This window comes from Petaurus breviceps, unplaced genomic scaffold (assembly GCF_028583685.1).
Source record: "Petaurus breviceps papuanus isolate PSGF00001 unplaced genomic scaffold, PetGlider_PUasm1.0 98, whole genome shotgun sequence".
Classification (NCBI taxonomy): domain Eukaryota; kingdom Metazoa; phylum Chordata; class Mammalia; order Diprotodontia; family Petauridae; genus Petaurus; species Petaurus breviceps.
The window spans coordinates 7,967,526-8,039,614 of NW_027187460.1; the positions used below are offsets into that span (position 1 = coordinate 7,967,526).

At 38.0% G+C, this 72,089-nt stretch overlaps 1 protein-coding gene across 1 annotated transcript; it reads left to right on the forward strand.

The window, feature by feature from the left end:
• Positions 1-43,012: 43,012 nt before the first annotated feature.
• Positions 43,013-46,673, forward strand: LOC138156014 (biogenesis of lysosome-related organelles complex 1 subunit 2-like). Its single transcript, XM_069081295.1, has 2 exons — positions 43,013-43,113; positions 46,313-46,673. Exons 1-2 carry the CDS (start codon positions 43,013-43,015, stop codon positions 46,671-46,673), a joined length of 462 nt encoding a protein of 153 aa, XP_068937396.1.
• The last annotated feature ends 25,416 nt before the right edge of the window (positions 46,674-72,089 follow it).

The following is a 72,089-nucleotide window of genomic DNA, read 5'->3' on the forward strand; positions in this document are numbered from 1 at the left end:
TAAAATACTAAGTAAATTTTTTTAAAAAGAAAAAAGCTTAAGACAAAGTTCAAATCCACATCTTCTAACTCTAGATAAAATCACTTTCCCACAACTTCTTTATGACCTTGGATTGGTGTAAGGGTTGTTTATGAGTTTATTTAGTTAGATTTGCTTTTCTCCTCAGGAAAGGGGAGTTTTTGATTGTTGTTTAAAAATTAGTTACCTACCTGTAATGGTAATGGGGATTTGAAGATCTTCCCTGCCTCTTAATAGGCCTGAGGGGATTTGAAGACCTTCCCTGTCCTTAATAGACCAAATGTAATCACATGGAGCCCATGGCAGGAGGAGCTTGCTAAAAGTGTGGAACAGCAAGGGTGGAGCAGGAAGGAGCTCAATAAAGAGCCAGAACTGCTTGGAGCAAACAGCATGGAGGCTAAGCAGCTAGCATGAGTGAGAGAGGGGCATTCTTGCTTAAGGGAGCCTATTTTGTTTTGAAGACCTGATGAAGGGAAGGCTTGGGAATGTTGTTGTTCTCTGCATTGGTTATGTGTACTAACTTCGTGGTTACTATGATGAATTTGGCTTTCCAGTTTGGGGATTTGGCTTTCTGGTATTTGAATAAATGCTTTGGTTCTGTCCTCCATGTGGAGAGTCTGTTACATTTTGTGATTCACAACTACAACAGCATATTCATAGCCTCTGTGGGCGCTGTGCATATTTCATTGGTGTTATACTACCAAACTCAGATGTTTAGTGATTTCTCTATTGTCACACAGTATGTACAGGTCAGGGACAGGACTTGAATCCAGTTCTTTATGTTTTTAGGCCTGTTCACTATTTACTATGCTACCTCTAAATCAGGGTTTCTTAATCTGGGGTTCAGACATGCCCCAGGGTTTCATGAATAGATTTCAGGGGGTTTGTGAACTTGGATTGGAAATAATTCCATTTTTACTTCAATATAATTAGTTTTCTTTGTAATCTTATTTTATTTGATACATTTAAAAATATTATTCTGAGAAAGTTTCATCAGACTTCAAAAGGAGTCCATGGCACATGAAAAGATAAATGATTATTGATTGCTTCATTCCCAAACATATCAGTGCTTCTCTACCTTCACACTGTTCTATTCCTTATGGTTTTTCCTTCCCTCTCTGTCTCTTGACAAGCTACCAATTGTCAAGGCCCAGATTAATTCTTGGCTCCAGTACTTACTTTTGTGTTGTGGTTTTAGAAATGACAAAACCTTAAGGAGCTAAAAATTATCACTGAGAGATAAGGCACAGCCATATATTTGTTTAATCATATAATATATATTTATTGAGCATATCAAACTCAAGATGTTGCTGGGTTTAGTTCTTGCATAGCATTGCCCTCACAAAGTACATGCCCAAACATGGTGTGACTTTTGGGCAAATCTTTTATGGGGTTGGGGACCTAAAGATCACTACCAAAAATGGAGCATCATTCCTTGCCCTTGAAGTATCGATCCTTTATCAGCTTCAAAATCCAGCCTAGATTCCAGATTCTATATTTTTTTGTGGCCCAACCTCTCAACAAATGCCAGAGATTTCATTCTTTTCCCCTAGAAGATAAAAGAACAAATGAAAAAGCCAAGAACAAAGACCCAATTTTTTTAAGGAACGTATAACCTCAAATTGAGGAGAAGGTACACCTTCTTTTAGGAAGGAAGGAAGCAACCATATTAATGAAACTACTGTGTGCCAGGCCCTGTACTAAGTGCTTTGTAATTATTATCCCATTTAATCCTCACAACAATTGTGAGAGTTGCTATAATTCTCTCCATTTTACATTTGAGGAAACTGGGGTAGACACAGTATAAGTGACTTACCAAGGGTCACATAGCTAATAAGTGTCTGAGGTCAGATTTGAATTCAGGTCTTCCTGATTCTGGCTTCAGAACTCTATCTATTGTGCCACCTTGCTCCTTCATAGCATAGTGTCTTATTGCTGCCAAGAACACAGGGACCTCAAATTAAGTGAAGAGAGTGGCAGCTGAAGCTGACTAATGCCTTCTTGAAGATATACAGGCAATCAAAAAAAAAAGAGTCCTTCCAACCATGTGTTTAACCAATTGAAACTAGTTAGAGAATGTCTGTGCATTCTCCATAGCCTTTCCAAGATGCATCATGAGTCTCCTGGAAGCAAGCTGATGAGGTGTGTACATGTGCCATACTCCCCTTTACACTTGTGTGATAGTAATGGCAATTAAAGATTCCCCTGTATTGGCTTGGTTTTCAAATTGATTGTGTTAAAACCCAGAGCTTGTTAATCCCACCTGTGGGATGGACTTGTTGATGTGAAAAGAAAGTCCTGAACTGAGAGGAGCTGGTGATGTAGATTTGGAGAGACAAGAGAGAGGCAGAAGAACTTTTTTGGAAGCAGCACCTCGTGGAGGCTGAGAGAGAGACTGAGAGAATTGCTGTTTTGCCACTTTGAATCGCCCTGGACTTTTGAGACCTGCCCCCTGGAGCTGCCAAGGACTGAGGAGACATGGCTGTTGTGCTGGTACTTTGTCTGTCTGTTTTGATGTTGTTTTGCCAGATTTGTCCACTGGTGAAAGACAGTCCTTTTGTTGAAGAAGTCCTGGAACCTGGCTGTTGGCTAAGAGATCCTGAGACTGTCCTGCAGACAGAGAGTGAATGCTGTCCACCAGTGAAGGGCAGTGCTGTTGTTGCAGGGGTCTGGAGACTGTCCTGCAGACAGAGTGAATACTGTCCACTGGTGAAGGACAGTGCTGTTGTTGCAGGGGTCTGGGAACCTTTCTGTTGGTTCAAAAGCCCTGAAGAAGGATTTTCTTGTTGTATGTTTACAGAAATCCTGGGAGAGGGTTTTGCTAATGTTTTCAGGGGTTCTAGGACTATTCTACAGACAGAGGATGAATTAATGAAGAGACTGGCAATGTATCTTGTGGCCTTGCTAAGCCTTGTCTCCCCAGGAACTAAGATTGCTGAGAACTTGCCTCTTTTGTGTCAAGATGAAGAAAAGACCTCCATTTGGGTATTAAGTAACTCTGGGGTAGATTCAATTGTGATCCAGGGGTGGGGAGCTTTTGACCTTTTTGTGTTCTATGGTTGAACAAATGAAGGTACTTTACTTATGTTTGGAAACTAATCTCCATTTGAGAAGAGGGGCTTTGTGGTGGACTAAATGAAGGTACAGCCTAGGGGTGGAGTAGTACTTAGAACAGGGACTTTGTAATTGATTGAATGATTGGAAGGTCCTGGGGTGGGGTAGTACTTGGAGATTATTTAATCATCCTTAGTAAATGCTGTATTTTGAATGATGTCATGTTTTGATCTTCTCTGTTCTTGGTTTGTCACTGAATAAAATGGAGAGCACCTATGCTGGTATTTTGAACCTTGGGAAGTTGCCTTTCCTTGCAATTACATTACAACTTGCAAGTGAGACATGCTATTTATATAAATAACTATAATATTTATATAATTACTAACTTCCATAAAGTTATATGCACATATGTATGTGTGTGTATATATACATACATATACGTGTGTATGTGTGTGCAGATATATAATCTTATGGAAGTTAATTTCTTCTTGTGATATAGTTATATGGTAATATTATTATAGTTATGTATGTATATGTGCCTACTGTGCATATATATGTGGTTTTTTAATAATAAAAACTCACTTATGTACACATATGTATGTGTGCATGAGTATACAAATGAATTTTATCTCATATATCTACATCTATAATATATACACATATGTATATATGTATTATATATGTATATAGATTAGTTTTTTATTGTTTAAAAAACACTTTCACAGCAATCTTGTGAACCACACAGTACGAATACTGATTTTGTATTCTTGATTCTATAAGTAAAGAGAGAGAAAGTGACTTGCTCCAGATCTCACAGTGGGTAAGTGATAAATCCAGGCTTGAAAAACCAAGCTGTTTTGTATTTCTCCCAATACTGATCCTCAAAGTACTATGGCAGGTTAGAGGTGTGAGAGATTACTTCTGGATACTGAGGACCAAAGAAGGCCTCATAGAGAAATGTGACAACTGATTAAGATCTTATAGAATGAGTTGACTTTGGATTAAGCAATCTTTAAGGTAGGGATTTTTAACCAGACATCCATGAACTTAAAAAAATTGATAAATATTTCACTATAATTGATTTCCTTTTTAACCCTACATATTTTATTTTATGAATTTAAGAACATTATCCTAAGAAGGAATCTATAAATTTCACCAAATTATGAAAGGAGTTCACGACACAGAAAAGATAAACTATTCCTTCTCTAAGACTTTTCTAACTGCAACAATCTATGGCTTTTATCAGAAGTCCATGTGGCACTCCATTCTCCCACTCCCATCTTCCCTGACACCTGCCCCAAAGAGAAAATTTCTCAAACAATGTACTGTCATCAGATTCACATGGTGGACTGTAGAGTGAGTGGACAGTTGCCAAATGATGTATATTCTGTTGTGCTTTAGGAAGCAAAAAACTCATAATTTTCAGCCAAGTCTTGTACGAATAAACAGAATTTGGACCATATTGTTTGAAACTATAACTAACCAACCAAATATACTTAGAAACTGAATAAAAATCTGAATTAATATAAACTAACCGGTAAGTTCTATAATAGCAAAGAGAATATTTGAAGAATTGCCAAAATAGTTGAAAGGACACGAGTCTAGGGGTCAGAATAGCTGGGTGCTCGTCCTGGATTTGCTACTCACTAGCTCCATAAAATAGAATATATCACTTAACCTCATTAAACCTCAGCTTGCTCACTTGTTAAATGAAGACTATACTAGGTAAGATTCCTTTCAGTTCAACCAATTCATATTCTCAGAATTTTATTTTTTTAGCTTAAAAAGCTAGATAGCTCAATGGTTAGAATACTGAATTAGAGTTAGAAAGATCTGAATTTAAATCTAGGCTCTGATGCTTGTGGACCTGATTAGTGTGTCCCTCAGTGGTATCACTATTTTTTGAGAGGTCCCAACCATATTCACTTTATGTCCCACTCAATTCACTCTCTGGACTGCTCCACCATAATATCCAGCTGCCCTTTATGTTTTGTAAGCCCTATTTCTGCAGCCTGGCACATATTGAGTACTTAATACATTTTCTATTTATCTTTTTCTCTCCATCTACCATGTTCTGAGGTACTCTCCAGATCTAGACTGTAGAATCATGACTCTTCATGATTATTGCATGCAAAGAACTTAGAAATTGGGTGGCTTGGGAGACTAGAAAGATGTCAATCAGTTAATAAACATTTATTAAGTATCCGCTGTGTGTTAGCACGGTGCTAAGTGCTCAGGATGTAAAGAAAGGCATAGGACAATCTCTGTTCTGGAGAGGCTCCCAGTCTAATGGAGAAGATAACGTGTAGACAGCTATGCACAAATAAGCTGTATCTCTATCTATATTTACACCTACATATGAAAAATTTGAAAACAAAGGAAAGCACCAGAATTAAAGGAAATCAGGAAGTTTCCTGTAGATGACGGAATTTTAGCTAGTATTTGAAGGAAACTAGGGAAGCTAGGAAGCAGAGGTGAAGAAGCAGAATATTTCAGGCATGGGGGATAGTAAGCAAAAACCCCTGAAGTTGATAGGGTGTCTTGTTTGAAAAAGAACAAGGAGGATAGTATCACTGGATCACTCTGCATGTGTGTGTGTGTGGTGGGTGTATAAGGTGTAAGAAGATTGGAAAGGTTGGGGGGATCAGGTAATGAAGAGCTCTGAATGCCCAACAGGATATGATTTAAAGGAAGCTAGCAAGAATTTGGGGGAGAAGGGGTTGATGAAGACTGTTGGAGAGCAAGAAGATATTTTTTCTCATCCATTTTCCACAAGTCTTGGCCTAGTCACTGTTTTAAGTGATTATTTGTGAAATTCAATCTTGACAGTAGGGAGAGTGAGAGAAAACCACCACATTAATTAAACAATGGGCGTATTTCTTGCCCTGATCAACAAATAATGAAATATTTAAAAGAAAGGCTGACCTGTTGCTCCCTTGAGCATGCTGTAGCGAAGCAACGGTTGGATGCCTGGAAGCCCTGGCCATTTGGTCAGTTCTGCACAAGTGGAGAGAATGATTCTAGCTCATTTGAGACTGCCTTCCTGACTTTGGAACTGACATTTAGGAGGGAAATGAGCCAAGTGCATCCTTTCCAGAAGGACGGCAATCTGGCTGCCCAGGATGTTTGGGCACCAGTGCTGAAATTTTGCCACCAGCGGCAAGGGCTCTTTGGAAAGCACTTTGTGCTTTTCAAAGTACTGTCACATCTGTTATCATATTGGCTCCTTACCATAACCCTACATAATGGAGCTAGGTAGGACATCTCCATTTTACAGATGAGGAAATTAAGACCCAGAGATCTCAAGTGACTTGCCTATAGTTATATATTTAGAAAGTATTGGGCCCTTGAAACACGGTATTTTCCATTAGTAATTTTCCTATCTAGCCATCTCCCTAGTGTGAACCCTCATTACCTTATGCTTTGTCTATTATGTAAGTCTTCTGGTTGGTCACCTTGCCTTAAGTCTCTTCTCTTCCATTTATCTGCCAAAGTGATTTTCCCAAAGCAAAAGTTGGACCATATCATCCACTCTCCCCTCTTTACTCAAGAAACTCCAGTTATTCCCTAGTACTTCCATGATTAATTGTAAAATGTTCTGTTTGTCATCAAAAGCCTTTCACAAATTGGAATCTTATTATCTTTCCAATCTCCTATTTTTCTCCCTTACCCACTGTGACCCAGCTACGCTGGCCTACTTCCTGTTCTTCACATGGAACTTTTCCCTGGCTGTCCCCCAACTCCTTCCTCACCCCCAGCCCATTGGTTCTCCTGGCTTCCTTCAAGACTTACCTAAAATACCACCTTCTTCAGGAGGTCTTTTACACTTCTCACTCCCTCCTCCTCCTTTTCTCTGTGCCTTTGCCTTGAAATTATCTTCCATTGTATTCTATATATCTTGAATAGACTCAGTTATTTGGAAGTCATCTGTCTTTATAATGTGAGCCCCTTGAGGGCAGGGACCATGTTTTTATCTTTCTTGCTATCCCTAGCTGTTAACACAATTCCTGTACATAGTGAACATTTAATAAAGCTTGTTGACTGACTGACTAGTCTGAAGTTCCTTAGATAATCTATGTACAACATCTTAGAATGGGCCTAGCTCCTCTTCCCGTCCTCACTTATTATATTATTATATATATATATATCCATGCTTCCAATTAGTTTTCCCGTCTCTTCTTTGCCCTTACATTATGTTACTGAATATAGCAGTAGTTTCAGGGACCCTGAAGTACAAAATTCAAAAAGTTTGATGGTGATTATTGACGTAATCTGGAACAGTATGTGAAAAGTAGAGAACCATACTTCTGTTCTCTCTTCTATAGATAAATTCATGTAAATGTCAAAGCATGAAGTTCCACTGCTGAGGCTATCACTAAACTTCCTTTAGAAGGAACAGTACTTGTACATTCCTTGTACAAACAAGTATTCCAGTTTTAAAATTGAATATGAAAATTCTCTTTTGATACCTCCTTTAATGTGGAAGTGACCCTGGGTTCCTGTAGCTTGTTCTAGGGGACATAAACTCAACTCTTAAGCTGGGAAGGCTTGTCCAGACCTGTTTTGGAACTATGCTTCTGATGTCCAAGAATGAGCCTAGCTGTGGTCTTAAAGCAGTGAATCTCAAAAAGAGTGACATGGGTTATTACTTTCATGAATTTTGGTAGGTATGTTCTTAAATTTAGATGTTATGCTTTTACAAATAGATAAAAGGATAGGTTAGATGGAGATATGGACTAGACCTGTGATTTCTTCTGACTAGGGAATGTTCTGATTAGGAAATTCTCTCTACTAATAAAAAACATTTATCACTGGAACATAAAAAAGCACCCTTAAGTTCAGTCTCTTTGTGCACTTGAGGTTCTGTATCTGGTACTATCTACTATCATCTATTCAGTAAATATCTACTAAATATTTCAAGTTATAATTTTAGAGAATTGCCTAGAGCACTGAGAAATTTAAGGTATTTGCCCAGGTCACATAGAAGACAATTTATAAATAACTGTTTAAAATAATTTTCTGCTTACCCAGAAGACATGATATAGTAAACATGGCATTTGTAAAATAAACAACCTTTCTGTAACATACACAAATCCCAAGATATGTCAGACCTTGACTTTATAAAATTCAACAAAACAACTGCTTTAACTGAAGGGAAACTGTTTATGCACAAATCTTCTGACTTGCCTTTTACTGTTGCCAATTAGATATTCAGTGTGGTTCAATTACTCATGCAAAGAATGCTGTATCAAGAACAAAAAATGTTTAAGGACTCCCATGGTAAAATTGAATCTCAGAAGACTGGACACCAGGTAATGATTTATTTTGACCATAGCCACACACGAAAAATTTTAATGAAAAATAACACTAGTTAACATTTGTGTAGTGCTGTAAGGTTTGCAAAGTGCTGACATATATCTTCTCTTTTCTCATTATAATAGCACTTGGAGGTAGGTAATAATCTTATCCCCATTTTTTTTCTTTTGGTGAGGCAATTGGGGTTAAGTGACTTGTCTAGGCTCACACAACTAGTATGTGTCAAGTGTCTGGTCAGAGACCAAATTTGAACTCAGGTCCTCCTGACTTCAGGGCCTGTGCTTTATCTACTGCTTCACTTAGCTACTCCGATCTTATCCCCATTTTACAGATGAGAAAACTGGGACAGATCCATTAAATGACTTGTCCAGTGTCACATAGCTAGAAAGTATCTGAACAGGTAAGAGATTTGAACTCAGATCTTCTCTCCTGGATTCCAAGCTCTTCACTCTATCAATTTCATCACTTAGATGCCTGTATTAAGGTATAGAAGAATCCCCAAATATATCTGTGAAGGGAGGACCCACATACAGTTAAATTATATATCCTTGAACAACTGATGAAATGCAATGATATTTGTTAATGGAATTATGTGACCTATTATAAATCATTATAAAAAATGCCACTGAAAGTGAAGGATCATGCCATCATTTCCATAAAGGTTTCTCTCTTCTTGAATGGACCCATATCACTACATTCACTTCTGTAGTGGTCTTCATTGTTGCTGTTCCTAGTTGCTACCTGGCCATCGGAGTATCTAGATTTTGCCAGCTGTGCAGACCTAGCAAGGAATGACACTCTTCTTCCATCAATGTGGCAAATAAATGGAGAGATACTAGACCTATATTTCATTGGTATAGTGAATTTCTGGCCAAGGAATCTACCTCTAGTAATGCAAATCTGAACCTTCTTTGCCAAGTCATGGTCTGAATGAGTAGTCTAGTGTCCTGAGAGACTAAGTGACTTGTCTAGTATGTGTCAGAGGAAGGAGCAGAACCCAGATCTTCTGTCTTTGGGGCCATCTTTCTATCCATTACTTTAAATTTCCCTCTCCTCCTTCCTCCTACCACTGCAAACAAACAAAAATACCAGTTGAGTTTTGAGCACTGTGCTAGGCACTGGTTATAATACAATGTTTAGGACCATAGATCTACAGATGCAGAGGACCTGAGAGGCCACCTAATTGGACCCTTCCTCTTCATTTTGTTATGAATGAAAAAAAAAATGGTTCTTACCATCAAGGAGCTCATAGTGTGAGATCCCAGAGTCAGGTTGGTTACATCTCCACTTTAATGTTCTAGGGTTACCGGTGAAAAAGTTATAGCCCTGTTCAAATTTTCAGTGATTACCAACAGAATAAAAGACAGACCCTTCAGTTTTTCATTCAGTAGCTTTTGTAAACCTTTCCAGTTGTGTCTGCCATTGTTCCATTTCCTACATCCTATATTTCAACCAAATGGTAATACTTGCCATCCCCCAAACACTTCCTTTCTTCTCCTGCTTCCATATTTAGGTTACATCCATTTCTTATGTATGGAACCTCTTCCTCCAACAGTTCTACTGGTTTAAATAATTCTCTTTTTCAAGGACCAGTTCAGGTTCTGCCTCCTTTAAGAAGTTTTCTCTGTCTTCTCCCTCACCTCTAGTTGAAATATTATTTCTCTGCTTTCAAATTTCTTGCTTAAGTTTAGATTTATCTTTTGGGCTTAGCTTGTTCTACCATCAGATGGAAACGAGGCCATCTAGTCTAATTAATCCCTGAAAAATACACAACAGTATATCACATTCAACATCTACCCAAAGGAATGACCTTCGGGAATTTGTCAAAGACCTCTAGTGAGGGAGAACCCACTACATCCTAAGGGAAATCACTCCACTTTTGGATATATTCAGTTACTAAGAATTTATTTTCATACATCATGCCAAAATCATTCTCTCTCTACTTCCATCTGTGGCTCTTACTTGCTTCTATCCTCTGGAATCAAACAGGTTAGGTCTAATCCTTCTGTGTCAAAACTATTGAAATGTTTGAAGACAGCTATTATGCCTTCCCTAGGTCTTTATTGTCCCAGAATAAACATAGATAGTTCCTCCAACCGATTAAATATCACAGTGTTTATGATATTCACCATTATGTTCACTATTCATCAGACATACGGAGTTTAGTATGTTTCCTAAAATGTAGCACCCAGAACTGAATATACTTTACTAGATATGATCAGGAAAGAACACTGTGAGCCTGTCATCCTAATTATGAACACTTCATATTTTAATGCAGTTTAATATTGTATTTACTTTTTTGAGATACCATTTCACACTATTGATTCATATTGGACCTTCAGGACACAAAAAGTCCCAGATATAGCACTTTTTAGTCAGGTGCCCCTCTCCCCCCACCCAGCATGGACTTATGTTGTTTATTGTTTTTAGCCTACTAACCAAGTTTTAACTCTCAATTATTCCTCCCCTCCTCTCCTTTCCAGTCCAAAGGTTATTTCTTTCTTTAGGGAAAAAAAGAAGTAAAAATAAGAATTTAATGTCTCTTTCTTTCTGACGTCTTATTATTCCATTACTCTTAGAAGAAATTTTATTCCTTACACTGAATGTCCTTTTGTTTATCACCCTCCCCCCCAGGGTAACTTCACTGCTGAGGGCTATTTCAACTATTGAAATTTTGTGAACTTGAAGAAATCCTTCACAATTGCCCTCCACTTAGCTTACCTCATCAAATTCAGCAGATTCTGAGCTTTACTTCTAATAATATTATTGATATTGGTCCATACCACTCTTTTGTGGTCATCTTCAATTTGATAATTTACTTCTACCTTCTATACATCTTTTAAAATCTATTTCTTGTGAGTTATCCATAATCCATATTGATTTGATTAGGCAACTATTTTCCTCATCAGAATTGTTTAAATCTTCAAAATTTTGTTCTTTGGAAATTTTATCATTCTTCCTTTTCTGCCTTCTGTAGAATTTGCATCAATGGATTCCAACATATCATTTTCCTCTGAACTCTTTGAAATCTGATCTGTAAAAATACAGATCATTATATTAGACTATATTTGACTTTGATTTCCTTCTCTTTCACAAATTCTACATTGGAGTGGTCACTTGCCCCAAAACTTAAAGTATTAGTCTAATGTGTTTTAGTGGGTCCATATAACTTGATATTATACATGTATTTCAAATGGTTAATACAATACTTTGGCATGCCACTCTCTTTGATTTGAAAACTCTACAATTGATAAGGGACTTAAGGCTAGTTAGATTCATAGTGGGCTTAAACTATTTCCCTGGAAGATATTATCTTTTATATGATCATTCTCAAAAGTGTTATGTTGGAAGCATGTTTTATTTTTTTACTTTTTGCTTTTTGGAGGGCAATTGGGGTTAAGTAACTTTCCCAAGGTCATACGGCTAGTATTGTGTGTGTGTGTGTGTTAAGTGTCTGAGGCTGGAACCGAACTCAGGTCCTCCTGACTGTCGGGCTGGCACTCTACTGACTGCGCCACTTAGCCGCCCCTGGAAGCATGTTTTAAATAGATAAAAATTTTGACATCAGATTCTCTAGCATTCTCCCCATGCTCAGATCTACCTTAAATACTTACAGAAGTGATCTGACTTGCATCAAGGAAGAATAGTAAAATATTTTGCTAGCAATTCATGAACCACTGTAAATCATTTGAGTCAATAATTATGATTCTTGCTTGGACTCACTTTCTTTCATTTTGCAGAGAAGCAAGTGTTTCAGTCATCGTCCCTGACATAACCATTCTTTCATTCTTTATATTAATGATACACAAGTGGTTTTGCATTGCACTCTATTTGTACTGGACTTCTTTTGACCATAAAAACATCCTCAAATTTTCTGTATTCTCTATTACCATGAGTTATTTCTCTTTTCTACAATATTTTCTTTGGAATCCTTATTAGTAGGATTTTTAATTTAGGTTGAATTGTTTATATAGTTCTTTACATTGCTTTTATTTCTTGTTTCACCTCAACCTTTTGATTTTAAAAAGGTTTCAAGAATTTCTGATATATTTTGTTGTTTAGCTTTCCTTATACATGTTTCTTTTCCTTCGCCATTATTTGGGAAATATGGTTTTCAAATATTTCACTATGTCTAGATATTGATGTTAAATTTTCAGTGTCTTATTACAGGTCTTCAATATTTTTTTCAAGCCTCTTCTGCCATGGTGATATGATATACTTGTCCTTAGGAGTATTCCCAGATATTTGAACCTTTTCCCCTATGTTTCTCATTGTTCCAAGTGTAGAATATACCACTACTGTGTTAAGGTCCTGAAATGATGCTATACTCTGTCAAATAATATGGGAGAATTTTTTTGGTTCATCATACCAGCTTTTCAAAATAATCTGTTTTTTATAGTTGTTTTACTGATTGGTTTTGTAGTTATTGGATTTGTGTCATCAAGGGGCATTTCAAAATTCTCATTTAAGTAGGCTCATCTCCTTTTCAAAGTCATTTAGGACATCAACTTTATTGCTTTACTTCTGGCCATTGATTTCATTACTAAGCAGCTCTTCTGAAGGGTGTGTTAAGTGTAGATTTTATAATGCCTTTAGGTTTTTCAACTTTTTCTTCTTCAAGCTTAAAATACTCCTCATTTCCCACTCTAATTTCACCTAACATGGTTTTAACTGATATAATTTCTTACAATTTCCCTACATTAATATATTGTGGGGCTACTTGACACAAGAATATCACAACAAAAAAATAGTATGAAATCCTTTCTTCTAACAGGTGAGGTCTGTTCTCTGGTTTCTTTGACTGTCACTGATACATAAAAAAGCACACCTAAGTTCAGCTTCCTTGTATACTTGAGGTTCTTCTACTTTAGTGATCAGTGTCATTTACACCAAAGTCTTTCTAGCAGGTGAAGTAGTGATATTTCTTCCTTGTTCTGATGTATCTTATTTCCATGTGGTACCAGAACATGAAGCAGTCCTATTTAGTCCACTGTCTTCTATGTCAAGATAATAATCATGACCATTTCAGATAGGACCAGCATTACCATATACCATTCTGTTCATTTCTTAGATTCATAGGAGCATCTTCATCACTCTGGCTGGTGTGCTAATCCAAACAATAGTACTGCCAGAGCCCAGTTGGACAGGGCTTAAGAGTTTTTGCCAGACTTTTACAGCTACCAGAATTGCCTCAGGGCACGTAGAGTTCTAACTATGTAGGATGGGCATCCTATTCTTTGTCATTCCCTCTCTCCCTGCTACCTCATGGACCATGACTTGGCCTTGAGTGGGTTGTTATTACTTCTCCTCCTCCTCCTCCTCCTCCTCCTTCTTCTTCTTTTTCTTCTTCTTCTTCTTCTTCTCCTTCTCCTTCTTCTTCTTCTTCTTCTCCTTCTCCTTCTCCTTCCTTCTTCCTTCTTCCTTCTTCCTTCTTCTTTCTTCTTCCTCTTCCTCTTCCTCCCCTGCCTCTGCCTCCACTTCCTCTTCTGCTTCCTCTTCTTCCTCTTCCTCCTCCTTCTCCTTCTTCTACTTCTTCTTCCTCTTCTACTACTATTAGTACTACTACTACTACCACCACCACCACCACCATCACCATCACCATCACCACCACCAGCACTACTACTTGTTAGTATTATTTCTACCTGGCTTTTTCCTTGCAAGAGTGCATATAGAGAGTGAAAGGAAACTGGGATTCTTGTTATGTACTTCCTATCATGAAGTACAAATACAGTGTTGGTTTGTCATTCAAGAACCTGAATTTCTGTAACTATGTGGCTTCAGAAAATATTGGCTACAAGTACAATCCACTTTCCTTCTGATAAGTCACAAGTCATGTTAAAGGGGACTAAAGGTTTTATATCAGTCATCTTATATTTTATTACCACTGCAGTGTTATTATCCTCTATAAAGCTATTTTTACTTCACTGGAGGAGATTAATAACCCTGTTATTTTCACCTCTGGCTATCTATAATATACTCAGTTTTGTAGGACATGGTTATATTGAAAGACAGAGAATTACCAAAGATTTAAAATTACTTGAAATCTGATATAAAGAACACTCAATTTTGATTCACAAATTATGATTTCAGATCTCAGCTTCAGTATTTATTGCCTGTTTGTCCTCAGATAAGTCACTTACCCCCTTTGGATCTCAGTTTCCTTAGGATTTAAATGAAAAAGCAGTTTTCTAAGTAGCTATCCAGTTCAAAGTATTATGACTTCTCCCTTCCTGGGAAAGAGTGTTTAGGGAATCTAAGGTATTTAGACAATACTTCTGTAGGCCAGATTTAAGAAATATGCTCAGAAGGTATGTATGTGCTATCACATATCTGCTCTTTTGTCTCAGGAGATCTTAGTGGATGAGTCTGGCAACCTCACCTCCAACTCAGTTAAAGATTCTTTCCTACAAACCTGGCTCTTCCACACCTTCTGGATATAGTGCTTATATATTATCAATTTTCCATCCACTGTTAGGGAAGGACCACTTCAAAAAACCAAAGAATTTCTTTACAGAGCTCATGGAAAATCCTGAGGGGATATTGTGGAAATATATTCTACCTCTTCTCTGGAGATATATTATGAATCAAGACTTCCAAAAGAACAATATTTTAGATAGTGAGGTTCTCTAAATAATTATTGCTGTTCACAAATGACATTATACTAATTGCACTAAACCCCAGAATGCTTCAAAATCCCTTTAATGGAATTTAAAATGATTGACCTTATCATCCTCCCTGGAAAACCAAAGTGGATGAAAACAGTATATTCCCTAGGTGATTTTATGCAGAAGCTGGATTAAAAGCTTTTTGAATTATTCCCATCAGAAAATCATAGAACACGATCTCAGAAGAATTAAAAAAAAACAATGAAATTCAAAGGTGATATACATGGTGGATGTAAGCAGCATGTAACAGGTTATGAACAATGACTAGAATATGAGGAAGGGTGTAAAGGACAATCTATTTCTATGAAGACATATCCAAGCAAAACAAGGTGAATAAGTCATGAATTGAGAATGAGGGACAATAGATTACAGTTTAAGTGATATATTGTCACTTCTAAGATACTAAATGAACCAGAGGTTTTACTTGTACAAAACCTTTAAATGTTTCCAAGTAGAATTTATTGGAGGATGAGAGTGGGTTGACTAACTCTATTTGAGGAAGTATCAGCACTGATGAAATAATGATTGCACAAACCATATCAAAGTGTGGAAAAGAATTTCCCAAGATTCAAAGTCAGAGAAGGATTGTGATTTATATCAGAGGAGAGAGGAAATCATAGATTCTTACCAAAATATCCATTTGGACCATCCAGTCTTGATTCCAGAGCAATGAGACTAGTGATCCCAGATTTGAGCTTTCCTTCATAGCATGAAAAATTTCCTTTTAAATGTAAACATAGAGACTAAATTGGACCCCTTTGGAAACCTGGTAAAAATCTTTGGATCTTTTATTAGAGTAATGTTTTTAAATGCATAAAATAAAATATATAGTATCACAAAAGAAGCCAATTGTGTTGCAATATAGTCATCAAAATGTGTTTTTTTTCTAATTTAAGTTCCTGGACACCACATTTAGACCCTCTGATGAAGAGCATCTTTACTCTCCTCTTTGATCCTGGGGAAAGATTGGACACATTTTTCTCAATTTTTAACTCTTAATAACATATAAACATTGTAATAATGACTCAAATTAGCACATTTAGAAGTACAAAGTTCTGTGAAATAGGTAGTTTAAGTGTTATTACTCTCATTTTACAGATTAAGCAACCGAGACTCAGAAGGGAAAGTGACTTTCTCAGATTCAGGATTTGAACTAATTTTCTTTATTCTAAATCCAGTGTGCTCTTTCTACTAGTAACTAAATCTATCCCATGTGGGGACTCTATGTTTAAATGCATCTCAGCTAGTACTGTAAGAAATTGGATTTCTGATTGCAAATTAAATTGAGAAAGTTTGACTATTACTGGTGTGTGTGTGTGTGTGTGTGTGTGTGTGTGTATGTGTGTTCTACCCCATTTTGCCTATACAATTAACTAAATTACTCAAGATCCTTTGAGTAAAGGCAAAGCCTTTGGCACTGATTAGACAAATTTCTTCATAGCTTGGCACCAGCCTATCTGGACTCACTTTTATCCAACACAATCTTTAAATAGACCCTTCACTCAACCTAGGCCATTACACTTAAAGGGACTGGAGCTCATCCAAAGCTAGGAATTTGATACCTTGGATTGAATCTCTGAAGAGGTGAAATATGCAACTTCTTCCTTTAATATAGTTATTAAAATAAAATGCACTTCCCCTACTCATATACCATCAAATCCTTTGTGTGGCTTTTTTTGAGGAATGGTGTGATAGTAAGTGTTTGACAACCAATTCTCTTTAAAAATATTCTCACTATGCTTTTTTAAGTTTAAGCTTCATTATTAACATTTTCTTCATCACTTTATTAATTCTAAATTATAAACAAAGCAACAAATCATGCCCTGATGTGTAGTATTTGTCAAATTCTGAGGTGTAAATCCTCACACTGAAAATTTAGCAATCAGCTTCCAGGAGCCTGTATGAGCTGGTTCCATTACTTTCCTGGATTTTCCAAGCTTTTAAGGCTATCTATAATCTAGTCCCAGAGAAAACTAGGGAGCTCAGTGTATAGAGTATTGGTCTTAGAGTCAGAAATACCTGAATTCAAATTCAGCTCCAAATACTTAGTAGCTATGAGACCCTGGGCAAATCATTCAATCTCTATTTGCATTAATTTCTTCAACTTTAAAAAGGAGATAATAGCAGCATCTATCTCTCAAAAATTGTTGTGAATATCAAATGAGTTAATATTTGTAAAGCTTCTACAATAGTGTCTGACACATAGTAGGTACTCTACAAATTCCTCCTCCCTATCTAGTAACTCCACCTACTGAAAAGTCTCTCCTGAATCCAACCTCACTTAAGTACTCACTTAAGACTAGCAGACCTCTCCAAGGAAAGCCTATTATCCTAGGATTAGAGGAAAGCTCGGCATAGTTTTATATATTCTCTAATTTCAGAAGACTTTTTGGAAGGTCATGGAAGAGTACATAGAAAAGATAAGATTTCTAAATCCAAAATTCTGATGGGAAGCCAGCTCAAAAGGCATAAAAAGCCCTCAGGAATATAATTATAATGTCATATTTAAGGTTTGCAAAACACTTTCCTCACAAGAGCCCCGGGAGGAACATAGGATGATGATTATTATCCCTATTTTATAATTGAGGAAACTGACATTATGAGATATTAAGTGACTTACCCAAGTAATCACAATTTGATAAATATATGAAGCAGGGTTTAAATAGAAGGCCTTTTAATTTCAAGTTCAGTGCTTTCTCCCCTATGCCATGATATCTCTTTTCTTTGGGGAGGGGATACTGACCTAAGATTTTATTGGTATACAAAACACCTGATGTTTATAATTTATAGTCTTAGAAAATTTCCTGGAAGTAATATATGCATAGGAATGGCACATCTTGACCACTTCCCTTTAGAAAGGTCAATGGTAAAACTCTATCCCAGGGTGCTGTCACAATGGGCTAAGGCTTTCTGCACATCCATGCCTGAAAGACTATCAAATTTGTCTAAAATTACACATATAATATAGATCTGAAGGAGTTCTTAGACCTAGGTCTTCTGCTATGCCATGTTCCTGATAACATAATGTAATAATAACATATAACATGATATAGTAGCATCATATCTGTTGATAGCATAATACAATAACAATGTAATATATAACATAATGTAATAACATGGTAATAACAGGATATAACAACATGCTATAAATATTCCCAATCCAGAAAAAATGGTTGTCTAAAGATAGTTGCAAATGCATAAGAAATTAATGAATTTGCTTAGGTCTTCTAAAAGACTTATAGGAAAGATGGAAACAAGGGTTGAGAAAGGAGGATTAATACAAAATATGGTTGAATCATCCAAGAATGGTGACAGAAGTACTAGAAGTATCCTAGCACAGAATGAGTCAAGGATATCTATGAATTCCAAGGACAAAGAGACAAGCTTTTAAAAATGTAGGGTAGGTAATAAAGGGAACATGGAAAATTATATCTGTCAGACTTATGGGTAAGGGAAGTAATTTGGACCAAAGAAGATACAGAGAGCATTACAAAATGTAAAGTAGATAATTTTGATTATATAAAATTAAAAATGTCTTTACACAAACAAAACAAATGCAACCAAAATTATAAGGGAAGTAGAAAACTGAGGGGAAATTTTGCAACAAGTATCTCTGATAAAGGCCTCATTTCTCAAATATATAAAGAATAGAGTCAAATTTATAAAAATACAAGTCATTCCCCAATTGAAAAATGGTCAAAAGACAGGAACAGGCAGTTTTCAAAGAAATTAAAGCTATCTATAGTCATATTAAAATACTATAAATCATTATTGATCAAAAATGCAAATTAAAACAACTCTGAGGTACCACCTCACACCTATCAGATCAGCTAATATGACAAAAAAGAAAATGATAAATGTTGGAGGGGATGTGGGAAAACTTGGACACTAATGCACTATTGGTGGAATTGTGAACTGATCCAACCATTCCAGAGAGCAATTTGGAACTGTGCCGAAAGGGCTATAAAACTGTGAATACCACTGATAGGTCTTTATTCCAAAGAAATGTAAAAAAGGGAAAAGGACCTAGTTGTACAAAAATATTTATAGCAGTTCTTTTGTGGTGGCTAAGAATTGGAAATTGAGGGATGCCTATCAATTGGGGAATGACTAAACAAGTTGTGGTATGTGATTATGATCCAATATTATTGTGCTATAAGAAATGACAAGCAGAATAATTCCAGAAAAATCTGGAAAGACTTACATGAACTAATGCATAGTGAAGTGAACAGAACCAGGAGAACATTATACACAGTAACAGCAATATTGTTTGATGAACTGTGAATGACCTAGCTATTCTCAGGATTACAATGATCAGAGACAATCCCAAAGGACTAATGATGAATCATACTCTCTACCTCCAGAAAAGAACTGATGTTATTACAATACAGAATAAGGAATGCTGTTTTTCACCTTTTAATTTTTTTTTCCTTTTATTCGAGTCTTTTTACACGAAGTGACAAATATGGAAATGTTTTATGTGATTGCATATGTATAACCTATACCAGATTGCTTACCATTTCAGGGAGGGGATAGAGGAGGGAGGGAAGGAGGGATAAAATTTGGAACTCAAAACTTTCAATAAAAATGTTAAAAAATTGAAGAAAAAAAAGTAAGACAAGGGGAAAATCAAAGAGGACGACTGTCAGCCATGGATGGAAAATGACAATGTGATAAATACAAGGGAGAAAGACAAAATTCTTACTGAATTCTTTTAGCTAACTTTTTAAACAACTTCATCATCAGGCAACATTTTACATTAGATAATAAGTGCAAAGCACGGCACTTGGCATTGGAGAAGAGGCAGAGAAGCAAGATAAACTGAAAGTACCAAGAAAGGTGAATCTGGTCAGCCCAAAGCACGCACTTAGGATTCCCTACAAGTGCATTTCCATTAAGAAGTCATTTACAATGGCAAAGTCTCAACTACTGTTCAGCAAAATGTTACGCAGCTCTGGGAAGCCAAGACCCTCAGAAATCCTTTGAGCTCCTTGCTTTGTACTTTTATCAACACAGATGTCCTAGCTAGTAATAGTAAGACTGGCACTAAGGATCCACTCGATTAGCTGGCAGGAAGCAGAATTGTTTACCTGTTAGCTTTTAGGGTCTTTGATCTCTGACAAATGTCCTAAGGAAGGGGGAACTTTCCTTTTTCTTTTGCTCACCAGTGCTCATATCCAGTCAGTTAGTGAATTTTGATAATTCCACATTTGGAGCATCTCTCATACTTCTCTTTTCTTTTCTACTCCTACTGCCATTTTCCTAGTCTAGGATTTCATTACCAGTTACTTGAACTTTTGTAATAACCTTCTAACAAGTCATCTTATGTATACTTTCTTTCCATTCCAACTTCCTTTCACATTTACCAGACTAATCTTTCTTTTCTTTTTTTTTTTTTAAAGCAATTGGGGTTAAGTAACTTGCTCAAGGTTACACGGCCAGTTATTTCTGGGTGTGGTGCTGAGTATCTGAGCCCGGATTTGATCCAGGTCATCCCAACACTGGAGCCGGTGCTCGCTGAGCCACCTGGCCGCCCCTAGACTAATCTTTCTTAAGTATCTATCTTCCCATTGCTTATCAAAGAAGATAAAACTCCCTAGTCTTTATTCAAGGCCCTTTATAAACTGGAAACCTTCTAATTTTCCAGTCATATTTCATGCTTATCCCTTCCATGTGAATTATGCTTCCCTAAAGCACTACTATTTTGGTATCTTTCCTACAATTCTTGTACTGTCTTACCTTTGTAGAAAACTAGGTGGCACAGTGAAGATAAAACTCTGGGCATGGAGTCAGAAAGACCTGAGTTCAAATTGAGTCTCAGACTCTTCCTAGCTATGTGACTCTGGGCAAGTCATTTACACTTTCTGTCTCAGTTTCTCCATGTGTAAAATGGGGATAATAATAGCACCTACCTCTCAAAATAATTGTGAGGATCAAATATTTGTAAAGCATTTAGCATAGTGCCTGGTACATAGTAGATTCTATATAAATGATAGTTAATATTATTAACTTTGTATTTTTATTCATACTTTTCTTTCCACTTATACTACTCATCACTTGTTACATTTGAAATTCTCCTTATTCATTAACACCTAGCTCAGAAGTCCAAATGACTTCATGATTCTTCTTCCCTGATTCTCTTTATACAGTAATGCTTCCCTGCTTGAACCTTGCTTAACATATAATTTACACTTCTTTCATGAGCTTGTAATAGAGTTGTGTATATGTGTCATGGCCTTCCACATACACCCACACACTTAGATTATGAGCTCCATGGGGATAAGGATTATATTTTATTTGATCTTTGTGTCTCTCCCCATGACTAACATCGTGCTCTATCATGATAAGTGCTTAATTAATGTTCATTGAATGGCTTAAGAAATCTCAGCTTAATGATACAAAAAGGTTGAGTCCATAGTACCTGACTCATCACTGGCTAATCCTCCATTGCTATTATGGATGTTGGAGTCATTCACAATCTGTCTATGTAACTGATTGCACACCAGGCATACCAAAGGAATGATGATAATAGCAACAATAAGAACAACTGACATATACCTCACACTTGAGCTTTGCAAAGAGCTACTTTATATGCATTATTTTAATTCTACCCCTTGTAGCGATTTAATCATCTAGCATTTATTACTACTTTATGCCTACTTGTGCCAGGCTCTGTACTTAGCACAGGGAATACAAAGAAATACAAAAAAGCCCCCACTTTAAAGGAACTCACAGTCTAATGGGAGGGGGGAGGTAGGGGAGCATATCATCAACTGTGTCTAAATGAGATATAGACAGGATAAATTGTGGTCTCAGAGGGAAGGCACTAAAATTAAGGAGGACTTGGACAGATTTTTTGCAGGAAGTGAGATGTCAGTTGAGACTTGAAGGAAGCCAGAGAAACTAGTCGGTAGAAATAAGGAGAGAGAGATTTTCAGGAATGGAGAATAGACAGGAAAAATATTGGAGTCAGAAGATGAAGTGACATATGGGAGGAACAACAAGAAGGCCAATGTCACTGGTTTGTAGAACACATAGAAAGGAGTAAGGTATAAGGAAATTGGAAAAGTAGGAAGGGGTCAAGATATGAAGGGCTTTGGGTGTTAAACATAGGACTTTCTATTTGATCCTGGAGGCAATATGGAATCATTGGAATTTATTGGGTGGGTGGGGTAGTGAAATGATTAAATTTGTGTTTTGGGATGATCAATTTGACACAAGAGTGGGGGATACATTGGAGTGGGTAGACACTTAAGATAAGGAGATAACACCACCACCAACAACTGCAATTGCCCAAATGGGAGGCAATGAGGGCCTACACCAAGGTAGTGACAGAGTCAGAGTAGAGAAGGGGGAATAGATGAGAGATTTTGTATGAGTGGAAAGGAAAGGACTTTGCAGCTGATTGGATAAAGGGGGTAGGAGTGAAGAGTTGAGGATAACATACTGGTCATGAGCCTGGGAAACTGGAAGAATAGTGATCTCCTAGAGTGTAATAGGGAAGTTAGGTAGAGGAGAGAGTTTTAGGGGCTAGATAATGAGTTAAGTTTTGGACATGTTGAATTTAAAATACCTGTAGGACATCCAGTTCAAGATGTAAATATTAGATAACTAGAGATAGAAAGCTGAAGATCAGGAGAGACATTAGGTCTGGGCAAATAGGTATGAGAGATGTTTGTGTTGAGATAATAATTAAAACTGATTGAGTTGATGAGATCAACAATTGAAATGTTATAGAATTGATGTACATGGTCCATGTCCATGTTTTTGTTTTCTTTTCTTATTCTGTATTTAAGTTTAAAATAATTTTAAAATCAAAAAAGAAATGATATAAGGGGAGAAGAAAAAAGTGCATAGGACAAAGCCTTGGGGAATATCTATCATTATTGGGCATAGTCTGAGTGATGATCCAGAAAAGGAGGCAGGATAAGCCCAGCTAATTTCACTCATTGGAAGAAAAAAGTGCCAGCAGAACAAGAACTCATAAGCATTATAAAACACTGCTTTAATCTCAGCAAAATATGACAATGTCCTATTGTGATAGGGACAAAGCATTTAACATGGGATGTTATCACATCCAAACTTCCTTCTGTTATGAAGGTCCTACTTGACTTCCTCTTGTTTTCTTCTTTCTCACTCATCACTTATTGTAGATAAGCTTTTCTAAATATAAACAACAAATGACGTATTATAATTTGTACTAGATGCATACTTCCTCTTTGTGAACACAAAAGAGCCCTAGCTGCTTGATCCTTACTTTGACAGTCCCACAGGGCTTCTGTTCTCATGTTTCACTGGTGACATATAGTTTCCTTGCCTTGGCTTATTCAGGACCACAGACAGATCCTGCCTGCTGTTGTGTTCCATAAATAGTAATGATTGATTAATATGAAAGAAAATGGGGAAAAAAAGTGAGTTTGTTGACCTTAGTGAAGTTACTTTGTCCTTATAGAAGCAAGAAAACTAAACTTGTCTAAAATAATCTATATTTAAGACTCTTAACTATTCACCAAAAGTGTACTATTCACTTATGGAACAATAAAAATTTAAGAAAAGGTATGGTCACTATACCCATGGAATTTATAGTCTAATTAGTAAACATGATATGAATGCAGATAATTCTAAAAAAATGAAACATGAGTGCATAAGTACATAAATGAGTTGCAAGAGAAGGTAAACAATGGAAACTATGAAGAGGGAAAAGTCATTACAAACTATGATCATAAGGGAACGCATCTTGAGAAAGTTGTATTTCAGTTGGGCTTTTTTAAAGAATGGGTAGAATTTAGATCTTTAGATTGTACATATGGGTTGCATTTCAGGCATAATGAATCCAAAATCAAAGAGGCAGGAAAAACACAGGGCATGAGCATAAGTAGTCTAGTTCATTTGAAGACAGAGTATGTAGAAAGGTTTAGTAGGGCATAAGGTTGGAAAAAGGAGAGTGGTGCCAGATGTTGGACAGTCTTTCAGGGCTGGTTTTAGAATATTAATTTTACTTGGCAGGCAGTGCCACATAGCATATCTCCAACAGTGACACTCCATTGGTATGTAACATGATTTAGCAATGACTAGTCATAATAGACCTCCTGAAGTTGGACCCCCACCCTCTGAACAGAATAGGTGGGATGCTGAGAGCTTTGGATCCATTAACGAAGATGCTTATTGGTTATATTAGAGACAATTTGAGATGGGTCCTTTTCCAAAAGAACATGTAGCTCCTAATGAAGCTGTATTTAGAACACTCTCTAATTACACACATTAAACAGTCCAATTCTCACACTATGCTTAGAATTTTCAGAAAGCAGAATTGGAGAATTATGGGAGACCAGTCTCACAATAAGGTTTCCATAAAAGTTGGTCCATTTGCCTATAAGTGATCATCCCTTTCACAGTGAATTATATAACCATATTATGGGAGACATTAAAAGCTTATGAGAAAGAGCTGAGAAATTCAATGTTTGGGCTCATTTTGGATGAAAAAGAACATATTTTTGCATCTGTTCTTTCAGCTCATTACAATATCTCCATAAGTTTAACAGATTAAAACCTGGCATGTTTCCAGCTCATTAGGGATCAATTTGCATGAATTATGATATTACATTATTCAAAGATTGTGATTAATTACATGAATTGGGAAAAATGTTTTCTCTTCTCACCTGCAAAGGACTTTATAAAACAGGATCATAGAATTTATCATTTAAAGAAATTTTAGAAATCACTTAGTTCAACCTCTTGTCCCCATTTTACAGATGAGGAAACGATGACACAGAGCTTGAAACTGTTTTGCTCAAAGTCATAAAGATAGCAAACCTGTTTTCTGACACTCAACTCAGTACTCTTTCTATTACATAAAAGTGTCTAATATATACATGTGTATACACACATATACACACATTCTTTAGTCATTGGTCAAAATTGTTCTTCTCTCTTGCTTTTGGCAAATAGCAATTAGCTATACACATCTTGGGCATGCCACCTGGTGCAGTGGATAAAGTTGCTGGGCCTAGAGGCAGAAAGACCCTCCTTCAAATCCAGCCTTGGACCTTTTCTAGTTAGATGACCTTAATCCATGTTTACCTCGGTTTCCTGAACTGCCAAATGGGGATAATAACACCTTCCTCCTAAAGATGTTGTGAGAATCAAATGAGCTATTTCTAAAGTGCTTAGCATAGGGTGTAGCAAATAGTAAATATAAAAACTATTTTTTTTATCATGTGAAACTATTGCTACTATTCCCCCATGCCATGCCAAAATGCCAGAATTCTCTACCTCATAGTGGAAAACCCAATTCTAGTCCTGCCTCCTCCATAGAATTTTTTTCTGATTATATTGACTGCAGAGTTATATCTCACTTGAACTGCTATAGCATGTGTTATTTGCACTGTAAAACAGGGGTTCTTAATTTGGTGTCAAAATTTTTTTTAATTTTAATAATTATATTTTAATATAACTGATTTTCTTTGTAATACCTTGTATTTTATTTTATGTGTTTAAAAACATTATCCTTTTTAACACCATATATTTTATTTTGTGCATTTCACTTAGAAGATTGTATCATTCTAATATCATTCAAAACCAGTCACCACCAACTAATGTATCTGAAAGGCTCCCTGGAGGCATTTCTGTCTCCATTGATAGAGAACAGTAGCAATGGAGACACATCCGCAGGGGCACCGTGCACTGAGAGAGTCACATCATTCTCATACTGTGTCTCTGAGGGACTTTGTGGAGAATATTTAGCAGTCAGCTGCACCAAGACACATTTCCTTTTGAGGAAGAAAATCATATTATCATAGATTTAGAGCTGGAAGGGTATCTCAGAGTCCATGTAGCCCAATCCCTTCTTTTTTCAGTTGAGAAAACTGAGGGTAAGCAATTGTTAAAGATCACACACAGGGATTAGTAAGTGACAGAAGGAGGATTTGAATCCAGGTCATTTGGCTTTCTAGGCAGCACCCTTTTCTCTGTACTATATGTCTCTTATTCTTGTTCAAGACTCCTAGACTTTGATTCCCCTCAAAAACAAACAACTCATAAAAAAAAACCTGATTCAGCCAAGCAGAAATTGAAGATGAGAAGCTATCCCTTCTAAGCTGCATGTTTCAGTTATTTTCTGGATTGATTCATATGCAGCAAAAAACAAAATCAATAACAATTTAGTACATAAACATAATTCAGTCATTTAGTTAAATTCAAAGGTGACTGCAAACACAGAGGATCCCAGGTCTTATAATTAAGTGCAGAATGGTTTAGAATGGATTAAGATGGTAGAATTGGCTTTTTAAATAGGTTTTTTTTGAGGCAGTCAAGGTTAAGTGACTTTCCTAGGGTCACGTAGCTAGTAAACATCTGAGCCCAGATTTAACTCAAGTCCCCTCCTGATTCTAGGGGTTGTGCTCTATCCACTGTGCCACATAGCTGTGTCAGATGATAAAAAATGTTGAGGTAGAAGGGACATCAAAAGTCATCTGACCCAATCCCCACCTAAAGCATGAATCTTTAACGTTTTGGGACTTACAATGACAAAGAAGGGCCACTTGTTGAGGCTGCCTGAGGTCCCAGAGGGGCTGCAGGCCCCCACTAAGGTGAAATTTTTGGACACCTTTAATACTCAGGAAGTTTTAATGGAAATATGCCTCCTCATGTACTTTTTCCATTGGTTTTAATCCTATCATCAACTACTGCCATGATTTCTCAAGGATCTGGGAATGGTGAATTTCAAGGTAAGAGAAATGATTATTAAATAACCAATTATTAATATTGGGAAAATACAGGTTTTTTTCTACCATTTTATGGAGATTAGGTCAAAGCTAAGTTCTCTGAAGGACAGGGTAGATGATGAGATAAAATATTGGAGCTGTTCCCCCCCCCCCCAACAAAAAACCTTACAAAGAATTTAAGATACATTCTGGTCCATTGTGTTCCACTCAGGCAGTTTGGGCAGGGGTTAGATTCTTTGTCTAGATTATCTGAGTCTGGGGATGGTCTGGAAGCAAGAGTGATCAGAGTCATATTCCCCAACCCCTCATTAAAATGGGTCCAGCTCTCATTATAATATTCTTTCTCATTAATTGTTAACCAATCTGATTTGATTGCTAGGAACACCCACTTTTCCAAGGGCATATAAGTCTTGAATGGGTTCCATGAAGGGCCTTAGGCATTCAAGAGTGCCACTCACCCCTTTTATTAATTATCCACTAGCAATAATTAATATAGTAATTACCCAGAAATTATGTCTCTCGAACTTTTTGTATGTCACAAAGGTAATTTTGTCAAATCAATGAAGGGAAATGAACATTAGAGAAGCATAGAATTACACAGAGGCAGCATGGTGTGATTTAAAAAAGACACACACACTAAATTTGGCACGGTGAGGGGAGGGCTTCAGGCTCTTCATCTGCATAATGAGGGAGTTGGGCTAGATAACCTCTGTGGTCTCTTTCAGCTCAAGTTCTATGATTCTGTGACACAATTAGTGTTATAAGAAAGATACATATGCATTTCTCTCCTAGATCATATATTTAGATCTAGAAAATATTTCAGGGGCCATTTAGCCCAAACACCTTATTTTATAGGTGAAGCAGAGGCCCAGAGAGGTGAAGAGACCTGCGTAAGGTATTAAGTAGCTATCATTTTTGCTCAGTTTTGTCCAACTCTTTATGACCCCATTTGGGTTTTTCTTGGCAAAAACACTGGAATTGTTTGCCTTTTTCTTCTCCAGATCATTTTACAATTGAGGAAACTAAGACAAACGCAAGTTAAGTAAATTGCCCAGAGTCACATATCCAGCAAGTGTCTGAGACCAGATTTGAACTCGTGAAGATGAGTCCTCCTGACTCCAGGCCCAGCACTTTATGTATGTACTATGGTGCCACCTAGCTGCTCAACTATTAGTGGGATTTAAACCCAGGTTTTCTGACTCTTCCTGCTCTACTATGATGGGCAAATTTCTGAGCTTCAGGTCTTCACATGTAGAAATAGGATACCTGTCATACCTAGTTCAGGGGATTGTTGTGAATTGAAGTAGATTTGCAAAAGGCACTTTGGAAACCTTAATGCTACACATCTATGCCAGCTTCCCTTGTTATTACTGCTCTCAGAATTAGACGACCTGAGCCATACATCACTTCTACAGCTAGGAGTAGTTATTTCCCCCTTTCTCTGCTGGAAGGTCCCTAATGAAAGGGAGATCATAACCTTCTTCATGAAGCAACAAATTCCATTTTTGAAAGCCCCAGCTTGTCAGCATCCTTCTTGAAATGATGATGATGCAGTTGTTAAATGGCTCAACTGAAGGAATCACTTAGAGGACATAACATCTCAGAGTAGACTACATGGGAGTCACTGAGCATATTTATATCCAGACAGTAGTTCTCCTATGAGAATGTAAATTTTATGTGCAGCTACAGGGGCACAGAGAAGCTGTGGGATATAGTAGCTAGAGAGTTGGCCCTGAAAACAAGAAGACCTGAGTTCATATCTCACCTCTGACATATTCTGCTTCTATGACCCCAGTTAAGACACTTATTTTCTTAGTGCTCTAGGCTGGTGGTGTCAAATTTAAATAGAAGTCAGGACCACTAACTCACACATAAGGATCCCTGTAGTGGTAGGGAACCATATATTAAAAGTATCTATGTTCTACTGTAATTTTATTTGGTTAAATATTTCCCAATTATGTTTTAATCTGGTTTGGGCTGCACCCTGGAATATAGTAGGTGGTATGTTTGACCCTTCTGCTCTAGGGAACTCTTTAACCCTTCAAATTTTTGAGCAGAGGGAGTCATGAATTATCAGAAGGGATTTCCTTATCAGAGAATTCCCTCAGTCACTGAAATCACAGGTCCAAGCCTATACCTTTTCTTAAAGAACCTATGTAACCTCTGAGAAATTGGGGCCAATACTCTGGACCCCCTATTATTCAGGGATCAGGTAACTAGGGCTTCTTCAGAGAAAGGTTGAAAGAGAAGAGATAATGGTACAAATAGGTGGCCCTTATATAGTGCTTTAGGCACAGCTAGGTGGCAAAGTAGATGGCTTACCAGGCCTGGAGTCAGGAAGATTTATCATCTTCATGAGTTCAAATCTGACCTCAGAAACTAGCTGTGTGACCCTGGGCAAGTCACTTAACCCTGATTGCCTCAGTTCCTCATCTAAGCTAGAGAAGGAAATCTCAAACCACTCCAGTATCTCTGCCAAGAAAACCCCAAATGGTATCATGAAGGGTCAGATGCAACAGAAAAACAACTGGAAATATAGTGCTTGAAGTTTGCAAAGCACTTTACAAATACTATCTCAGGTAATAACAATGCTGCGAGGTAGGTGCCTTTATCATCCTCATTTTGCATATGAGGAAACTGAGGCAGACAGAGATTGAGTGCTTTGTCCAGAGTCACATAGTTAGCGAGGCAGGAAGTGATTTCCACTCTTCCTGACTCCAAGTCAAACACTCTAGCCATCTGAATGACCCAGCTGCCTCTAAGTAAAGCAATGAGGACCATCAGGTGGCCTTATTAAATAAAAGGGCTAGGTACTCATTCAGATATTCAGGAGGCACAGGAGTTAGAAAATGCTGGAACTGGATGAGAATTTTCTCCCACCTGTAACCCCCAACCTCTTCCTCATAACACACCTCAAACTTCTTTTTTTTTTCTTTAAAAAAACAAACTTATTTTTTTATTCTGAATCTAGACATCCAAAAAATATTATTTCTATACACATACCAGAACACAAAAAGGATTCTTTATGAAACCATAAATCTCCATTTCACATACTTTGATTTTTTTTTATTTGTCCCTTTTCAAAAGTGGGTGCTTCCAACTTCCTTCCCCCCCAGGATACCCTCCATTCCATCATTCCCCCTCTCATCCCCTTCTCTTCTACTCTCCTGTAGGGTGAGATACCTTATTTAGTGTATACTAGTGAGATACCCTATTTCATAATTTTCTTACATTGTTCTAATTTCTCTTCCCAATTTTTCCTCCATTTCTCTTATTTGGTTTTCAAAATCCTTTTTAAGCTCCTCTATGGCCTGTAACCAACTCATATTTTTCTTGGAAGCTTTTGGTGCAGTAGTTCTGACTTCACTCTCTTCCTCCCATTCCATGCTTTGATCATTTTTGTCCCCAAAATAGGAGTCTAATATTGGAATGCTCTGTTTTCTTTGCTTCCTTTGCTTGCTCATGTTGCCACTCAATTACTGGACTTTTTTTTAAGCAGTTGGGGTTAAATAACTTGCTCAAGGTTAAATGGCCAGTTATTTTGTGTGGGTGCCAAGTATCTGAGGCCAGAACCGATCTTGAGTCTCCCGACACTGGCGCCGGAGCTCTTATTCACTGTGCCACCTGGCCTCCCCCAATTACTGGACTTTTGAGCCTCTTGCCACAGTATAACTCTGCTGCCAGAAAAGGGAGTTTTATCCCAAAGGTTGGGGTTTTCTCAGCTGCTGGAGCTATTAGTTGGGTGTCCTCTCTGAAGCCTCCACACACTCTGGCAGACTGTTCATGCCCCCTAGGACCTCCACCCTAGACAGCAATCCAGATCCGAGCATGTTAAAGCAAGAGCGATCACCCCTCAGACTGGTTGCTTTGTCCCCCTGCAATCTACAGACAAGGATCTCTGAAGGAGCCCCAAGGCAGGTGGCTGCACGGTCGTTTACCCTCAGCTGCTTCTCACCCTGGTGGCAAAGGCCAGACCTCACTCCCGAATTCCCAGGTCCCAAAGTCTACACTGTACTGACTTCTCACTTTGTCCTTAGCATCTATGGGTTGATAATTCTGGAAACTGCCACAGTTGCTGGTGATCTGAAGTCCCTCCAGCTGGTGGCTGGTCAGGCTTCCCTGAGGGTAAAACCCCGGGCTTGAGCAGGGCTAGGCTCGGCTCTCAGAGCTCTTTCCTGGCTGATTCCTGCCGGCCTGCTGGGCTGTCCTCAGTGGGAGGTTAGCTTCTCTGTGTCATTTTGTGGGTTCTGCAGCTCCAAAGTTTGTTCAGAGTCTCCTTTTTACATTGATTGGGAAAGGTGGAAGCTGGAGCCGCTTGGAGGTCCTGCTTCTATTCCTCCATCTTGACTCCACCCCCCAAACCTCAAACTTCTTGCTGCACTTGCTGTGATTGACTTCACTTCTTCTTCACTGTTATTTTAAACCTGGCCTTGGGTGTCCATTTGGTGCCAGGGGAGCCAGGAGGATATGAAACTAGGCTTGGAATCCAGGTACCTGGAAGGGAGTCTCAACATTGCCACATACTAGCTATGATATCTAAAGCAAGTCAGTTCACTTCTCAAGATTTTAGTTTCCTCCTCTCCAAAATGAAGAATAATAACATCTTTACTTTCTCCCACTCAGGGCTATCATGCAGAAAGTGCTTTGAAATCTGCGAAGTGATTATTATCTTCTAATTTTTTTGCACATATTTTAATATGCTTTTATGTGTACATGTCATCCTGGTAGAATGTAAATTCCTTAAGGGCAGGGCTATTAGAATTGTTTCCCTCTGTATCTCTGCCACTTATCATAGATCTGGGTGCTTAATATATAGGCAGGAGCTTTGTTATTAATTATTTTAACCAGATTTCACCCAGATACAAATATTAGTATGGAAGGGAGAGAGTACATGTGATCTGAAAGGCAACATGGTAGTGCTATACAAGGCATCAGAAGTCTTGGTGTGTGATCTGGTCCAAATCACTTCCCCACTCTGACCTTCTATTTCTTTATGTCTGAAATGGGTCTAATAATATTGGACTTTCATTAGATGTTTTTCAATTGAGAGTGATCAAAAAAGTATTGTACATAAATGTAATGGAACATTATTGAACTGTAAGAAATAAACATGAAGGATATAAGAGGGCATGGGTAGATTTGCATACTAATGCAAAATGATAGAAGCAGAGTGAGAAAACTATATACACAATGATTACAACAAAAGCACCGAAAAGAAAAAAAAATCCCAAATGTTGTTTAATTGTAATATGCAAACTTGCTTCTCAAAAAGGGACAATTCATTTCCCTTCTTTCTTTGCAGAGATGGAACTCTGGAGGTAGAAAACAATATTTATTCATATAAATATTAATTTAATTGAATACTTTGGCTAACCTGGTTTTTTTCTCTTTCTTTTTTTCTTTTTGTTAAAAGATATGACTCTTCAGGTAAGGAAGGTGGGGATATATTCAGAAATGAAGGTGACGAAAAGCCTAAAGATAGAAAAACAAATAAAATTACATCACTAAAATGTATTTTTGTGATCTATCCCACCTTTTATGAGCGATTGCATTTTCCAATTAAATCTGAATGCATTGCTTCCCATTCTGGGGCAAGTGAAATCTCAGTGGATAAAAGCCAGACGTTTAAGTGACACCACCAACCACCTGTGTCTGTTTGCTCTGCAAATATAACACAAAAGTAGAATTGCCTGCCCATTCAGGGCTGCTTTCTTATGGGATCATAGTATGATGGATTTTGAGCTTGAAGGGACTGGAGAGGTCATCAAGCACAATCCCCCTATTTTCAAGATAAAGAAACTGAAGCCCATAAGGGTTAAGTGATTTGATGACAGTCAAACAGCAAGTTAGTGGATGAGGCAGGACTGGATGTCATGCTTCCAAGTCCAACACTTTCTATGCTATATCATGGGAGTAACGGAATCATTCTTCCCTAAGGCAAGACAGCATAACCTTGAACATCCAGAAAAGCAACAAGGCCTAGGCAGGAAATTCAATTCAACTGAATTCAGAATAATAGAATTTCAGAGTTGGAAAGGACCTCGTGGGACATCTTGTCTAACTACCACTCAACCTTTTCTTTTCTGAATCAAATATAAGCTCTTTGAATATTATCATCAAAGCTCTCCAGGTAGTTATGCCACCTCAAAATCAAAGAATCTCAGATTTGCAAAATCAAAGCATCACAAAACACCAGAACTGGAAGGCACCTGAGAGGCTAACTCTCATCTGAACAAGAGTTGCCTAGACAACATACCCTGCAAACCATCATTTAGCCTTTTCTCGAAATTCTCTGAAGATGCTCCCACTTCCTTCTAAGGTAGTATGTTCCACTCCTGGATCATGCTAATTGTCTGCAAGTTTTCTCTTGTGACAGACCTAAATATGCCTCTCTATAACTGCCATACATTGCTCTTAGTTCTGCTAAGTTCTTAGTTCTACTTTTTTGGACAAAGTAGAGCAAGTCCAATCTCTCCTCACAAAAGCCCACAGACAAGCATTCGGGGAAGAAATTGTGGATCACGGAAGGGTGACAGCAAGGACCCTCAGACTCTAAGGTGGGATTAGAGACTCAAACAAGAAATCTATAGCTTTCTTATTCCAACCATAGAGGAGAATGGTAAAATGAATCCCCAGGCTAAATGCAAAGGTAGGCAGCCGGAGTTGTTGCTCTGAACCTGTAGAGCTTTCCAGATAGGTAATAGGAGGTTGGGCCAGCCATTGTGTACAAGAGCTCAACTCAGGGGCAAGTCTATAGCTATATTGCCTAGGTCCTAACCAGGATCTGAAGACTAGAAATTCCAGGATGATAGAAATCAGACCACACCTGAGATTAGACTGTATAGGGTCCACTGAAAGTTGATGACTACCTGGTTCAAGTTGCTTCTGTGGTCCTTGATGAACACAGTATCCTATACTCAGAGAATATAGTGGTAATGACCTTATAATACAGGTCAGGACCACAGAAAATCATGACAACCCTTCCTGAATTATACAGAGCCTGACCCTAATGCAAAGTCTTGGGTTAGGAAACAGTGTGAGAAGAATTAGTAAAACCATAAAAGAGCTCCTGAGATAAAAGACTTTCATAGTTTTGGGGATTCAGAAATTCAGAAGAGGAGAAAAACCCCAAAATATCTATAGGTAAATTCTCAAATAAAAACTAACTTTGCCACAAGGTCAATTAGAATTCCTAGAAGAAACGAGGTGAGTTTTTTTATTTGGTAAAATCATACCATAAGTGAAATGAAATTAAAACATTTGAAAAGAATTGAGAACTTTGGAGGAAAGATTAAGAAGGAGGATGAATAGATTAACCCAAGAGAAACCTTACTTGCTAAGTAAGAGACTCCTTGAGAAGTAGAAAAGATCATATTGAAGTCAATGACTCTATGGGACAAAAAGAAATATCCAAATAAAGTTAATAGACTAAAAAATATATAATTAGAGTCATGTTGTAAAGAGACTTAAAAGCCAAGTTAAAGTAAGATGTTATCATAGAGGCTAAAGGGAGACACTGACAACTTCTGAGCATTCAAGTGACGAGTTTAGGCCCATTTCTTAGTTTATCTATGAGAGTTAAATAGATTTGTATTGGGTTAGCCAGAAATCCTGGCCAAGATTTATTACATTGTTTCTATGGGGGAAAAACATCATGAGTTCCAAACAATTAATTTACAAATGATTTTTTGGAATGCAATGCATTTGGAAGTTGAGATCTGAAACTTGGGCCAGATATATGGGGTCCACAATAAAGTCAGCCTGTCTAAGGTGTAGGTTGTTGGGTAGTGGGAAATAATACAGGCAGGTTGAATGGGGAGAAAACTGTGGAGGAAGAAAACTACTTATATTAATGGCTACCTCCAAGGTGTGTTGTGAGGATAAAAAAAGAGACATTTTTGTAAATTTTGTAAACCTTAAAGTGTTATGTGAATGCTAGCTGTTGTTGTTTTATCTATTTACCAAGCTACAAGCCATTTACAAGCTACGAGTAGTCAAAATGTAGAAAGAAGAGGCTTGACATACTGATATTTACAGGAAACAAGATCCAACTAAAGAGCCAGAAAATTTCTTTTGATGGTCTCACATACCTATCTCTCTTACTTGTGGGATAATCAGGAAGCCAGAGTCACTGGATAGAAGAGGACATGGTGTAAGAATACTGGAAAGGGAGTAGGGGGCTAAGTTATGAAGGACTTCAGATGCCAAGCACAGGATTTTATATTTGATCCTGGAGACAATAGGGAGTCACTGGAGTTTATTGAGAAGAAAGTTGACATGATCTCACCTGTGCTTTAGGAAAAATCACTTTGATAGCTGAAGGAAAGATGGATTGAAGTGGAGGCCAGACCCATCAACAGGCTATCACAATAATCAAGACACGAGGCGATAAGGACCTCCATTAGATTGGTGTCAGTCAAAGGAGAGAAGGGGTTATATTATAGGGCATGTTTCAGAGGTAAACTCAACAGGCCTTGGCAACAGATTGGATATAGGATTGGAGATAGAAGAACTTGTGAGAAGACAAGGATAACTCCTAGGTTATGAGCCTGAAGGATGGAGGAAATGGTGTTGCCCACTATTGTAATAGGGAAGGTAAAATGGATGGTGGTTTAAGGAGACTGATAATGAGTTCTGTTTGAGCATGTTTAGTTTAAGGTCTCCACTGAACTTCTAGTTTGAGATGTCTGAAAGGCAGTTGGAGATGGGAGATTGGAGCTCAGCAGAGAGGATGATTTAAGAATCATCCATACAGAGATGGTAATTCAATCCAGAGAGAAAATGAGGTCAGCAAATGAAGTAATGCAGAGAGAGAAGAGAAGAAGACCCAGAACAGAACCTCAAGACACACCTAGCTAGAAGGCATTATTTATACGAGGATCCATCAAGGGAGACTGTGAAAAAATGGTCAGCTAGGTATGAGGAGAACTAAGAAACAACAGTGCCTCAAAAACCTAAAAAGAAGAGTTTTAAAGATGAAAGGATGATTAATAGGGTCCACAGGCTATAGAGAGGTCAAGGAAAATAAAGACTGATAAAAGGTCATTGAATTTGGTAACTTTGGAGAGAGCAATTTAGATAGAATGATAAGGTAAAAAGTTAGATTGTAAGGAGTTAAGAGGATGAGAGAAGAGAAAGTTAAAGCTTATTGTAGATGATCTTTCTGAGTTTAGCTAGGAAAGGCTGAAGAGATATGAATGGTAGTTAACATGAATGGATGAATCAAGTGAGGAATTTTGGGGTGGGGGATAAAGGAGACATTGACATGATTGTAGGCAGGAGGAAAGAGCCAGTAGACAGAAAGAGATGGAAAATAAGGGATGGAGTGGGGATGACAAAGGATACAATTTTTCAAAGAACACAGGATGGAATTGGATCACTTGAGTAGTTAGAGGGGTTATTAGCCTTGGTATGGAGTAAGGCTACCTCATCACATGAGACAGGTGTGAAGGAAGATAAAGTAGCAAAAGTCATCTGAGTGATAGGAGATGAAGAAGAAAAGGGTGCAGCAGGAGATGAAAGTTGTATCTACATAGCAGGAAAAAGAAGACCTGTTTTCCCCAATTATGTTTTTTTCTCGTCCATCAAGGAACAGGAGCGGGAGAAGATGGGAAACCTGAAGTCATAGGAAAGATTGCTCTTCTTTTCATTGGAGGTTGGGGAACATTCCCATGGGGAATTCAGTCTGGCAACAGGAAATGGAAGTTGCCTTGTGCTGGCACAGATGGAAGTCATTACTTTGGGGCAAATGGAAGATGCCTGGTCTAGCCCTTGCCACCTTCCCTTAAAGGGCATGTTTCACTCAATAGGAGATAGAAAGCACAAGACATGCAGGCAGGGAAATGTTTGACTCCTAAAAATTAGGGGTTCGCAAATGATTTTCAATGAGACTTGGAACCTGACCCAATCTGATGGAGTAGGCACTTTAATTATGAGGACATCTGTTCAAACTCACTTTCTGCCAAAACCAGACGAGCTAACGTGTTTTTACCTTGCTTAAACTCTCTTTATGTTTCCAAGATGGAGACAACAATGAAAGGAACTGCAATAAGGGACCTGATTCTTATCAAGAAGGAGAAGCTTTGTTACTATAGCACAAATGATGGAGACCTTGAGAAAAGTGACTAAACCATTTCAGAATTTGTGAATTTCAAAGGATTCATATGAAAGATATTTAGAAAGAATTATTTTTCATGTGTCAATTACACTAGATGGCCAATTAAGTCCATTCCAACTCAGTATTGGCCCTTTGTTGTATAACGTGTTTATCAATGACTTGTTTAGCTGCAAAAATGTCACATTTCACACATTTGCAGATGACACAAACCTAGGATGGATAGTGAGCACATTAGGAGGTGGAGTCAGAATAAGAAATGAAATCTATAGACTAGAGCACTGGGCTGAATGTAACAAGATGGAATTTAATTAGGTTTATATCTAGGATCAAAATCTATTTCACAAATACAATATGAGGAATGCATGGAGAGACATAAGCTAAGCAGTCAAAGATGCAGGGATTTTAGTGGACATCAAGCTCTATAAGATAGGATAGTCAAGAAAGTTAATATAGTATTAGGCTTAATTATACAGGTATTCCAAAGGACAGTGCAGTTTTAAGCTATTAACACATAAAAACTGTACAAAGACTTTTGAGATACCTTATGTAAGCCCAAGTATTCACAACATGGGAGGTGATAATCTTTCTATACCATGCCTTGGCAACACCCTGATTGGAGACCAGTTCCGTATACCATGCTTTATTAATTTATTTTATATCATATAACTTTACTAAAGTTATTCCTTTTATCTTGATTACATTGATTCTTTGTCTTGATTCTCTAAGATTCTCTACATAAAACTTCATTTAAGCATTATTTACAAATAAATTAATTCTGTATCCTCCACACTCTGTATAGTTCCTGACATATGGTAGATGCTTAATAAATGCTTATCGTCTGTTTACCAAGTTACATGTCATGGAGAGTAGCCAAAATGTATTTAAGCAATTATTACGACTGATTATGCATCTTCTCTCAATTTCTTATTGTTTTACTGCTACAGCTAGTCTGAGCACTATTTAATAATAATGGAGGCAGTGGTGGGTAGCACCATAATTTTTTCAATTGATCATCAATTGATAGATACTACTTTAGTTTATAGTTCTTTGTTACCACAAAGGATTGCTATAAATATTTTGTATATATAGATCTTTTTCCTTTTTCTTTAATCTGTCTGAGGAATAAGCCTAGTAATCATATTGATAGATCAAATATATGCACAGTTCTAGTAACTTCTTAGGCACAGTTTCCAATTGCTTTCCAGAATGGCTGGACCAATTCAGAACTCCATCAATACTGAATCAATAGGCCTGTATTCCAACAACCATTCCAAAATCTGTCATTTTCCCTTTTTTTATCAATTGCTCTGGTTTACAATGGGTGTGAGGTAGAATCCTAGAGTCATTGTAATTTGCATTTCTTTCATTATTAGTGGGAGTACATTTTTGTATGTCTATTGATCACTTGGATTTCTGCTCTTGAGAACTGCCTATTCATAACCTCCAATCTTTTATTAATTGGGGAATGCTTCTTGCTCTTCTGAATTTGAATCAATTACTCATATTTATTGGAAATTAAAACTTTATCAGAGAAATATATTGCAAAGATTTTTCTCAGTTAACCCTTTTCTCTGTAATCTTAGCTGCCTGGGTTTTGTTTATGTGAAAACTTTTTAAAGTTTATGTGCTGAAAATTGGTTTATATTCTGTGATCTCTATCTTTCATTTGATCATGAACTTTTCCCCTTATGCATAGATCCAAAAAGCAAAATTTTTTCTTTGATTTTCTAAGTCATGTATCCATTTGCAAATCTTGGTATATGTTGTGAAATGTTGCCCCATACCTAGTTTTTCACAGACTGTTTTCCAACAGTTTTTTTCTTTTTAATGGTGAGGCCTTATCCCAGGATTTGGGGTCTTTGCTTTTATCAAAAACTGGGACACATAGTTTGCTTGCTTTTGTATATTGTGTATCTAATGCACTGTACTAATCGATGTCTCTATTTTTTTTTTTTTAGTACCAAATCATTTAGATGATTATTGCTCTATAGTGTTGTTGAGATCTGGTACTACCAGGACCTCTTCCTTTCTGTTGTTTTTCTAAAATTATTTCTCTTGATATTCATTACCTTTTGTTTCTCCAGATAAAGTTGGTTACTATTTTTTGAATTCTATACAGTAATATTTTGGAAGTTTGATTTGTATGGTGCTGAACAATTAAATTAATTTAGGTAGTGTTGTCATATCATATTGTGTTTATTTGCTCATAAGCAATAAATGTTTCTCCTGTTTTTAAGTCTGCCTTTATTAGTATAAAGAGAATTTTGTTGTATTCATATAGTCCCTGTCTGTATCTCGGTAAATAGATTCCCAAGTATGTTATCATTCCATAGTAATTTTAGATGAAATTTCTCTTTCTAGCTCTTTTTGTTGGATTTTGTTAATTATATATAGGACTTCTTATGATTTGGGGAAATTTATATTAGATCCTGCAATTTTTCTGATTTAATTATTTCAACTAATTTTTAACTAACTCTGTAGGCTTCACTAAATAAACCATCAGGTAGTCCGTAAAGAGTAAGAATTTCATTTCCTCTTTTCCTGTGCTTATTCTGTTAATTTCTTTTTTCTTTGTGTCATTGATATACCTAGCTTTTCTGACGCTAAATTAAATAGTAATATTCGTAATGGAAATCCTTATTGCCCCTTATGGCATAAGCCTCTAGTATCTCAATTACATATTATTCTGGCTCTTAATTTTAGATACATGCTACTTATATTTTATGGAATGGCATGTTTATTCCTATATTTTATAGGGTTGTTTTCTTTCTAAACTGGATATGGGTATTACATTTTGTCATTTTCTGAATGTATTAATATAATTACATGATTTTTGTTGTTCTTATTAAAATGATTGATTATGCTTGTAGTTTTCCCAGTATCGAATGAACCCCACATTCCTGGTATAAATGCAGCATGGTCATGACATATAATCTTTTTAATATGTTGCTATAGACATGTTAACATTTAACTTACATTAATTTACATCAATATTCATCAAGGATATTGGTATATTGTTTTATTTGTTTTGACTAAATTGTTTTCGGTATAAAGACATATTTTTGTCATATAATTAATATGGCAGGATATCTTTTTTTTCCTATTTTTGCAAACATTACATGGAATATTGGAATTAATTGTACTTTGAATTTTGGTTAAAATGTGTTGAAAGACTCGTCTGGTTCTTTTTTACTTGAGGTTACATTTAGTACTTCTTCAATTTTTTTTTTTTGGTATTAGACTATTTAAAGTTTTTCTTGTTCTATTAATCTAAGAATATCATGCTTTAAAAAATATCCATTCATTTCATTTAAGATTTCTGTTTCTGACATGTAGATAGGCAAAATATTGTCTGGTTATTTCTTTTATTTCTTCTATGTTTTGTGTAAATTCTTTTTTCATTTTTAATATTCATAATTTAATTTTCATCTTTTAAAATTAATTTTTAAATTCTTTACCTAATGTTTTTCTTACTTACAAATTGTTCCTATTATTATTAAATTTGTGCTTTCATTTTGCTTTAAATTTTATTAATATGTTCTCCAATTTTTCAGTTTTTGGTGCTTATATTTTTAAGAAAAATGTTATTTTTCTATTTAGTTGCATGACCAATTTATTTGTTCATTCTCTTTTTTGTTGATGGAAATGATAAGAAAATTTCCTCCTAAGGACTGCTTTGACTGTATCTTAAAATTGTGGTGTGTTGCCTTGTTATTTCAATGAAATTATCTACCTTTTCTATTAATTGTTCTGTGACTTATCACTTCTTTAAGATTAAGCTATTTAGATTTCAATTGATTTTAGCTACTTTCTTTTGTCATCCTGTTTAATATAAATTTAATGCATTGTGTTCATTAAGGATGTTTTCTCTTTGTGAGGAGAAACTTTGTGAGGAAAAAAAAGTTGTTTCTGAGATTTTTTAGATGCCATAGACAGCTGAGAAATTTGTATAATCCTCTCTATTCTCAGTAAGTAGTCTTCAGAAGTTTATAATATGTAAAGGTTTTAAATTTTTATTCAGGCTTTTAACTTTATTATTGTTTATTTTTTGTTACATTTATCTATGTTTGAAAGGGGATGTTAAGGTCTCTTACAATAATAATTTTACTGTCTACTTCTCCCTATAATTCATTTAGGTAAATGTTGTTATAAAGGGGCAGCTAGGTGGCGCAGTGAATAGAGCACCAGCCCTCGAGTCAGGAGGACCTAAGTTCAAATTTGACCTCAGATACTTAACACTTACTAGCCACGTGACCTTAGGCAAGTCACTTAACACCAATTGCCCTGCCCTCCCCCCTCCAAAAAGCAAAAAGTTAAAAAATAAATATTATTATAAAAGTTATATCATTTACTGAATATATGTTAAATATTGATATTAATTCATTGTTCACAGTATTTTCAGCATAACATAATTTCTGTGTTTATCTTTTAATCAAGTCTGTTTGTGATTGTCTCATCTGAAATCATGCCTTTGTGAGTTCAAGTGAAACATGATGGTTTGCTCTAGCCATTTAACTCTGTGTGCATATTTTATGATTCACATGTCTTTCTTATAAACCACATAAGGGGGCAGCTAGGTAGCATGATGGATAGAGCACCATCTGGAGTCAGGAGGATCTGAGTTCAAATTTGGCCTCAAACACTTGACACTTACTAGCTGTGTGACCCTGGGCAAGTGACTTAATCCCCCAATTGCCTCACCAAAAAAAAAAAAAAAAACCAACCCAAAACTACATATTTTGTAGTTTTGTTCTCTAATACACTCTTTTCTTTTATAGATGAGTTCATACCACTGACATTCACAATTATGGTCAGTAGTTGTATATTTCCTCCATACCATTACTTTCTATTTATTTCTCTTTGCTTCCTATACCTTATTTTCAAGGAAGAGGATTATGGGAAAGGCTTGTACTCAGCATGTTTTCTGTGCTTGGTTCAATCAGTGTCTATTCCATTTCCGCTCCCTAGATTCCAATCACATGTTTTTACACTTTCTTCCTTTAAACCCGTTTTCATGATCCCTTCTCTTAGCTTGGAATATTTTGCTTATAACCAATTCCTCTTTGAATATACCTTCCCTTATATTCTGCCCCCCCCCCGTTTCTTCCTGTTTCTCTATTGACTTGAATATATTTCAACACTGGGGTTTATGGGGTGTTCGGGGGAGACTAATACCTTTGGTGTGTAGGCTACTGAGCCATTTTCAGAGATGCTCATCCACCATTGCTGTCAACTTGCCACTCAGCCCTTGCATGTGGCTGAAGAAACTGTACCATACACAGCACCCACACCCTGGTAAACTGTCTGGGTAGATGATCTAAACTAGGTTGAGGGGAACTGATGGGCCTTAAACCCATCTATAACTGGGAGCGTATCTACTCCAAGCTTGTGAAGACTTCCCCAGTGAAATAAGCAGATGTGAGTATTTTGTTTCAACTGCCTATGAATGCAGAAGAAACAGATGCTGTGGAGTCCTTAGAGCTTGATCAGACATGGAAGATGCCAAGGTCACCTGCTACATCAAGAGCCATCACCATTTGTCTTAACTTTTGTCTTGCCACTGGGATCTGATGATTCTGGAAGAGAGAGTTATGATAACCATTGCAACTCTGCCTCACTTAAATCCAATTTACATGTGAATCAAAATGAATGGTTTATACCATTTTATTACTTTACTATTTCCATTAATTTATAATTTTACTATTCAATAATTTTATAATTTCATAATTTTGCTATTAAACCATTTTTACTACTTTGTTGTTTATTATTTTACTATGTTACTGTTTTTGCCTCCCTCAAAGTCCTGAGGTGACAGGCAAGTGATGAAGCAGTAGGTTTAGATACACTGGGAGCTGTAGTCACAACCCTGCACACAGGCAGCCCAGATCATAGGGTTGTCTTCTTATTGGACTGAAGCAGCAGTGGGATTCACCAGCCACTGGGTGTCTGAACAGCCTTCTTAGGGAGCACACAGCTAACTTCCTGGCATGAGAAAGGGGCTAGAAAAGATGCCCTAAAAATTGCTTCACCTAACCCTGGCCAGCTTACTACAGCAGGCAGGGACCCCACCATGTGGTTGAAACAATAACAGCCACAACAACAGACATGCTTTTGCAAAGATGGTTGCACTTACCATTGGTACATGGAATGTGTACACACTTATAGACAACAAGAAATCTAGTAGACCTCAAAGACAAAGTTTTGTGAGAAAACTCAGCAGGTATCACATCCAAATAGCATCCCTGAATGAAACAAGGCTGATAAATGAAGGCCAGCTTACTGAATTTGGACCTGGATACATACTTTTTCTCAAGGGGATCCCAGTGATGTGGAGAGTCATGAAGCTGGCATAGGTTTCACAAATCTAATCTAGTCAACAAGCTTGTATGCCTCCCAAACGGATTGAATGCTTGCATGAATTCTGGATAATGAATGATAATCTCATGCTTTCCCAGTCAGCAACAGAGTGAAACAAGGCTGTGTGCTTGCTCCCATGCTTTTTAGCATGATTTTTTTTTCAGCACTGTTGTCAGACACCTTCAACAAGGACAAAAATGGCACCAGTAACTACCACACATTATTTAACTTGAGAAGGCTACAAGCAAAGACTAAAGTGGAGGGAGAGTTGGTGTGCAACTTTTTATTTGCAAGTGATGATGCACTCAACAAAGCCTTTGAGGTTGAGATGCAACAAAGTATGGCTAGATTCTCTGCTGCTTGTACTAATTTTGGCTAATTAACACCAAGAAAACAAAGGTTCTCTACCACCACCGGCACACAGCCCTCACTCATTCAAATCAAAGTCAACTGCAAGTCATGTCATCATTTCCCTGATGCCATGGTCCTCTTTGAAAATGGACAAACACACAACTGCACCATCCATATGGAGAATCATTGATTACAGCAAATGGAGGAATTTTGAATGCTGTGGATAAGTTCACTTACCTTGGCAGTATACTTTCCAAGTATGTACACATATATGATGTGGTTGACACATATTTTGCTAGTGGTAGCTCAGTGTTTGAGAGGCTCTGAAAGAGTGTGTGTGAGAGAGAGGTATAAGGCTGCTTACCAAACTGAAAGTGTACAAAATTGTGTTGACCTCATTGCTTGTGAGGCATACTGGACAGTATACCAGCACCATGACAAAAGAACTTTGGAATCGATTGTGAGACATGGGTACTGGTACAGGATTGCACAGGATACTGTGCCATCATCAAAGAAAGCATCGTATTCTATAAGCAAAGTAAAATTGCAGTATCTCAAAAGAAATGTGAGACACAAATTTAGAGACATCTCCCTCCCAAATGGACTATTTGTTTTGAACCTATGGTAGAACTTTTCCCGCTCATGTTATTCTGACCAGCTGCAGTTGGACATACTGTACTTTAATCCTGAAATCATGACGTCATTTTGGTCCTCTTCAAACATGAATGACAAACAACAATAATTTCAACACCAAAGCCTTTATGTGTGTGTGTGTGTGTGTGTGTGTGTGTGTGTGTGTGTGTGCGCGCGTTCTACTCTCCTTTGACTTGTTCAGATGAACATGTTATTCAAGTGATGTTTGCTCCCTCTACCCTTTCTTTTTTTGTACAAACTTCCACTTAAATATCTTAATTATGTAAGCTGTTTGTCTATTTCCTTCCCTCTTTCATAGTGTATCCCTTCCCCCTTCCTTTCCTTTCTTTCTTTTAAAGCTATCCATAACAAAATGACTTTCAGATCCCTTGTCTTTTTCACTTCCTCTGTGACCCCTGAAGACATTACAGTTCTTAGGGAACACTTGTATCATAACTCCACTTGTATCATAACTCCCTGTTAGAATGTTAACACTTCATTCTTACATAGTGCCTTCTGATTAATCCTTTTTTTTTTTTTACCATTTATTGTTTCTCTCCTATGGTTATATTCTATAGTTTCTACTAAGCTCTACTATATATATATATAAAATCAGGAATACTTGGAAGTGCTCTATCTCACAGAAATTCCATTTTGTCCCCTGTAGAATTTTACTTAGTTTTGTTGGGTAAGTTATTCTTAGTTGTCATGGCTCTCAGATAGTCAAATGATTCTTTTTTTTTTCTTTTTGGAGGGCAGTTTGGGCAAGTGACTTGCCCAAAGTCACACAGTTAGTAAGGGGGTTGTGTCTGAGGCCGGATTTGAACTCAGGTCCTCCTGACTCCAGGGCCGGTGCTCTCTCTCACTGTGCCACCTAGCAGCCCCTAGCCAAATGATTCTTAAATTAGTTCGCCGTAATCTGCTTTCTGGAGCAACTAGGTTGTGTGATGAATAAAGTGCCAGGCCTTGAGTCACGGAGATTTCTCTTCCTGAGTTCAAATCTGACTTTAAACATTTATTAGCTGTGTGACAAGTCACTTAACCTTGTTTGCCCCAGTTTACTCATCTGTAAAATGAGCTGGAGAAGGATATGCAAACCACAAGAGTATCTTTATCAAGAAAACCCCAAATGGTATCAGGAAGAGTCAGACATGACTGAAAAAATGACTGAACAACAATTTCTGAACTCATATATCCTCAGAGCTTTTTATATGATATTTCCTTTATCCCTCAGCAATCCCACATTAGATAATATTTATTTTTAAATAGTATTAAATATTTTTCTTTTTTCCTCCAGTTTTATATATATATATATTTTATTTTATATATAAACATTTTTATTTATATAATGTATTATTTTATTTATTTATTTCATTTGTAAATTATATATAATATACATAAACATTTTATATATAAATATTTATATTTATTTTATATATAAATATTTATATTTTACATATAAATATTTATAGCAGCCTTTTTCATGGTGGCAAAAATATTAGAAATTGAGGGGAGGCTCATCAATTGGGGAATGACTGAAGAAACTGTGGTATAGGAATGTAATAAAATACTATTGTGCAATAAGAAATGATGAGCAGTCCCCCTCCCCTTTATTTAGTCTTTTCCCCTTCTACCTTCCTGTCAGATAAGATAGATTTCTGTATTCCACTGGCTATGCATATTATTCATTTTATTATTTCTATTTTTCTATTCTATTTTATTATTGAGCCAAGACTGATGAATCAGAGTAATGCCCACCACACACTTGCCCACCTTCCCCTCCACTGTGATAGGTTTTTCCATCCCTCTTTATGTACTCCTCTTGCTCATCCCTTAAGTATTTTTTATGTCATTCCCTCAAATGGATTTTATACCCGTACCTTTTATTTGTCTATTCCTTCTAGTTGTACTATTAGTGGTACAATTTTTAAGAATTCCAAGTGTTTCCCTTTTCTCCCCTTCCTTGTGCCCTTCCCCTTCCCTCTCCCTCTGCTCCTCTCTCCCTCTCCCTTCATCTCCCTCCTTCCCTTTCCCATCCTTCCCTCCATCCTTTATCCTTCCTCCCTTCCTCCGCCTAGACGGTGCTATGGTGGAGACGATGGAGGAGACCACGGACCCGCCGAGGCAGATATCACGGGGTTGGACCAGGATACATTCTCCAAAATGACCACGTACCTGATGGGTGAACTGACAGTCAGCAGTGAAGACTATAAACTTCTGGAAAATATGAACAAACTGACTAGCTTGAAGTATCTAGAAATGAAAGATACTGCAGTAAGCATAAGTAGAAACCTAAAGGACTTAAGCCAGCACTCTGCAGCCCTTCAGCCTTCTCTGGATGAGCTCGCTGTAATTGAGGAGCAAATAGCAGCTCTTGAGCGGGCGGATGCATATTCCAAGAAACCAGAAGCGAAGTACAACAAGTTAGAGAGGAGATGAAAGAATTCTTTAGCACAAAGACTTTACAAGAATGCTTTATAAGAGCTGAAATATGTGGGACGGGACTTATCACTGTGCTTCAATCCTTAAAAGGAAGCAGTGCTGCAGATCCAAGGAAAATCCCAGCCCCCACCTCTAGCTGGATGTGTAACTCTGGCCATCCCCGGTGTTTCCTCAACCTGTAGCCCTGGAACCTCATCTTGTTCGTAGGCTTTCTTGTGTGCCCTGGACCAAGGCTCAAAAATCAGGATCAACTCCGTCAAAAGCAGAAATAGATGACAGGCTCTCATCTCCCTGTCTCCTCCCTTCTCCCCTTTCCCCTACCCTGCCCCTCACTCATAACCTGTTCTTCAACTTAAATAATAAAAGACCTTCAAAAAAAAAAAAAAGGAATTACAAGGATCTTCTGCCATTTGTAGGAATGTAAACAGTTCAGCTCCATTATGTTTGTTTGTTTTAACCTTTATAGGCTGCTCTTGGATCTTGATTTTGGACATCAATTTTTTTTTCCTGTTCAGTTCTTGTCTTCTTATGAAAGCTTGAAATCCTTCTCTTTCATTGAATGATGATTTTCCCCTTGAATGCTTAATTTCACTGGGTAGGTGATTCTTTGTTGTAGTCCTAGCTCCTTTGCCTTCTAGAATTTTATGTTCCATGATCTCCAATCCTTTAATGTTGTAGCTTCTAAGTTCTGTGCAATCCTGATTGTGACTCCCCAATATTTGAATTTTTTTTTCCTGGCCACTTGAAGTATTTTTTTTTCTTGACCTGATAGTTCTGAAATTTGGCTATAATGTTCGTTGGAGTTTTTATTTTGGGATCTCTTTCCTGAAGTGATCAGTAGATTCTTTCAATGCCTATTTTGCCCTCTAGTCCAGGATATTAGGGAGTTTTCCTTGACAATTTCTTAAAAGATGCTATCCAGGTCCTCTTTTTGATTATGGCTATCAGGTAGTCCACTAATTCTGACATTCTGTCTCCTGGATCTATTTTCCCAAGTCAGTTGTTTTTCCCATGAGGTGTTTTACATTTTCTTCTATTTTGTTTCATTCCTTTGAATTTGTTTGATTCTTCATATCTCATAGAGTCATTAGCTTACACTTAGCCAATTCTAACTTTTAAGGTGTTGTTTTCCCAGCTTAGGTTTTGTACTTCCTTTTCTATTTGGCTAATTCTACTTTTTAGGGAGTTGTTTTCTTTTCCCAGTCTGTTGACCCTTCTTCCATAATTCTCATGCATCTCATTTCTTTTCCCACTTTTTCTTCTACCTCTCATTTGATTTTGAAGCTCCATTTTTTTTTTTTTTTTTCTTTTAGGGCAATTGTAGTTAAGTAACTTGCCCAAGGTTACACGGCTAGTTTGTGTGTGTGTGTGTGTGTGTGTGTGTGTGTGTGTGTGTGTGTGAAGTGTCTGAGGCCAGAACTGAACTCAGGTTCTCCTGACTCCAGGGCTGGCGCTTTACTCACTGCGCCACCCAGCTGCCCCTTGAAGCTCCATTTTGAACTCTTCCGTGAGTTTTTTCTAGGATTGAGCCCACTTCCTCTTTTCCTTTGGGGTCTTTCCCACAGGTATTTTGACATTGTTGTCCTCTTCTGAGTCTCGATCTTCCTTTCCCCCATAATAACTTTCTATGTTCAGATTCTTTGTTGTTGTTATTGTCTTTTGCTCATTGTTTTTGGCCCTTTTTACTTTCTTTTAAATTCAATCTCTCCTCCTGGGGTGGAAGGAGCCCTATCCCAGGTGTTTTGTGTCAGGGTCTACAGACCCTGGCTATTTACCTGGTGCTGCATTGTTGTTGCCCTGAGGACCACAGGGGACCCTCATGTCTGGTGCTGTAGGGGTCTGGGAGCTTGCCTGGGGCTGAGCCAATATTTTAGTACAGGTATTAGGCATGTGCTGAGGCTCGTGTGGTATTTCAGTTTCCCTGGAGCTACACTGAAGCCCTTAGAGGTCTGGCTGCTGGAAGCTGCCTGGTTGCCCAGGTCTGTGCTGAAGGAAGTGGTAGTTTTTGGAGCTGGAGTCTGCCTGTTTCCCTGGCTATGCTTAGGAATGGGGGAGTGGTCTAGTGTTGGCGTTTTCCTGTTCCACAACCCTGGGGCTCAGGATCTCCTCCTGGTTTGCTGTGGTGGGGCTTGTTGCAGTCTTCTTGGGATCTTTCCTATCCTAGACTGCATTCCCCTTTTATCTGAGTGAAACAGACCTTTCTTGACAATCTTCCAAGTTTCTTGGGCTAAAAGATTGTTTCACCCCATCTTTTTGCTCTTCCAGGATTTGTTTGTGGGCACTATTTCATGGTTGTTTGCAAGTGAATATGGGAGTTACAGAGATACACTCCCTTATATTATGTTTATCTCTGTACTTGTTTACCTTCTCTGACATTTGTTTTTGGATCCCTAGCACTAAGCACTGGGCCTTCAGCATAATGGAGCTTAACAAATTCTTGCTACATAAAAGGATTTACTATAAAGTAAGAACCTATTTAGCATCTATAGACTTGCTTTTATGTGAATTCTTAGTTCCAACTTGGGATACCATCTCCACACAGTAAAGGGCCATCAAGGACACCCAGTGACAACTATGGGAGTGAATTTCCTAGGACTCCACTAGGATCGTGGAGGTCCATAGGAAGAAGAGTAGTGTCCCAGACATTCCAGGAAGGAAAATGGGAGGAAAGTCTCGGAAATCATCACTATTTTTAAACTTCTAAAAAGTAAAAGATAATATAATAGGTACTTTGAAAGATATAAGTATAAAGAAGGATACTGTCCCTGCTCTAATAAGGTACACATCAGAAGAGGAGGAAAATATGATAAATATATACATAATTATAATACAAATTAGATAAGAACATAGGGGAGGAAAATATGATAAATATACACATAATTATAATACAAATTAGATAAGAACATAGGGGAGGAAAATATGATAAATATATACATAATTATAATACAAATTAGATAAGAACATAGGGGAGGAAAATGTGATAAATATATACATAATTGTAATACAAATTAGATAAGAACACAGGGGAGGTCAAGTCAACAAACCTTGATTGAGTATTTATTATGGGCATGGGTGTAAGACAAATAAACAGAGCACATATGATGTCTGTTAGCACAGGTTCACTCTTGATCTGATCAGACAGGAAAGACACTAAGAAGGGCTTAATGATCTTACTTTGTTCTAGGCTATTTTTTCTCAGAAGAGAATAGCTGATAATGGGAGGACAAACTCCTATACCTCATTCCCTAATCACCCATCTCACAGGGGCCGGCAAGAAGGGTGGCAGCTACCCCTATGTCTTGATGAGTCAGTCGATGGGTCAGTCCAGACAAGCACAACTTGTGCATCCCCTAAGTCCCCTCAAGCCTCAGTGGGGGGTGGTTGAGGCAAACACAGATTCCCCCCAAGCCTTGATGGGGGCTGACCAAGGCACACACAGCACCTGTGCACTCAACTCTCATGTTCCCCCTAAACCTCAATGGGGGCCAGTTGAGGCACACACAGCATGTGTGCATTCAACCCTAAGGTTCCCCATTCACTGACCAATGACCACCTATTTTATAGAGACAACAGACAAAGAAGGCATATTGCCAGCAATAGCCTCACAAGTTTACATCACCCCATCCCTATATCTCACTGTGCAGTTGCAGTGGATGTTTATATTATTTATCTTTATATAATGGTATGCAAGTGTGGTGGAGATGTTTTAAACCATAATTGTGGGAACTCATATCTAATACCCGGGAACAAGAGATTGTTATGGCTATGATATGTTATGATATGTTTTCCTGGGAAATTGAACTTTAAGAAATAATAACAAAAATTCACTTTACACACACTAAAATCCACCTTACTTCCACTAAAACTCACCTTACTTGCATGGGATACTGGCCCATGGGGTATATGGTGTTCTCAAGGAGGACTAGCCCCTCTGGTGTTTGGGCTGCTGAGCCCTTTTGGGGGATGTTTATCCATCTTTGGTGTCTGCTTGTTACCCAACCCTCACCTGTGGCTCCAAGAAACTAGTATGTGCATTAGCCACATCCTGGTAAAACCTTGGCACGGTGCTAAGCAATGGAGATAGAAAGAAAGGTGAAAACAAAACAAAGCAAAATCCCTTCCAAAAGCCTATATTGTGCTCCTTTTTCCACTTCAGTTGTCAAATCCTCATCTATTTTTTTTTTTTGGAGCAGGGATTGCAGGGCAATTGTAGTTAAGTGACTTGCCCACAGTCACACGGCTAGTAAATGTGAAGTGTCTGAGGCTGGATTTGACTCAGGCCCTCCTGACTCCAGGGCTGGTGCTCTATTCACTGCTCCACCTAGCCGCCCCCCTTTATCTACTTTTAAATCCCAGCTATAATTTCATATCTTTCTGCTACCATGTAATCTCTAACAACATTTTACCCTCTGAGAGGTCATGGAGAATATTAATGTACTCATTGTGTAGTTCAGCTACACTTATCTCTTTGTACATGATATCCATACAAGACTATAAGCTTTAAGAGGGTAGAGGCTGTGTCTTACCTTTTGTGTCTCTCTAAGCACCTAATGTAATATTCTATATACAGAAGATCACTTGAAAGAATTAGTTACTTTAACCTGGAGAACAGAAATTGTGTGGAGGAGTGGGGGAAGAAAGTATAAGTTACCTATAGCCAAGCACTTGAATGTATGTACTATATGTAATAAAAATAGCTAACATTTGTGCAGCACCCACTATGCACTGGGCACTGTGCTAAAGTACTTTCCAAATATTATCTCAACTGATCCTCACAACAACCTTGAGAGTTATTACTATACCCATTTTACAGATGAGGAAAATGAGGTTAAGTGACTTGCCCAAGGTCACACAGCTATTACATGTGTGATGCTGGATTTGAACTCAGACCTTTCTTAACATCAGGCCCAAAGTCTTATCCACTGTACCGCCTGTGTGTGTAAATGTATATAATGTGTATAAATAATATATTATGTATTTATATATTATATAATATGTATGTTTTTGTGTATATATATGAATATGGAAACACAAATTCACACATATATGCACATGCATACATATACATGCACATATATGTGTACATGTACGTATACGTGCACATACTGCTTCTAAACTCTATTGCAGAAAGCACAACTCTGATAGATTGGCAAAGTTGTTCAAATGCCAAATGTGCATTTGCCTAACCTATTTAATGGGTTACCTACACCAGGCAGGCTCTCATATAATGGTTAGAAGAAGTGACTCAAGGATACTCTCAAGGTCTCTCTGAAGAACTTTAGGGTTGATTGTGAGATTTGGGAAATGCTGACACCAGATCATGGAGCATAGCATGCCAGCATCAAAGAAGGTGATGTGCTAGATGGGCAAAGCAGAATTGCATTAGGACAAAGCAAATGTGAGATGTGCAAATCTAGAGACATCTCCATCCCAAGGTTTCAATGGACTGCTTGTGCCCCACCGGTGATGGAGCTTTCCAAGCTAGTATTGGACTGATCAGCCACAGCTGAACATATTGTGTCCTTACATTGTGAAGTCTTGGTCTTCTTTGAGTAGGAAAGATGAACAATAACCATAACAACAACCACACACACACACACACTCATACACATACACACTTATTCAAACCTGGTTCAATTCATTACTCCTCAGACTACTTTTCTACCTCTCCCAGCCTTCTCGTGCTAGCAATCCCTCCACTCCTATAACCTCCTTCACTTATTGGTGAGTTCTTCCCTGGAACGTCTGTTTGAGGAAGTACTCACATCACCATATTCACTTCTCCCTCTTGCCCCTGTGTTATTTTCTCTCCTCCCCTTCCCCCCCCCACCCCCTTTCAGCTTCCTTCTATATGTTGTCTTTCCTCATTAGATCTTAAGTTTCCTTGAGGGCAGGCACTGTCTTTATTCTTGTATGTGTATTCCCAGTTCTTAGCACAATTCCTGGCACTTAGTAAATATTTAAAATGTTTAAATCTATTTGTTGGCTTATCACATTCTTGGTCCCATAAAGGACACAAAATTGTGATTTTTGAATGGGTTTAACAAAAAGAAAATTACACAATTACATCTGTTTCTAAGTGGATGGGTTCCCTTGGTAGGTAGTGTGAATCCCAACACTGGAAAAAACTAGATTATTACTTGTCAAGAGCGTTGTTGAGAGGATTCCTGTACTCTAGCTTGGACCAAGTGACCTCTGAGGTCTATGATTCTGTGCATATGATTTCCTCTAATTAGGATAAACATCTGTTGGTAAATCTTCCTTCTCCCTTCCCCACCTGTCTCTGCTCTTCTTTCTTCTTTTTCTACTCTTTCTTCTTCCTCTTAATATCCCTTCCCTTAGTTATTTTAGGGCAAGTTCCTGGAAAGTTGGAAGGGCTCATTAGAGCAAAATGAGTCACCCAGTAACACAGCAAAGGGCTGAATAGGTTCGTGAGCTAAATAACCCACGTGGGTTGACAAAAGGGTCGTTTGGTAGCAAGTGTATCTAATTTGGCAGCAGGGATGAAAAGCATTATCTTCTCACAGTCCCCGAGGGGCTGCTTCATTCCAAATCTGTGCATCTAATGAGAGGCTAGGAGAGTCCATGAGGATAACTCCACAGCACAGCCTCAGCTCATCCCTGGGCTTCCCAAGAGTGATTCAGTGAAACATTCATTATAATTCATTCAGTGAAACATGATAATAATAATTCTTAGAGTAATAATACTAGAGTGGGGCATGCTATCATGGATAGAAGGCTGGCCTTCAATTCAAGAAGACTTGGGTTCGAGTTTCTCTGTCATTGAACTACCTTATATTTTCTGTTAATTCATTTTGTATATTTATATATGTACCTATGATCGCCCTGATAGAGTTTCCAATGCCAAACTCCTGATGAGGGATACATAGCCAAAGAAATTGTCCAGGGTTACACAGCTAGTAAGTGTTTGAGGCCAGATTTGAACTCAGGAAACTGAATCTTCCTGACTCCAGGTTTGGCACTCTATCCACTGTGCTACCTAGCTGCCCCTAGTACCAGTGGTAGGATGCTAATGAAGCTGCCCCCAGTCCCAGTATTCTAAATTATATAGAGGCCCCACCGAACAGCAGGCCCGCTGCCTCTGCCTAGCCACTCTCCGCACTCCCCCCACTCAATATCTAGTGAGCCTCACTGCTCACTAGAATAACAGGTATGTCCACGAATTCATATTTTTTACAGAATAGCAGGTGCATCCATGTGAGGGGATCCCAGCCATTGCCTCTAGCTAACCACTGCCACTAGACCTATGCCTCTTATTTCTCATAGAAACAGCAGGTGTATCCATGCACTCAACTATAACCACATCTATCTAGCCTTATATAGGACCACAATATTCAGCCAATCAGAAAACAGCATTGGGGTGGCCAGGTAGCACAGCAAGTAAGAATACCGGCTCCAGTGTCGGGATGACCTGGGGATCAAATTCTGGCTCAGACATTTAGCACCCACCCAGAAACACCTGGCTATGTAACCTTGAGCAAGTTTCTTAACTCCAATTGCTTAGGGGCGGCCAGGTGGCTCAGCGAGTAAGAGCACCAGCCCCAGTGTCGCGATGACCTGGGGATCAAATCCAGGCTCAGATACTTAGCACCACACCTAGACATAACTGGCCATGTAACCTTGAGCAAGTTACTTAACCCTGATTGCTTTAAAAAAAAAAAGAAAAGAAAACAGCATCACCAGGATGCCCAAGCAGCACGTGGACCCCAAAACAAGAGAAGGGTCTTTTGAGAAGTAGGCACCTTTGCAATAATAGTAAAGAACTAACCTATAGTGAACTTATGACATAGAAAGGCTTATTATAATATCATTATCATATATACATACTCCCCCAGATGGGTTTTTCTTTATGCATTATGTGTAATTGCATACACAGTTCCACTGTGCCTGGGACCCTTCCCCTATTACCTAATCCCTTAACAAACCCTGCTTGCCTTTTTAATGGTCATAATTTCTGTTATGTAATTGTGTCTTTACCCTATAAAATTCCATCTTGTTTTCCCTGAAGTTGCTGGTTCCTCTTGGAACTTAGCCCACTTCATTAGAGCTGTCAATCTCAATAAATGCCTGTACTTGGATTAGAGGTAGTCTGACTCTGAATTCTTTGAGATGGTTCCACCACAACACATCATGAAACCACAACAGTTTTTGGTGTCCCTGGGTGGGCAGAAACGAAACTCCAACACCAGGATGATAATGGATAAGTTACTTCCCATCTCTGAGACTGTTTCCTCAACTAATACTACTCAACTCAGGAAACTGAATCTTCCTGACTCCAGGTTTGGAGTAAAGCCCATTGTAACTGCAAGATAATAGCCAACAAAGATAGTAACTCAGGTGAGTTAATGAGTTTTTCTGGAGAATTTTATTCTTATTAATTAGATTCCTAACTAGGAGTGGGGAACCAGCAGCCTCGAGGTCACATGTGACCTTCTATGTCCTTGGGTGTAGCCTTTGGACTGAGTCCAAGTCTTACAGAACAAATCCTTTTATTAAGGGTATTTGTTCTGTGGAGTTTGTATTCAGTCAAAGGGCCACACTTGAGGACCTAGAGGACCATATTTGGCCTCAAGGCTACAGGTTTCCCACATCTGGACTAGACCAATAAGGATAGTAATGTTCATGATTATGATAACAATTATAATAATATGTGACATTTATTTAGTGCTTTAAGGCACACAAAACACTTAAATTTATCTTACCTCATTTGATTCTCATTACAACTTTGTGAGGTAGATGCTATTATTATCTTATTTTACAGTTGAAAAAAAACTGAGGTTGAGGAGGTTAATTCATTTGCTCAGGGATACATAGCTACCCAGTATTTGAGGCAGGATTTGACATGTGGTCTTATGGATTACACTGTGGTAGTGAAGGAACTCCAGACAAGCTCCAGAGAGGAAATCCCTTGGGTAGATGGGTGGGGGAGCAGAGTCTCTGAATCTTTTTTTTTTATTCTTTTGATTTTTATTTCCTAGGTCCTTCCCCCCCCCCAGCTGACTGTGTGAATTTGGGAGATCCAGAAGCTCCCTCAGACGTGCCACCATTGAACTAAGGTGGTAGCAGTGGCTTCCAGTATGGTGGTGGCCAAGGACTAAGAAAATGTTTACAGATACATGTGGAATGATAGTCACCTAAGCATGGTGACAGATTCAGGGAAGAAGACCCATCATGGGAGAAATGCCAATTGTGAACTTAAATAGAGACGTGGTTTTTGGATTCCAGCAGAGAGAAAGTTTGAAGAGGAACTTCAAAAGAACTCTCTAAAGGGAGATAAGAACTTCTAGGAACCAGAATCTTGAGACATATGTGCTGTATGTGCTTTCTGATTATATGTCTTACTGCCTCTCTCCCTAGGGACCTCATGTATATAAAAGGAGACTGCTGTGATTTTGGTCATGACTATTTTTGTAACTACTGCTCTTCCTACATTACATTAGTAAATACCTTTTAAATATTATATATTTGATATTATTTATATATTAAATATTATATACGAGTAAATACATTTTATATATTATGTATTTTATAAATTAGATTATGTATTAAATATTAATTAAAAGTAAATACCTTTAAAATTATTAATTTTGACTAAAAACATTGCTAATGTGACACATACCAGTGGAGGGAGAAGGGGTCCAATGAATGATAGTATTAGAAACTTAGCCCCTCAAGACCATCCCTAGAATCCCAAGGATGGTAATAGTGTTGGGACATAACCCACCAACCAATGAGAGCCAGAGTTGTGGAAGTCGTGCTAGGGAGGTTGCTACAAAAAGAATGAACCAACCTTCATATTTCCTCACCTGAGAATTCTCTATTCCAATAAAATCATAGGTCTGGTTCCCAATCCAGTTCCTTCCTTTTTGTCCCCTTTGCAAGCCTAACTTTGACGCTTCCATCCATTGGTCCTAGTTCGGCCTCCCTGGACCAAGCCTAAGTTTTCCTCCATGTGAGAGCTCTCTCCTCTTTTGAAGACGTACTATGTGATGCCTACATCTCCTCTTGTCTAGATCAAATACCTCCGTCCCTTCAACTGATCCTGGTGAAATTGTAGCCCATCACCATCTTCTAGACATTCTCCAGTTTATCACTGTGCTTCATAAATATGGCTCTCGCTGCTGACCTTGATACTCCACATGTGACCCAGTTAACACAAAATGTAAAATCTCTTCCATAATCCTGGATGTTATGTTTCTCTTAAAAGTGACCTCAGATTGCATTAGCTTTCTTGGATGCCGTATCACATTGCTGAGTCATACTGAGATTGCCATTCTCTTCAGTTTTTTTTTTTCCTGAATGAAACACTGTCTAGCCAGGCTTCCCTCATCTTGTACTTGTGAAGTGGATTTTTCAAAAACAAATTTGAGTATAAGACTGCATGTGGCCCCATTAAATTTTATCCTATTCAAATCTTCTCAAGGTTCTAGACAGTTGGGATCTGAGATTTTTCTTTATCCTGACTTTGTCATCCAGTTTAACTGTCTCTCTCAACTTTGTGGCATCTTCAAATTGGTTAAGCCTCCCATATCACTGCCAAGAGATAGCTGCTGAGTTCTATTGTTTCTACCTCCAGACTATGTCTCAATCTTGCCTTTCCTTTTGTTTCCCACTGTCCTTACCCTTCCTCTGAGCCTCATTGTCTTCCTCTTGGACTTTTACTCTATCACTGAATCACAGGGATATCTTTGATGTGCTGGATCAGAGCACCACCCATAGACCTGGGCATATACTTTGGGTCCTAGATAAGAGACATGCACCTTGTTCAGGGAGCTCCCAATTTGTCCCTGAGGATTAGAATCGATTGTGGCTATGTTAGCTATCTCTAGTAGAGGCAGAGCCAGAAAGAAAAATGATCTTCCCCTCTCGGGAAAAGATCCCTAGATTGTGTGTAAGCTACTAGAAGCCCAGTCCCTTTTGGGGTCACCTGTGCCACAAGCCATACATTGAATTGGTCTCCCTGTCTACAGTTTGTCTTTTCAATTCATCCAACATATGCCACTAGATAATCTTTTTAATGAGTGAATCTGATTGCAGAAGTAAATAAATAATTTTAAAAAGCCCTTTATTGGTTCTCTGTTTCCTACAACCTAAATCTCAAAGTCTCTGTCTTGACAATCAAGATGCTCCATTATTTGACATAAATCAGTGTTGCCATCTCTCCCCTCCCCCACATTCTAGTTCTTTGTGCAGATCCTACTCTCTAGTCATACTGGACAGCTTACTTGCCTTTCTCTGAACACATATTCCCATTCCCATCATGAAGTCTTTTCTCAAGCTGTTCCTTATACTAAGAATGAAACCCCCCATCATCTCCATCTGTTGAAATCCTACGCATTCTTCAAAGCTCAGCTTAAATGGTACCTCCTCTATGAAATCTGCCCAGATTGCCCCAACCAGAAGTAATCTTTCCTTCACCTGAATTGTCATACCATTTTAATTTTTTTGTGTCTACCCCCATGCAGTCCCATGAGGTTCCAGATTATTGAACTTTAAATATTTCTTTCTCTGTCTACTTCTATCCATTTCTCATCCAGCCTTGTTATAGTTTCCACACCCTTCATCAAGCCACATTACTACTGGGCTCCTCAGCAGGCCCAGATCTCATTGACTAGTCTATTTTCTATTGTGATTATTTCAAATATATGTCTTATCTTTCCTACTATTTTGTAACCTCCCTAAAAGTAGATTATGTATCTTGAGAAACAACTCCCCTCCAATAGTATCTAATGGTGTCATGTACATGTACAATTTAACAGACATTTATTAAGAAATAGCCCAGTTATACCCCAAAGCCCCAGGAAGAGTAGGGAACCAAAATCTGCCTTTCCTGCTTTCAGTCCACATCTCATAGCCATCATCCAGGGGAGCAATTCCAAGAGAGGAAAGGCCCAGTAACCCCTCCTTCCCCCTACTACCAACAGCTGCCATCAAAGAGCAAATGAAACCCAGAACCTCCAGAACAGCTCCTGTGACCCCCCAGATCATCCCCTCTGCGACCAGCCCAATGCCGTACATCCACTGCCTAGCGAAATAACCTTTTGGAGAAGTGACCTGGCAACTGCTTCTGCAGGTCTTGAAACCCCTGGCTTCCCAGACTGAAGACTCAGAGAAGAAATTTCTCAATACCATAATTCTTGGCACTGTCAACTGGTTCAACAGAGATGGTTTTATCAATGAAATGGCACCAAACATGATGCATTACCATCTGTTTTGTGACTGCATACTCAGGACCATGGGGCTTTTCCATCTAACTTATAACTGAAACCCTGTATATGGATTGGTTTTCCCTATTAGAATGGACAGTTCTCTTGAGAGTAGAACTGTCTGCTCTTGTGTTTGTATACTTCGCACATTATAAGGACTTAGTCAATGTTTGTTTTTTTCCCCCATCCATCTCTTCTCTGTGCAGATAATTGTGCTCAGCATTAGAATAGGCACAAAGTTAAGATAAGGCATAGTCCTCACCTTTATGGAGCTTACTGTCTTTGAGGTGGATTAGAAACAAACACAGAAAACCATAAACTACTTGATGACTGTAGTAATTATAGTACCAAATAGTGCATGTGATCTGGGAGAGAAGGGTTGTTATGATTGGGAGATCAAGAAAAATTTTATGAAGATGATGATATTTGAATTAGATTTCAAATGAGGGCTAGGCAACTAGGTGGCACAGTGAATAGAGCACTGGGCCTTGAGTCAGGAAAACTTGAATTAAAAATCTGACTCCAGACATTTAACTAGCTATGAGACCTGAGGCCAGTCATTGAATCTGTTTGCTTCAGTTTCCTTAACTGCAAAGTGAAGAGAATAATCTCACCTACCTCCCAAGATTGTTGTAGAGATGAAATGAGTTAATATTTGCAAAATGCTTAGTATAGAGCCTGGAATATAGTAGGAGCTACATAAATGCCAACTATGAATAGCAGTAGTAGCAATAGTAGTAACAGTAGTAGTAGCAGCAGTAGGTAGCAGCAGTAATAGTAGTAGCAGTAGTAGTAGTAGCAGCAATAGTGCTGTTGTTGGTAGTAGCAATAGTACTAAAGGAAAGGCAGGAGGCAGCTCAAACTGGCTTATGAAAGTTGATTATTAAATTATTAATGTGAGTGATTACACCTCAGATACTGTCAAATGCTAAAAATCAGGAATTGGTTAATGGATTAACAGATCGTCTAGACTTAAGAAAGTAATGGGGAAAATGTTAATAAGGCATATTGAACTGAAAAGTGTGTCAAATGAGCATCCCCCCCCCAGTTGATTGTCAAACATTTGCCAGCACATTGTTGAGTAGGATACTTATTGAACAAATGAATGAAAGGCTAGAAATATGTTTATATTATGTGCAACTTAAAGTGAATGCATTTTAAATGTGAGATCTACATAGAAGAAATGAGCAGGCAACTAGATTGGCATGTGGTTATTCATTGGTAGGAATGCCATGAGCAGACAAAGCTGTTTATCACCCTGTGCTCTTGATTTGATTGCTTACACCTCCATGGTTTCCCACATGCTGTTCCCTCTGCCTGGAACATCCTCTTCTTCCCCCTAATTAGAATGTACAAGAGTTGAAGAAATGCCACACTGAGTCAGATTAATGACCCTTCCAGCCTTACATCCAGTTTCTGTCAAGGGCAGACTCAAAGAGATGTAGAAGTTTAGAGTAGTTGAAGAGTATGGTAATTGCCCTCTGTGGAGCCTTCCCTCAAAGATCAGAATGCACCTGAAATCACCCCAACAAAATTACAGTTTTATTAGTGTCCATGAATTTGCCAAAATCCTTTTTGACCTTACAGTATTTATATTTTCTATATGAAAAGTCTTTTAAGATAATGGGTTTCTCTTGGTTACTTTCCAGTTTCCAAAGGAACTCCATTGATTGGTTCCATAATTTCATTGATTCTGTAGCTCATATAAGGTCTCAGGCATCTCTATCCCTACTCACACTTTCATATATGTGTCAGATCCTTATACCTTATCTAGTTACATCTCCCCATTCTCCCCTCCCCACCTCCAGGGTTGTAGAATCATTCCTAAGGGGGACAATTCTCTAATGTGGTCAGCCTGAACTTTAACTTGTATACATCCATCCAAGATTATCAGTTGGGAATTGTTCAGTTAGCCAGTCTTTAAATACTTTTTAGAAAGGAATATTTACTAAAGTGATACAGTGAGCTGAGTTGGTGCAAAAAATCCCTGACCCCAAGTCCCTGACATGCTGTCCCTCTCCTCTCCTCGCCTCGCCTCTCCTCTCCTCTCTTCTCCTGAGGAAAGTATGCTTGAGCTTAGAGAACACATGTGGCAAAGGGGTAACTTGAAGCTCTGGAGTATAGGGATTCTTTTTTTTCTCATCCATGAAGTACTCAAGAAGTGCCTTGCTAATGAGATGAATTTGTGTCCAGTCTGTCCTGGACTCCTGAGACAGACAGTACATCAACCACTGCTGTCCTAGGGAAATGATGCTATGACTGATACAGAAGATGAAAATTTGAAAATCCTCTGGACCCTTTGAAATTTGCAAGGTTCTCCTCATGGTAAAGGTGGTGGAAGGGATAGAGATATGTCCAAGGTCAAAGCTGATGACTCTCGTCTCCGAACCACTACAATTCTTCACGGAAGTTGTGCAAAACCATATTTGATCCAGTTCCTGGAATTCAATCCCTTTTCAACTCACTTCATCAGTCCAGATTTCCTCTTCTCTATCCAACAATTCTTCTACAGGTCATTCCAGTTCCAAGGCATTTTAGCACTCTAAGTCCTATGACTGATTCATTAAGATTCATATGTTCTTGAAACTTCTAGCAAGCAAGATGGTCCTTTGACCTCTTCCTGCAAGGTCTAGTGATTTCTGACCTAGCCATGCCCAAGAAAAGAAATTAATTCAATCAAAAAATGTTCATTAACCACCTTCTCTGTATATGATGGGTAACCAAGTGGCCTGGAGTAAGGAAGAATCATTTTCCTGAGTTCAAATCTGATCTCAGAAACTTACTAGCTGTGTGACCCTGGGCAAGTCACTTAACCCTGTTTGCCTCCATTTCCTCATCTGGAAAAGGAGCTGGAGCAGGAAATGGAAAACCACTCCAGTATTTTTGGTGAGAAAACCCCAAAAGGTTAAAATGACTAAAAACAATCTAACACCGTTATCATACTTTTTCATGATCCCATTTGAGTAGAACATGACTGTAATCCTGTGCATGATAACTAAGTCATTTTAACCTTTGGGGTTTTTCTCACCAATAATACTGGAGTGGCTTGCCATTTCCTTCTCCAACTCGTTTTCCAGATGAGGAAACTGAGGCAAACATTTAAGCGACTTTCTTGGGGTCACACAGCTAGTAATTATCTGAAGCTGGGTTTGAATATAGGAAGAGGAGTCTTCCCGACTCTAGGCTTGGCGTCCTATTTACTGTGCCACCTAGCTGCCCCTCTGGGTTAGGGATCAGGATACAGAAACAAAAAAAACTCCTTCTCCTGTAGGAGCTCACATTCTACTTGGATAAACCCTATACACAGACAAGTGGAAAAAAGATAAGCTGAAGTGAGAGAGAGTACTAAGTCCTGGAGCCTGGGAAAGGATCAGAAAAGGCTTCATGGAGAAGGTGGCACCTGTTGAGGCTTAAAAGATAAGGACTCAGGTTAACAAGATGAGAGTGTGCATTCTATGGGAAATTCAGTGGGCCCTTAAACATCCCACAGCTTCCTACAGGAAAAATATCTATCCCCTAGCCACTGCTTCCACAATCTTTACTGGAAACTATCTTGCTCTTTTTCTAAGTGCAGGAGCTCCTTGATGATCTCTAGAAAGATGGAGTTTCTCACTTCCTATTTTCCCTTTCTTTACTCTAAGAAGACCATACCTTCCAACCCCAGGTGCAATTAATCAGTTTCTCTTTATGTGTTTATTATTAGGAGCTGACTGTGATAGTATAGCTAGGAAGCACTTTCTAACTTCTTTACTTAGCTTTGGGGTTACTTGCTTAACTGTGTTTTTGCTCTATTCCCCCCACTGCTCAGTAGAATATAACTTCTTTTTTATTTTAGAATAGTGTTTTTATTTTTTTATTTTGTTCTCTATTTTTTATTTTTTAGTTTACATCATTCATTTCCACAAATTTTGAGTTACAAATTTTCTCCCCATTTTCTCTACCCACGACCCCAAAACAGCGATCCCACTGAATATCTCCTTCCCCAATCTGCTCTCTCCCATATCTTCTGCCAATCCCCCTCTGACTTTCCAGTAGGGCACAGTGGATCTTTATGCCCCAGTGCTTGTATATCTCATTTCCCAGCTACATGTAAAATAATAATAATAATAATAATATATATATATTTTAAACATTTGATTTTAAAACTTTCAGTTCCAGATTCTTTCCCTTCCTCCCTCGTCACCCACCCTCACTGGCAAGATAAGTAATTCAATATAGGTTATACATGTGTAGCTATGCAAAACATTTCCATAGTGGGTATATTGTGAAAGACTGACTATATTTCCCTCCATCTTATCCCACCCCCACTTGTTCTATTCTATACTTTGACCCTGTACTTCCCTCCCCCCTAGCCTGCCCTCCCTTCCATCATTCCCCATATAATCCCCTTCCCCTCTATTCTCCTGTAGGGTGAGATACCCTATTTAGTGTGTGTGTTATTCATTCCCTAAGCCAAATTCAAAGAGAATAAGGTTGACTCATTCCCTTTTGCCTTCCTGTTCTTCCCCTCCATTGTAAAAGTTTTCCCTTGCCTCTTCTATATGAGATAATTTACCCCATTCTGTCTCTCCCCATCTCCTCTCATTATATTCCTCTCTCACATCTTAATATCACCTTTTAAGTATCATCCCTTACTATTCAATTGGTCCTGTGCCCTCTGTCTGTGTATACCTGTACACATAAATACACACACTCACATATGTATTCATATGCCCATACACTCTCCTATATAGATATATATGTATACATATATATATATATATATATTTCTATTCCCTTCAACTATTCTTTTACTGAGAAAAGTTTCATAAGTTACAATTATCGTTTGTCCATGTAGGAATATAAGTAGTTCAACTTCGATAAGTTCCTTATGATTTCTTTTCCCTGTTAACCTTCTCATGCTTCTCTTGCTTCTTGTATCTGAATGTCAAATTTTCTATTCAACTCTGGTTTTTTAATCAAGAATGCTTGAAAATCCTCTATTCCACTGACTGACCATATTTTCCCCTAAAACATGATACTCAGTTTTGCTGGGGAGGTGATTCTTGGTTTTAATCCCAGCTCCTTTACCCTCTGGAATATCATATTCCAAGCCCTTCGATCCCTCAGTGTGGAGGCTGCCAGATCCTGAATTATCCTGAATGTGTTTCCACAATATTCAAATTGTTTCTTCCTGGCTGCTTATAATATTATCTCCTTGATCTGGGAACTCCAGAATCTGGCTATAATATTCCTAGGAGTTTTCTTTTTGGGATTTTTTTCAGGAGGTGATCAGCGGATTCTTTCAACCTCTATTTTGCTCTCTGGTTCTAAAACATCAGGACAATTTTCCTTGAGAATTTCTTGAAGGATGATTTCTAGGTTCTTTTTTGATCATGGATTTCAAGTAGTCCAGTAATTTTAAATTATCTCTCTTGGATCTATTTTCCAGGTCAATGGTTTTTCCAATGAGATATTTCACATTGCCTTCTATTTTTTCTTTTGTTTGGATATGTTTAATAACATCTTGATTTCTCATAAAGTCACTAGCTTCCATTTGCTCCAGTCTAATTCTGAAGGAATGATTCTCCTCAGTGAGCTTTTGAGATTCTTTTTCCATCTGGCAAATTCGGCTTTTTAAGGCATTCTTCTCCTCATTGCCTTTTTGAGCCTCTTTTGCTATCTGAGTTAGTCTATTTTTAAGGTATTTTCTTCAGTCAGGTTGTTGACTCTCATTTCATAATTTTCTTGCATTGTTTTAATATCTCTTCCCAATTTTTCCCCCACTTCTCTTATTTGGTTTTCAAAATCCTTTTTAAGCTCCTCTATGGCTTGTAACCAACTCATATTTTTCTTGGAAGCTTTTGGTGCAGTAGTTCTGACTTCACTCTCTTCCTCCTGTCCCATGCTTTGATCCTTTTTGTCCCCAAAATAGGAGTCTAATATTGGAATGCTCTGTTTGCTTTGCTTCCTTTGCTTGCTCATGTTGCTACTCAATTACTGGACTTTTTTTAAAAAACTAATTGGGGTTAAGTATCTTGCTCAAGGTTACATGGCCAGTTACTTTGTGTGGGTGCCAAGTATCTGAGGCCAGAACCAATTCCAGGTCTCCCGACGCCAGGGCCAGAGCTCTTATTCACTGCACCACATGGCCGCCCCCAATTACTGGACTTTTGAGCCTCTTGCCACAGTAGAACTCTGCTACCAAATGTTGGGGTTTTCTCAGCTGCTGGAGCTATTAGTTGGGTGTCCTCTCTGAAGCCTCCACACACTCTGGCAGATTGTTCATGCCCCCCAGGACCTCCACCCTAGACAGCAATCCAGATCCAAGCATGTTAAAGGAAGAGCAATTATCCCTCAGACTGGTTGCTTTGTCCCCCTGCAATCTGCAGACGAGGAGCTCTGATGCAGCCCTAAGGCAGGTGGCTGCACAGCTGTGGACCCTCAGCTGCTTCTCACTCTGGGGGAAAAGGCCAGACCCCACTCCCTAATTCCCAGGTCAAGGGCAAGAAATATTTAATTTTGTCTCTGTGATCTCAGAATCCAGCAGAGTGCTCTACAAAAAATTGGTATTTAATACATTTTTAGATTTTGATTTTTTTTTCTGTATAGGGAATTCCCCTTGCAAAAACTCCCTCTACTAATGGGAATCTATCCCTTTTTTTTTTTTTTTTACTTTTTTGCTTGGAAAGGTGACTAGACAGAGCATTGAGTTTAAGTGACTTGACTATTGCCACAAAAGCCTCATGTTTCAGAGGTAGGAGTTGAATCCAGTTCTTTCTGATTTCAAGGCCAGCTCTCTATCCATTGTTTTTTGTCTTTTCTAATAAATATTTATAGGATTCAATTATTTATTTGGACAGCTCCTGTGAATGCTTGTAGGCAGAAGATAACCTATTAATCTCTATTGTGAAGAGGCTAAGAACAATCGTTGGTTAATTAGCATTAAAGTGCCTACTATATGATGAGTTCTGCTCTAAATGCTCATGATACTCTAAGGTTTACAAAATACTTTATATGCATTTTCTCATTTGAGCCTCACAATAACCCTATGAGGCCAGTGGTATTATTATGGCAATTTTCAGGTAAAGAAACTGAGCTCAAGAAAGGTTAAATGATTTATTTAGGGTCACATAGCTACAGTAAGCACCTGGGACTGGATTTGAAATCAGGTTTTCTGAGGCTAAGCCTACTATTTCATTTACTATTTTACTTAGCTGCCTAGCTAGAAGGAGACATTTGCATTTTCTGCAATAATGAGCTACAGAATTCTTTCAAGGAAGGGGGTGGTCAGAACCACAATTTAGGAATATCAATTTGTAAGTAATGTAGACTGGAGGATACATGAGAGAGGAGAGAGCTTTGAAGTAAAGAGACACATTCTGAAGCTATTGGGATAAGGAAAGTGAAAAGCTATGAGTCTCTGAACTAAGGTGGTGGATGTGTATTTAGAAGGAAGTGGATAGACCTGTGTATGTAACATAGGTTTTAGTGTATATAAGGGTGGATTTTGTCATTCTTTTTTAAAGATAATCTTTCCCAGGGTCACAGACATTAGTTCCCCGGATCCATGGTCATAGCAATCTTCTAGTTCCCATGCTTATGACTTGTAAACATCTCTACCATGCTCCTGCATCGTATTATAATCTTAAGATAATGTAAGCATTTGAGTTAAGCTGGTAAACATCTACTACTGTGTGCTATACTAAATTACCATGATGTTGTTAAAGTTAATGTAAAGTTGTCAGGCTATTGCTAGCAAATTGCGTTCTTTGTCTCTTACCCTATAAATCAAGTGAGCATGGTCAGTAAGTGGGGAATAGGAATACACAAGGGGAATGTGCATGTATGCATGCCTTGGCCTGCCCACATTGAGGCTTGGGGGGGGGGGAATGCACAAGTTGGAATGCTGTGTGTGCCTTTATCAACTCCCATGAAGGCTTGGGGGAATTTGTAAATGTGTGCTTGTCTAGTTCAGCCCCCATCAACACTTAAGGGATTCTATAGGACTTGGAGCTCCAATTCTTGCCCATCTCTGCAAGAAGAGTAATTAGGGGATGCTATCGTGGTTGTTCTCCCATTAACAGCAACCCCTTTGAAAAGACTCGAACAAAGTAAGCTTAATTAACTCCTTATTATGTCTCCAATGCTGTCCTTCTGGCTGGCTCGATCTAGTGAACCTGCTACAGAGAGAGAGAGAATGCTGGAATACCTGCTAGAAAAGCCCTCCTGTGTTACCTCCCTCCCAAACATTTGATGTAGTAGGTGTTATCTGCGTTATCATGTTTAACATGTGGCATAGAGGTAGATATGACCAAACTTGGCACCTTGTAGATAATACGCGGTGAAGGGGAAGGAAAAATTAAGGATGAGTCTGAAGTCATGGACCTCAGTGACTAAGAGGATTGTGTTGCCTTCAATAGAAATGAAAACAGTTAGAGGATGAACAAATTTAGAGGAAAAGATGATTTTTGGATAAGCATGCCAATATTTTGTTACCCACTCAACCCAGTCCTTCAATGTTCTTTCTGTACAAGATCTCAGGCAGTTTATGGCATAAAACTCAAGACTGCCTTGTATTCCCAGCATAGAAGAAAGCAAGAACTCTAGGAATGTCACCCAGGAATGCTATGCTCAAAGATGTATACTGTTCAGTCGTGAATTTGTTTCATTTGGCTCTCTTACTTTACCACCTTTCACACCATAGCTCTGCAGATGCAGCATAGTCGGCCAGCCTAAAAACTTGGCCTAGAGATTCTGTCTCTTTCTTTTTTATGTGCTGCCTACAGGCAGCCTCAGAGTAGGAGAGATGTCTCACTCTTCAGAAACAAAGGCAGCAATTCTTACCTTATATTAGATAGATCAATTGCTCAGGCTCTCTGACTGTTGTGACACAAGTATAAATAAAGACAAAGTCTCTGCCCTTGAGGAAATAACACACCAGAAGGAGAGATAGGAAACATACACAAATAACTCTAGTACAAGGTAGAATGTGACAAATGCTTTGAGAGAGGCACAATATGGTACAACAGTTCAAAGTTAAGAGAGATTCTTTCTTGGTGTAGAAAATTTAGGTTGCCCCTCCTCACCTCTTAGTTATTTGTACATGTAGTATGCACTGATAAATAATAAAAGTCGTAACACTATAATAATAGTTAATAACAATAACAATAGATATTGCAAATACTCTGTATTAATCATTGGACAATTTGCTTTCGAACTGAAAAGGATCCCTGAGACTATCCAGTTCAAACCCCTCATTTCACAGACATGAAATCTGAGCCTCAAAATAAAATAACTTGTTTGAGGCCACACATAATTAATAGGAGGTAGAAGTGAGAATTGAATTCAAGACTTCTAATTTCAAACCCAGTGAGTATTCTTGGTGAATTCAATCATATTTTCTTCTAAACTTTCCATAGAGAAAATCATAGAGATTGGGCAGTCATCTGTCACCTAAGATAAAGATTCTAATATTCCATGGTTGTTAAAATTCTGTGCAAATAGTCTTTGTCCTTACAACTTACCTTTCTAGTTTTACTGTATGTTACTCCCCTTCATACATACATCGAATAAGCCAAACTGGTCTTGCTCTTCCTCATTACATTACATTCCATCTCCTATTTTTGCCTTTGCACAGGCTGGCCTCCATGCCTTTAATGTGTAATGTTTTTGTCTTTGCCTCAGGGAATCCAAGCATCCTTAAAAACATCACCTTCCAAATGGGTTTTTTTTTAATTATCCCAGATTCTGTTGCTTTCTCTACCTGAAATTATCTTGTATTTACATTGGACATATTTTATATATGCTTTTATATCTACATGTTATTTCTCCCAATAGAATGTAAGTTCCTTGAGGGCAGGGATTCTTTATGTGGAAAACTGAGACACTAATGCATTGTTGATAAAGTTGCAAACTCTAGCCATTCTGGAGAACAATTTGGAAATCTACCCAAAAGGCTATAAAACAGTACATACCCTTTTAACCATCAATACCACTACCAGGTCTGTAATTCAAAAAGATCACAGAAAAAGGAAAAGTATCTGTTTGTATGAAGATATTTTAGCATCTCTCTTTTGGTAGCAAAGAATCAGAAACTGAAGGGATCATTTTGGGGGAGCTGCTGAAGAAATTGTGTGATATCATTGTGATGGAATACTATTGTCCTTAAGAACTGACAAACAGGATGACATTAGAAAAAATCCGTGAATATTTGTATGAACTCATACAAAATTAAGTGAGAAGATCTAGAGGAACATTGTACATAGTAATAGCAATGCCATAAGGCTGATCAACTGTGAAAAACTTAGCCACTCTGATCAAGAAAATGATCCAAGAAAATTCCAAAGGATTCATGATGAAAAATGCTATCCATCTCTAGAGAGAGAACTGATTAACTCCACATTGATGATCCATATTAAAGAATAGTTTTCTGAACTTTATTTTTCATGTTTTTTTTCTGTTTCTTCTTTTAGTTATATGGCAAATATGGAAATATTTTGCATTGCTTCAGTTTTCTAGTTTATCTCTGTCATTCAGTCCATCAAAGCATATGTTAACAATCATGGTGATGAGAATATTAAGTCACATTTATATATCACTTTGCACATATTTATGTATGAGGCATTATACTAAGCACTTATAAAAAAGTTTGTATATATTATCAGATTTGGAATAGGTGGGATAGTAATTATTATTCTTCTCTTCAAATAAGAAAACTAAGACTCTGAGAAGTTATATGACTTATCTGAGGCCACACAGTTAATAGGTTGCAGAGAGGAAAGAAAACCCCAAGTCTTACAAGTCTAATAAATATGCTTTTCTCTTCTCCAAACCTTCTTTCCAGAGCATCTGCTTAAAATTCCTCTTACCCATGAAGCCTTCCGTTTATCCATAATTTTTTCATTTAGAGGGGACTTTTTTTCGCTTAGTAGACCAATTCACACCTGCAAAACCATACTTTGTACAAGATACCCAACAAGCTCTCCTCTAGACACTTCTTGAAGACCCCATTGAAGCGGGGGAGGGGGCAACTACAACTTCCCAAGGCAGTCCATTCCCTTTGTAGACATCTCTAATTTCTAGGCAGTTCTTCCTAGCACCAAGCCTAATGTTACCCATTCACAACTTCTATTCACTGCTCCTAGTTAAATATTATGAAATAAAAAAAGCAAATGTAATCCATCTTTTCTTCAAATACTTGAAGACAACTGTCATATCTCCCTTAAATCTACTGTTTTCTAAGCTAAACATCTCCAGTCTCTTCTAATACTTAGAGTATGGATGAATTTGAGGCTCTTTGCCAACCTGATTTTCCTCCTCCAAATCTACTCTAGCTTCACAGTGTCCTTCCTAACATTTAGTGCCCACTTCCTCCTTCCAGTCTCTAACCAGCTCTGTACACACTAAAACAATTATATTATTTAGAATCTTTTTTGCAACATTTGGCAGATGTGTCATGGGGAAGAAACCAGTTCTATAAAACGGGCATAATAATAGTACCATATCATAGAATTATTGTGAAAATCAAATGAGATAATAGGTATAAAACAGTTTGAAAATATTAAAGCATTATATAGATGTTTGCTATTCTTGTTATTTAGTTCATTTCAAATTATGTTCCAATGATTGATCTCTCACCCTCTATCTCCTACCCCATTACTCTGTCATACAAGATTAGCATCTTTTGGTAGGAATTGTTCCTACAAAAGTGATATGGTCATCATACTGTTTTCTTCCTGGTATTGTCAAATTGGTTGAAATTCCGGTTTCTTTTCATACAGCAGTTCTCACGAGGGAAGGCCTGAATTATATATCCGGCTAATCCCGAAAAGAAAATAGGAGTGGGAGTAACCTACTCTTCCAAGTGTTTAAGTACACTTTCTTACCTTCACTTATTGGGATTGAAACCGAGATGGGTAAATGTGGGCAGGTGACTCCACCTTTCGAGCATGGCTTACTTCCTAAATGGTCAGCATGACTCTAGACAGGGGGGAGTATACAGTAGAAAATATAGACAGATTGTCAAGACGCGAAGACTGTGAAAACTAAAGGAAAACATGTAAACTATCTAATACAGCTTCCTTATGTTAAAGCTGAGTAAAGTGATGCTCAGAAATATAAAGTTCCTTGCTCAATGAAGTGCCTTCCTCAAAACTAGAACTAAAATATGACTCTATTTTTTTCAAGCATTAGGCCTTGACAAGCCCAGAGGAGAATGACTTTCAATTGGAGAATGGCTGAACAAGTTTATATGATCATGATGGAATACTACTCTGCCATAAGAAATGATGAACTCCTTGATTGTAGAAAAATATGGATAGATGAACAAAATAATGAAAAGCAAAAGGAGCAGAACCAAGAGAACATTGTATACAGGAACAGCAATATTGTTTTAAGAACGATTTTGAGCGACTAAGTCATTTTGACTATTATAAACACCCAAATTAACTACAAAAGAACCTATGAAGGAAGAAGTTATCTGTATACAGAGAAAGAACTGAAAAATAGAAGGACATATAGAATAATCATATCTGGGAAGGAGGGAGGGAAGAAAAAAGGGGGAAAATAAAGTTACATGATAACTTTATTTTATATTTAAAAGGAATAGCAAGTTGTACATAATAGATCGACAGTTCCATGTGCAATCACCTTTTTTAAAATTCTAGTATGTTATGGAACTATTTCTGTTATTTCACAAACAAATATGAGGGAGAGAGAGGGAGGAGAGAGAGAGAGAGAGAGAGAGAGAGAGAGAGAGAGAGAGAGAGAGAGAGAGAGAGATCATTAAAGTATGCTTGATCTACATTTCTCCATTATTCTGCAGTTTGGCTCTGATTTTGTCTCTAGTTGTCCTTTGTGTGTTTAATTGCTTTGATGGCAACCTACTGCAAGCCTCAATGTCCTATTCTCCTCCTGACTCCTTGTCAAGGAGTGCTTCTGTTGACTGTCTTACACTCAGATTTCATAGAATGATAAAATCATAGACTCTTAGAAATGTAAACTTGGCTTAACTCATACCTAAGTAAGAATCCTATCTACTTCAGTGACAAATGGTCATCCAGTCTCAGCTTGACTCCCTCACTTCTTATCAAGGAAGCTCATTCTGTTTTGAGGCAGCTCTATGTATTAGGAAATGAATCCTTATATTGAGCAGAAACTCATTTCTCTTGTTGTTTTCCCCTTGTTGTGTCTAATCCCTCCCTTG

What these genes read in the sequence shown, in the direction of transcription:
- LOC138156014 (XM_069081295.1), top strand. Translation starts at nt 43,013, where the DNA reads ATGGTTGCACTTACCATTGGTACATGGAATGTGTACACACTTATAGAC. An exon ending in TTTGTGAGAAAACTCAGCAG is followed by an intron (nt 43,114 to 46,312) that starts GTATCACATCCA and finishes TCCTCCGCCTAG; the next exon opens with ACGGTGCTATGGTGGAGACG.